This window comes from Hypanus sabinus, chromosome 30, assembly GCF_030144855.1.
Source record: "Hypanus sabinus isolate sHypSab1 chromosome 30, sHypSab1.hap1, whole genome shotgun sequence".
Lineage (NCBI taxonomy): Eukaryota > Metazoa > Chordata > Chondrichthyes > Myliobatiformes > Dasyatidae > Hypanus > Hypanus sabinus.
Window position 1 is genome coordinate 17816339 of NC_082735.1, and position 72089 is coordinate 17888427.

The following is a 72089-nucleotide window of genomic DNA, read 5'->3' on the forward strand; positions in this document are numbered from 1 at the left end:
TTTCAGACAGGGGTGGGAATTGAACCCCAATCAGTGAAAGATGGCATTGTAAAGTGTTGTGTTAACTGTTCTGCTACCATACTGAAAATAGAGTTGTACTTATTACTAATGTGTCTTGTTAATTATTATAACTTAAAGATAAGTAAACTCTACTCAACACCCGGATATGACACACAGCATAGAAACACGGGAGCATAGGAATGTATATGCCATTTAATCTCTTGAGTTGAGCAGATATTTGTGAATCATGGATTTAAAGATTCCCGGATATATAGTCTTTTTTTTCCATTTCCTCTCCAGTTCTTTGCTTAGCTATATTTTATTTTTAGATTAACACAAGCTCATCAACAACTTCCATTTGCAGAGATGCTTTAGATTTGTGCCACTCACTGCATGTGACAGTTTTGATGGCAGACCACAAAGTTTTAAACTGAAAGACTGTAAGCCCAGTCAGATATAATTAACCACAAGTATTCTCACTAAAGGGATATTATAGTTAACTACCCAATTTTCAAAGACTAGTTCACTTCCCTTTTTATTCTCCACAGCAAGTTCAGCTGCCAGTACCCACTATTCACCCCCTCACTACCAAGGAGAAGATACTTCCAGCCAACAATGTAGTTTAAAACACAGTTCATTTATTTTCAGTGATACACATTTAAATCCACACAGCTCTCTTAAAACACATCTAAAATTCAGAGACTTCTACCTTAAACATTCCCCAATTCCAAACCATTTAAAAAATACAAACCATTTCCAAAACATAAAGGATTTCCCAAACATAAAGAATTAAGTACTTCGAAAACACTGGTACAATTCCCATAATCTAAAAAGACATTCGAGGGGTGATTGATAAGTTCGTGGCCTATGGTAGAAGGAGTCAATTTTAGAAAATCCAGCACATTTATTTTTCCTGCAGTTACACACTTAGTTCAGCAGTCATGGAGCGTCCGGATCCCTTCTTTGGAGAAGTTGGCATCTTGGACCTCCAGCACAGGTCCACAGCTTAATGAACTTGAGATAGAAGTGAATATCTATCAGTCACTTCTAACTTCAGTCCTGATTCTTAGATTCTGCACCTGCAGCTCTCCACCCCGATCAGCTGAAATGGTTTAACTCTATTATTTCCCTATTTTTGAAAATGTCTGCGGAATCACTCATTAATCATTGTAATGTTTCAAAATGAGGAAATCACTGAGGAACTTGTAAGCTTGCGGCTAAATGCAAACTACTGAACTTCATTTAAATATTTCTTCAAATATGTGAAACAGCCCTTAACAGTGAGTTGAATGAGATACCAATCATGTGTACGTTTGATTTCTTATCAATGAACCAGTACTAACTGTTAGGTAATGGGTGCAACAAGATGAGAGGGAGCAATGATGGTGTGGGGGAGGGGTGCTAGAAGATGATGGGTGGAGGAGGAGTGGGGAATCAGGAAGACTGAATCTGATGGGAGAGAGCAGTGGATCTGATGGGGTAATGTGGGGCACCAGGAGGAGGAGGTGGGCAGGTAAGGAGAAGAGAAGTAATGACTGCTCTTCCTATCCAGTCCTGATGAAGATTGCAGCCTGAAAGACTGACTGTTTATTCCTCTCCATAGATGCTACCTGACCTGCTGAGTTCCTCCAGCATTTTGAATGTCTAGCATCTGTGGAATATCTTATGTGCTTGATTGGGTTTATTTATTTATCTGTCAATGTATTATTTACTCCAAGGTTAGTCATAGTCAAAGGGTGGTAGTGGGGACGAGCTCCCACTGCTAAACAAGTACTCTTCATGGCATGAGTCTCAATCAGCCTCTGACAACCAAGTCCAACTCCTGACCTTGTTCTTATGCCTGGCAGAGCTGTTCTCACTGACAGGAGAAGGGGGAAAGGCGGACCACTGGCTTCTTAAAACCAGTTGCTCCGGGCAGATGGGGCTCGTTAACCATGGATGGTAACTTATTTAGGAGAGGGACACTCTGATTATAAACCTCCGCTGCCTTGCGGCTATACCCGCTCAGGGGAGAGGCTTCAGGAGTAAACCCCGAGGACAAATCCGGAGCTGGAGTCCCGAAGGCGGCTGACTGCTGTACCCAGCAATGGCACGGCAACTCCTGCGACGCTGCTGGCACCAAACTGTATCGGCTTTCGTCATTCCTTTGGACCTGTCATCAGCATGGAGAGGGTGGTCCCACTGCATGGGCAACGGACAGATCTCCATATCAACTCTGCGCTGGCTTGCACCTTGGTGAAGCCACTCCCAGTGACTACCAGAGGTGCAGTACCCATGGTCGACCACAACCGACGGAGGCCATACATTACTTATTTATTGAGATTCTGTGCAAATTAGGACCTTCCGACCCTTTGAACCACGCTACCCAACAACAATTCTCCCTAGTCTAATCACGGAACAATTTACATCAACCAACTAACCTACCAACTGATACGTCTTTTGGATTGTGGATGCAAGCCAAAGCACCTGGAGCAATCCCATGTTGTCTAGTGAAGAACATACAAGCTCCTTACAGACAGTGGTGGGAGTTGAACCTGGGTTGTTGGTACTGTAAAGCATGGCACTAACCACCTCTTAGGTTGTATTGTATCTACGTTGGTTTAAATAGTCAGAACATCTAAGAGAAGATAGTAAATATTTGTAGATAAACTGGAATGGTGCAAGAAATTCTGAAAATAACCAAAGAGAAATATTGTAAAAATGGGAACACTGAGAATCAAGGAAACTTAATGTTAAACTTTCGGATAATGTAATTTTTTTTATCCAATCCAACTGTTAGGAATCATGCTGGGGTTATGAAATTATACATAGCATAATTATGGATTAACAAAAATGAAAACCAGCCTTCAGGAAATCAAACCTGTGCACAATTTAACTTTCAACTGGTACCTTGTGGCTAGTGAAACCAATTGTTGGGTGTGGGACATTTTGATTCTGTCCCACTGAAACTACAAAGGCAAGGACAGTAGAAGAATGTTTACACTATTAGCACATTGTTAAAGGTGACCACAGGGCAGATATATTTCACCACTTAACCCTCTGGTTAGTTGTATTTTCATGGCATCATCCCTCAGCACTTTAACAGAAGGGGTATATTTTGTCTGCAGTTTGTACTCAGAGGCTTTGGAACAGACAGCAGTATAAAATATTCAAAGGAGTTCTGTTAGTTGTGATGTGTCACCATTGTAAATATAGCACAATTCTGAAAATGCACCTAATTGTAATAAAATGCTGAAGTTAAGTAGGTGACTAACAATAGAAATTGTAGTTAATTGTTTATTGGGTAATCCAAATCTTTGTCCTCCTGTGCTGTACTTTCTATGACTCTGTGAAATTTAAAGCATCATATCAGGAGAGTGAGATTCTCTTGGGTACTCCTGGACTCTGTCCAGCAGATTTGTTGTGTGAATAACGGATATTTCCTAGTGTCTGTGTGGCTCAGTTTAAGTCAGTCAAAGTACCAGCTAACAAAAGACCAACTTGCTGTGAGCAGCAAGTTGGACAATCTGGGTATCTGAAACAACAAGAGCAACATTGATGGGACCAGGCTCATTTTGTGCTCATCCTTTTATATTTCCTCCAGACTAATTTCCCCCACTTTATCTCATCAGTTTACCTTCTTTCCTTTTGGGATTTAATCTTTTCTGCCTTCTTGCCTATCTCCTGATGACACCACCGTTTGCACATGCGGGCTCCTCCCGGTCTCCACCCAACCAATAAGATTCACCTACTGCTCATTCCAGTCTCATCACCTGCAGCCTATTTAAACCTGGTTCTCGTCCACCATTCTTGTTCACTCATCGAACCAGCCAGCCTCAACACTCAAGATGCCATGTTGTCATGGACTTCACACAGGTTTGCCACATTCTGATGAGGCCATGGTGATCATAATGATGGTGCACTTGTTCTCCAAGGCAGCCCACTTCATTCTGATGAAGGGTCTCCGCCCGAAACGTCGACATTGCTTCTCCCTGTAGATGCTGCCTGGCCTGCTGCATTCCACCAGCATTTTGTGTGTGTTGCTTGAATTTCCAGCATCTGCAGATTTCCTCGTGTCAGCCCACTTCATTGCCCACCCAAAACTTTCATCAGCCATTGAGACAGCTGAACTGGTCTTCTAACATCCAGTTCACCTCCACTGCTTTCCTCAAGACATTGTGTCAGACCAGTGGCCTCAATTCATTTCCCGCTTCTAGTGAGTCCACTGTCCTTCTTCTGCATCTCAGTAAGTTTGTCTTCTGGCTATCACCCACAGACCAATGGTCAGTCAGAAAGATTCATTTAGCAAATGGAGAAATTTCTGTGATGCCTCATTGCCTCTAATCCTTCCACATGGAAGAAGAATCTACTTTGGGCCTAGCTGTCCAACAACCTACACACCTCCTCTGCCACAGCTACAATATGTCACCTTTTGAAGTGCTTCATTGCTACCAAATCCTGCTGTTCTCCACAGAGGAGGCCACAGTGAAGGTTCTGTTCACCAGGTCCCTGGTTCTCTGCTGTTGGAATCCTTGGAAGAGAGCATCCTAGCTGCCAACTGTGCCCACTGCAGCTAAGCCAACCATGGCTGGCACCCAGCCAGACTACTATGATCTGGAGAATGTCTCTGGCTGTTGATGTAAGACCTGCCCCTCTCACAAGCTCTCACTCATTCATTGGTCCCTTCAAGACTACCCATCGCATCAATCCAGTCACTTACCATCTCCAGCAGCCACTGTCCATCGGGATCACTCCTACCTTCCACGTGTCCTACCTTAAGCCTGTTGTCTATAGACCACTCAGCCTACCTGAGCCTGCACTTCCAGAGCCTAGGATGGTGAAAGTTCGTCCTTTGTACCCGGTGCACTGTTTGATTGATTCACAGTGCCATGGATAGGGTATGCAGTACTCATTTGACTGGGAAGGGAGGAGGAGAGTTCTTGGATGCCATCTAGTTACATCAATAATCCATCGCTCATTGAACAGTCCCACTGGATCGATCTAGATCCTGCTGGGCCATTGGGGGGGGGCAAGGTTTGGTTCCTGTCAGGTCTTCTCCCACTGACATCTCCCAGCCCGCAATGCAGGCACCTCCCTAGTCTCCATCCAGCTCATAAGGATTTACCTGCTGCACGTTCCAGACTCGTCATCTGCAATCTACTTAAAGCCAATTCTCATCCATAGACCTTGTCCACCTATTGAACCAGACAGCCGCAACTAATTGCTCCTAGCTTTCACTCTCCCTGACTGAAGTTTACCTTCTTGCCTGTCGCATTCTCTGTTGTTTTGTGGTCCCTTGTGGCTCCTTATTTTGCAATCTATTATTAAAGTTGTCGTTCACCACACAGAATCATCTCCACCGCTCTGCTTTTGGGTAAAGCCTCCTCTACATTTCCTGGCATATCAACAACTTACTCTTTTGTTCTCTTTCTGTATTCCCACTTTCTTCGTTACAACTCTTGTCAAAAGGTGATGACCTAGGCAATTAACTCTGTTCCTCTCAGCATTGATTCTGGCGTTCTCATTTTTAATTTCTACGGTCCTCTAAAAACAGCCTTCTGCTCATCATATTCTTCGCTACCCACCCTTCCTAATCCATGCTTGGTAAGGAAGCTTTTGTTAGCAATTCAGAGTCCAAGTGCTACCATGGGAACTTCGCAGCAGGTTAAATATCAGTTAGCTGAAGGGTCACAGCTAGGATGGTCAGACAATCATAAACACAAAAGAGGCCGTAGCTAAGAATTAATCATTTCTGCTTTGTACTAATCACTCTTTTTCTAGTGCTAGTTAATCCTTTCAGCTGTCTTTGGAAAAAGAAGGTCTGCTGTACAGAGAGAAAATTGACTTTTAAGCACAAAAGATCCACATTGGATCCTGTGTTGTCTATTCGCAAAGTTCTATTTGACGTGCTGAGAAATCTTTCCATACCTCACAAATGGTGCCAGGCACATTGAGGACAATGCCGCGAGTGGAGAGTACTGTCACTGCAGATATCAAAGCCAGGGGCATCCCAGGTATTTCAATGCCAGATCTCATTAGAATTAAATGATATATTGCAGAAGAATTTCTTTGATCATTAGTAAGCTTACTTTTCAAACCAGGATGAAATGTGTTCTATTGAAATGAGTAGAAATGTGGTTTAGATTTTTGGTTCACTGTTTATTTTTAAAAACCACATTGCTAATTATAAGCTTTAAAGGGTCTGTAACACAAAGTTTTCTACTAATTGAATTTAGATTAATTCTCATGCAAGCAATTTGTACATAAGTACTTAATTTATGTTTGTAATCCTCGACACATTTCAATTCCATGCAAGGCTGGAACTTACTCAAAGGATTTTTGATTTTAAAAGGTATTCATTTCTTAAATCAACAAACCACACTGGTGTCTCATCTTGTAAAATAAAACAATCTCAGAGCCCGAAAGCATCTCAGGCTTTATCTTAAAAAAAAATGATAATCTGTCATGAAATCTTAGAGTCTGAGGTCCAAAGGTTCTAAATGACAAGTGCAGAGAAGCAGTGTGAAGCTGTGATTAAAAGTTTGCTTTGAACAAGTTTAAAATGTTAACAATCCTCTTTTGTTCAAATGACAAAGATGTTTTAAATGCTTTAAACTCTCAAAATATTTAATTGAAGGTTCAGAGGATCCCAGGGGAAGGCTCAGTTCTTTGCGTGCCACATGTTTTTAATTTGATTCAACGAGGCTTTGTTTTGCGGTCTTCCTTTGGAACAGGTGGGCAACCTGGTTCAGGGGCACTGTTGTAATGCTCCCTCAACTCTAGTATTAATGAGTGTTTTGTGTTATCTGGCCATTATCACATTGTGCGTGGGAACCTGAACAAAGTGACTGCCATGTTTCTTACATTACAGGGGTTTCATAAGTTCTTTATTGGTTGTAAATTGCTTTAGGATATTGAGAGATTATGCAACCTACTTTATGAGAACAAATCCTCTATTTCCCTTCATTATGTTGTCGAGGAAGGGAGTACAGGGGATAACAAGTAGAGCCAGTGCTTTCTGATAAGGGTGAGTGAACACCAGTCCTTGAAATCCAGAGTCATCTGAAAATTAGTCTTCAGCTTAAAATATTGTACCCGCTCGTGATAACTTACATAAAGCTTGGCTTTCGATGTGGAGGTGTTTTTTACGTGGGTGAGTATAAGTGATTTATGCTCTCAGTGTCTAAACACTAAACTCAGATTTGAGAGTGAATTCTGGCCCCAGGCAACAGCTGTGCTCTACAAACACCAGCTGTTGTTTGAAGATCAGGTCACACAATGTGCATGTTACAGTATATTTATAGATAAATATACATTTTGCAACTGGTTCTTCATTTAAAATAATTGGAACTGCAATATTTCACAGGAGGAAATATATTGACTGAATAGAATCCAAGATCTGGATTGAGTCTTACAAGTTATTCAGAAGAACAATGAAAGCTAGTGGTAATGCAGAGGCTCATTGCTCAATCTTGTCCTGTTCTGAGAGTCAGGAACAATGCACCTAACCGGGGTTCTCAACAAGGGATCCACAGATCCCTCAGTTAATGGTAGGGGACCATGGTATAAAAATGGTTGGGAACCCCTGGCCTAACACCATAGCTAAACCTATTATCATTTGGCTACAAGTTAGCTTGACAGAATGTCATTTCTAGCGGAGATTAATCATGGAAAATTAGCAGAGAGCATGACACTTCTGCTCAATAAACACAAGCTGCTGGTGTCTTGTTCTCATTGTTGCAGGAACAATCTCCCCCTCTCTCTCCCTCGCTAGTGAGAGAGCCTGTCTGAGATACCGAAGCGTTGGGTTGTGGACTGCAGTTCCTGATGGACTCTAGATCAAGATCTCCTCAGGGGCTTTTGCTATTGCTTGCATGGTGGAGGGAGGGGGAGGCTGAGAGTTGAAGCTTCTACTGCTGCTTGTGCGCGGGAGGGGGAAGTGGGCTTTTGGGGTTCTGATATTTCTGTCATTCATTCTTTGGGGGTATTTTCCTGTTTTGTGGATGTCTGTAAAGAGTAAGAATTTCAGGTTGTATACTGTATACATTCTCTGATAGTCAACTGAACCATTTGAATTGCCATCTAATCAATAATATGGTATGTATTTGCACTGGTGGCATAATCCTTATTAACTTACTCACGGGATGTGACCATCACTGGTAATGTCAGCATTAGTTGTCCATGCCTAATTGCCTCTGGACTAAAAGCACTTTAAAAATCAACTTTTTGTCCATTTCCCATTCTGACACCTCTCTTACCCTTTCTCTTCTCCTTAGCTGCCTATCACCTTCCTCTGGTGCCTCACCTCCTCTCCGTTTTCTCATCAAATCCCATAATCCACTGTCCTCCCCTATCAGATTCCTTCTTTTTTTAACCCTTTATCTCTTTCACCTATCACCTCCCACCTTGTCACTTCACAAGCACACCGCCTTCCCTGTCATCTGGTTTCATTAAAACCTGGCAGCTTGCATGTCTTCCCCTCCCAACATCAGCTTATTCTGGCTTCTTCTCCTTCCTTTCCAGTCTTAATCACAAGATCACAAGACAAAGGAGCCGAAGTAGGCCATTAGGCCCATCGAGTCTGCTCTGCCACTCCACCATGAGCTAAACTATTCTCCCATCTAGTTCCAATTTCCAGGCTTTTTCCCCATATCCCTTGATACCCTGACTAATTAGATACATATCAATCTCCTCCTTAAACACCCTCAATGATTGAGCCTTCACAGCTGTATGTGGCAACGAATTCCATAAATCCATGACTCTCTGGCTAAAAGAAATTCTCCTCATCTTTGTTTTAAATGGTTACCCTCTGATTCTAAGACTGTGTCCTCTTGTCCTGGATTCACCCACCAAGGGAAACAGCCTTTCCACATTTACTCTGTCCAACCCTTTCAACATTCGAAATGTTTCTATGAGATCCCCTCTCATTTTTCTATACTCTAATGAATACAATCCAAGATCTAATGAAGGGTCTCAGCCCAAAACGTTGACCGCTTATTCCTCTCTGCAGATGCTGCCCGACGTGCCAAGTTCCTCCTGCACTTCCTGTGTGCTTTCCTGGTTTTCCTGCATCTGCAGAATCTCTTCTGCTTTAGAATCAACCTCTTTGTTGGGTCTGAAGTCACAGCAGACTAAATGAGATAGGGATAATAAAATTGTGATGAATTAATTAAGCCAGTAATTAAAAACCTGCAAAGAAAAGACCCATTAGGGCCATCACAGAGGCTGCTGAGTGAGCCTCAGATAGCTGTGGATCGAGAGGTGTGACCAATGCTGCTGGGACACAAGCTGAGGCCTGATTAACCCAGGCTGGGTTACCTGGGCAAGAGTGTTCAGTGTTGAATGACCCAAAGCACCCAAAGCTTGTATCACTGATAATGTGTTCGAGCCCCTTCTTGGATGTATCTCAGCATCAACTTCTCCCTCTGCCTACACAACGTCCTTATTCCTCTGTTTTCTGCATCATCTAACGTTTCATAGATACAATTGCTGGGAACTTTTTTAAAAAAAATACTAGGTCTTAATTCGGTTTAGAAATAAATTTACGCCTCAGTCAGCTTTTCACCAATTTTGAGAAATAAATCAAACCAAACATGAATAAATAATGCACAGTAATCTAATTAGTTGGTTATTTAATAATAGATAACTGAAAATGATGTACATGGAGAATTAGATACTGCTGGCAAAAATTACAAATCCAGTCATTGCCCAACACCATGGTCAGATGAGTCTAGCAGGTTGTTATTTGTGCAGAAAGAGGAAAAAGAAGTAGTGAGGTAGTGTGCAAGGGTTCAATGTCCATTCAGAAATCTAATGACAGAGGGGATTGTTCTTGAATAATTGAGTGTGCAACTTCAGACTCCTGTACCTCCTCCCTGATGGTATCAATGAGAAGCAATGATAGGGCAATACTAATGATGACGAGAGCTCAAGATTAAACAGTGTGTGCTCAGCCTGCTCTCTGTGTCAAGGGCATAAAACGTTTGTGCAGCGTGCTGTGAGTCACTACACATTTTGAGACACAATACTCCATGTACGGTGATGTTTCCTCTAGCAGTAGATTGTGAGCATGGTCCTATTACACTTCAGTTAGCAGCATGACATTCATTGTAGATGAATTACCCACATGTGCACAGGTAACTCTCTGTTGGCAGATGTCTGGCTCCTACCACGTTGGTGCTATGACCAAGAAAGATCAACATCACCTACATCCTCAGGAGGCTAAAGAAATCTGGCCCCTTTGATCCTCACAATTTTTTTAATGTACCATACCACAGTTTGGTACGGCAACTGTTCTGTGCATGACCGTAAGAAATTGCAGCGGGGTATGGACACAGCTCAGCACATCACAGAAACCAGCCTCCCCTCCATGGACTTGGGCTACGCTTCTCACTGCCTCGATAAAACAGGCAGCGTCATCAAAGATCCCACCCACCCCAGATATTCCCTTTTGTCCCCCTACCATCAGGTAGAAGATACAAAAGCCTGAAAGCATGTACAACATGCTAAGGACAGCTTCTAGCTCACAGTTATTTAATGTTTTTCTAATATGATTATTAGTGCATTTTAGGCGGTTAAGACATACAGCAAAATATTAACTATTAACTTCAGCAACTAAATTCAGCCACCAGTCTTCAGATCTGGATATGGATTGTACATTAAATTTAAGATGCAGCTCTGGATAATCGGCCCCGAAGAGCAATGAACTACAGTTAACTGGAGAACCAAACAATGCTGATTTAGCATTTATTTGGATATCTGTGTGTAGGTGCGAAGAAGGAGACGTGGAAGTTATACGTCATTCAAAGGAAGCATTCTAGATACATTATAAAAGTAGAAGTGTCCTTTGATCCTTAGCATATAAAATGCCATACAATGTTGGGTTGTGCAGGCCTCTTCCACTGAAAAGGTTTCAATGTGATGCCTGCTGTGTCCCATTTTGATGAATAAAAGCTGTTGTATCTACCAGTTGCATCTCTCCACAAACAAGAGAAAATCTGCAGGTGCTGGAAATCCGAGCAACACACACAAAATGCTGGAGGAACGTTCCTATATCTCTCCAGTGACTTTGTTCACATTACAACAATAAATCAGATTCTTGATCTCACAGTCTATCTTGTGGTGCCTTGCACCTCACCGTTTAACTACACTGCAATTTTTTTTGTACTGTACCACTTTATTCTGCACTCTGTAATCATTATACCTTGCTCTTCCTCAATAACTTTTGTTATGAATTTATCAGTATGGATAGTATGCAAGACATGCTTTTTAACTCACTATGTATTGACACACCCCAGCTGGAGGGAAGCAAATTAATTCTAAATGTAATATTGATCTGAGTCAGCGTTCAAGTTTTTCGAAGCGTCATGTGGAGAGTCAATGGCTCTAAGCCTGTAATCCTTGAAAAGTTACCCATTTGCTCTATCTGCTATCCTTACAAAGAGAAAATGTATTGTACTCAAGTCTTTTAGAACATGTAAAATCTTGAGCGGACCTGACAAGAGTTTGTAGAGAAATTACTGCTTCTTGTGGGAAAATGTAGACCTAGGGAACAATAACTGTCTAGAGTACTGTGAGAACAGCTGAGAGGATCATAAGGGTCTTCCTACCATCCATCGGGGACATTTATCAGAAGTGCTACATATGAAGGGTCCTCAGTATCATAAAAGATCCCACCCCTCCATCCAGCATCCTCTTTGATTTTCTACCATCAGACTTACATAAAAGCAAGGATGGTCAAGATGGGGGAATAATTTCTTCCCTCAGGCCATCAGACTTCTGAATTCCCTGCTGCATTGTATTCGAAGCACCACTGGTTAATCTGTTCTGTACCTTACAGTATTTGATCTATGCACTTTAGTTTGTTATTTATGTATGATTCATCTGTAGATCTTATCCTTATCTTCATAAATTGTTGTGTGCTACTGTGCTTTACACGCTGGTTCAGAGAAATGTTGTCTTGTTTCTGTATACATTAAATGATTATTTATATTATATACAGGTATTTAGTTAAATGACAATAAACCTGATTTGACTTGACTTGTCGAAACAGACATCACCCATTTAAGACAGAGATGGGCAGATCACTTCTCCTCAAAGGTTTGCTCTTTGGAACTCTCTTCTCAAAAGGTGGTGGAAGGAAAGATGTAAGGAGTTTCTTGGAAGAGAAATAAGTGGCAGGTTATCAGGGTAATGCAGCACTGCGTTGTCGACAGTACTATCTGATCAGCCATAATCTTATTAAATAGAAGTGAGACTGTGGTTGCATGAATAAAGTCACCGAGAGACGTTCTGGTCGATCTGAAGTAGTCTGTTTTATTGACAAACTGAGACACAGTAAGCTTCATATTGAGACCCCTTTCAGTGGAAGAAGGTCTACTCAACTCAATCCTACTGCTGAAGATCAAAGGACAATTCCAAATTTACAATGCTTCCTTTGAACTACACACAAACTTCAAACCTCCTGCTTTGCACCCACACCACAGACACCCAAATAACAAATTAATCAGCATTGTCTAGTATTTTAATTTACTGTGGTGCCTTTCAATTAGTAGTGTTTCATGGTCCTAGGAACCCATTGTTCAGAGCTTCTTTTTAGATTTAGTCCACAGTTCATTCTCAAGCCTGAAGACTGGTGGCTGAAGTCAGTTCATGTAGTTATTTGTGTTATGTGCTAACCCCGAAAATTGCTCTAACATAGGCTCAAGATAATGAGGGGCCTACCCCTCTTCCTAACTCATTCATTGAATAAAATCTAGAACCTAGAAATTCACAGCACATTACAAGCCCTTCGGCCCACAATATTATGTCAGTCATGTAACCTACTCTAGAAACTGCATTGAATTACCCTACCACATGGCCCTCTATTTTTCAAAGTTTCATGTACCTACCTAAGAGTCTCTTAAAAGACCCTGTTGTAACTGCCTCCACCACCATCAGCGGTAGTGCATTCCATGCACCCACCGCTCTCTGTGTGAAAAACTTACCTTTGACAGCTTCTCTGTACCTACTTCCAAGCACCTTAAGCCATGCCCCCTCGTGTTAGCTATTTAAGCCTTTGGCTATCCACACAATTATTGCCTCTCATCATCTTATCAGATAACCTCTTATCCTCCAATGCTTCAAAGAGGGAAAGCTGAGTTCACTCATCCTATTCTCATAAGGCATGCTTTCCAATCCAGCCAACGTCCTTGTAAATCGCCTCTGCACTCTTTCTATTGTATCCATATCCTTTTTGTAATGAAATGACCAGAACTAAACGCAGTAATCCAAATGGGGTCTGACCAAGGTCTTGTATACTGTAGCTGTAACATTGCCTCATGGCTCTCGAGAACTAAACACAGTAATCCAAATGGGGTCTGACCAAGGTCTTGTATACTGTAGCTGTAACATTGCCTCATGGCTCTCGAACTTAATTGATGTTTGATGAATGCCAACACACCATATCCCTTCTTAACAACACTGTCAACCTGCGCAGCAGCTTTGAGTGTCCTATGGGCATGGACCCCAAGATCTCTCTGATCCTCCACACTGCCAAGAATCTTACCATTTATACTATGTTATGTCTTCAAATTTGAACTACCTAATGAACCACTTCACACTTATCTGGGTTGAACTCCTTCTGACATTTCTCAGCCCGGTTCTACATCCTATTGATGTCCTGCTGTAACCTCTCTCAACCCTCCAGACTATCCACAACACCCCTAACCTTTGCGGTCCTCAGCAAGCTTACTAACCCACCCTTCTACTTCTTCATCCAGGTCATTATGAAAATCATAAAGAGGAGGAGTCCCAGAACAGAGACCTGCAGAACACCACTGGTCATCGACCTCTATGCAGAATATGAACCCTTTATAGCTATCTTTTGCCTTCTGTGGGCAAGCCATTTCTGGATCCACAAAGCAAGGTCTCCTTGGATCCCATGTCTCCTTACTTTCTGAATGAGTCCTGCATGGGGAACCTTATCAAATGCTTGACTGAAATCCCTATACACCACATCAACAGCTCTATCTTCATCAGTGTATTTTGTTAAATCTTCAAAGAATTCAATCAGTCTCATAAGCCATGACCTGCTCTTGACAAAGCCATGCTCACTGTCTGTAGTCAGATTATGCCTCTCCAAATGTTCATTAATCCTGCCTCTCATGATCTACTTCTACAACTTACCCACCACTGAAGTAAGACTCACTGGCTATAATTTCCAGGGTTATCTCTACTCCCTTTCTTGAACAAGGGAACAACATTTGCTGCCCTCCAATTCTCCCATCCCTATTGATGATGGAAAGTTCACTGCCAGAGGCTCAGCAATCTCCTCCCTCGCTTCCCACCGTAGCCTGGGATATATCTCATCCAGTCCTGGCGACTTATCAACCTTAATGCTTTTCAAAAGCTCCAGCACATCCACTTTCTTAATGTCTATATTCTCAAGCGTTTCAGTCATCCCCACAATTGCCAAAGTCCTTTTCCCTAGTGAATACCGAAGCAAGAATATTTCTATGATGTGCGACAGTGTAATGTAACAAAGTACTGCGGGCTCGGTGTAATGCAGTCTCCAAGGCTTGAGCAGCAATAAAGAACTCTAGAAAGTAATCAAAGCAACAATCAGTGAAATCCATCAACAACTAACCTGCATGTAGTTAATAATCCCCTTACATAAACCTGCTTGGGATTCCCTCCTGCTGCTAAACATATGCTCAGTTTTGCAAAGCTAAAGAAAGCATTAGTTAGAAGTCTAAGCTCCACTTCGGCTACACTTATGCCAAATTAACATTGCACGCTGACTTGACTTCACACTTTGCTTATTCAGCATATTCCTAAAGGGCCCTTGTGTTGCTTGCGCTAATTTTTGGCAGCTGACATGAATCAATGTGCGTGCAGTCACTGGCCACCAGTTGCAATCCATTCATCTCCATTTGCAAGAATGCACTTCAAAGAGGCGAATGTTGTAGCGAGTAGGTTTTCTTCCTCCTGTTTATTTTTTAGCTTTTCAATGCATGTGCGTTGCTGATGAAGCTAGCATTTGTTGCCCATCCGGTTTGCTTTTGACAGGTTGGTAGGTTGACTTTGTGAATCTTGGAGAAGAAGTGTTCTTCTCCAAGATTCAAGATGTCACAGACTCAGAGAGAGATACAACATAGAACTAGGGCTTTCCACCCATTGAGTCACGTAATTATCAAATACACAGTTTAAAATAGAGCAACGCACGCAATGCTGGAGAAACACAGCAGGTCAGGCAGCATCTATGGAGGGGAATTTTGGACCAAGACTCTTCATTAGGACTGAAAAGGAAGGGGGAAGAAGTCAGAATAAGTAGGTGGGGGGGGGGGAGAGCGTACAAACTAGAAGGTGATAGGTGAAGCCAGGTGAGGGGGAAGGTTGGTCAGTGGGTGGGGAATGGGAGGTGATGAGCGTGAAAGATAAAGGGGTGAAGAAGACAGAATCTGATAGAATAAAGTAGGCCACAAGAGAATGGGAAGGAGAAGGAGCATTGGAGGGAGGTGATTGGCAGGTGAGCAGAAGGGAAGGGGTAAAACAGGAACCAGAATAGGGAATTGTGTAAGAAAAGGGAGAGTGGAGAGAAATTACTGCAGGTTAGAGAAATCGATGTTCATGCTGTCAGGTTGGAGGCTGCTCAGTTTTAATCTATTCCTGTCCTGGGCCAGTTAATCCTTCTCATCAGCTTCCCACAGATTTTACCACTCAGCTAGTGGACATTTACAGTGGTCAGATAAACCATCAGCCTGCACGTTTTGGGAAAGTAGCAGGAGGCTCACAGGACCACAGGGAGAAGGCGCAAACTCCAAAATACCTGGGGTTAGGATTGAATCCTAGGCAGCTGAAGCTGTGAGAGAGCTGCTCTAGTGTGCCACCATATGCCATAGTGTTGTTGGATGAAGTGTTCCGAGATACAGGCTAACAATGATAAACAGAATTATGACATACTTATAGTGACATATTTATAATGTGTGAATTGATAGGGACCATCATTTATCAAAAATATTGTGTATGACTCACAAAGGAAATCTCTAACATTTCACTATGTGTGCGTTGCTTTTTACACTGTACTTTTGTAATAATCTTCATTCCAGTTCAAGTACAAGAGACTGGAATCCCAATTTTCAGATAGATGTTATTTTTATTCTATAACTCATTTAGTTTAAAACTGATTTCAGAACCATGTTGTTTTTTCGTAATGTATAACAATAAATTGCTATTTAATTCCACACTGAAATAAATGAAAGTCACATGGCAGCATTTTCATTTTGGAACAAAAGATTATTTTATTTATTTATTGAGATACAAGATGGATTAGGTGCTCCCAGTCCTTCGAGTCAAGCAACTCAGCAATCCCGCAGTTTAATCCTAGGTGATGAAGGGACAATTTACAAAAAGCAATTAATCTACTAACTGGTGTGCCTTTGGACTGAGGGAGGAAATCGGAGCATCTGGAGGAAAGCCCTTGCAGTCACAGGGAGCGTGAAGAAGCTACAAACCCCTTACAGGCAGCAGTGGCAATTATATTCATGCAAAGGATGTATCAGTTTCAGGATGGCTTGAATATTCCACCGAAATGAGACTGAAAGCAATAGCTAACTCACTGTATCGACTGCTGGTTTATAACTCCCAAGTTATTTCTCCATAATAAGAAAAAAATCTGCCAAAACGAGATTCGATTTTAGCTACACACACTAAATGCTGGAGGAACTCGGCAGGCCAGACAGCATCTATGGAAAAAAGTACCGTGGATGTTTCAGACCTGCTGAGTTCCTCCAGCATTTTGTGCGTGCTGCTCGGAATTCCAGTATCCTTGTTTGTGATTTAAATTTAGCTATCATAAAATGGACAGACTCTAATCCTTGAGTGATCTATAGTTTGTATAAAATCCTAGAAAATGCAGAAGAATCAGAATATTAGTCAGAAGAAGAAAAAATAAATGACCAAGAAACTAAAGCCAAGTAAAAGGGTGAGAAGAAGTATGCGTTGAGAGGAAGAGAAAGGAAAGGGAAAGGGAAGCAGCGAGAAAGGCAGAAGGAATGGAGAAGAAAGAGAAAAAAGAAAGCATGAATGAAAGTAAAGGGAAGGAAAGGAAGACAAGGATAGAAAATAGACTTTGTGCATATGCAATACATTCCAAACTTAGTATGCTCTCTAAATGTATATTAACCAATGAAATACTTTGAAGCCAAGTCACATTTGTGAAACTGAAGAACAACACATTCAAACATTTCAAAGTCAACATGAGAATTCTTTCTTTGAAGATGGCTGTTGGCTTGGAGATAGTATGGAGAATGAGTCGGCAAAGATCTTGCGTAAAATTGCAAGCAACTGAGCATGTCGAGCTAAACTAAGGTTGGCTGTTTTTGATCTTGTTAAGCTGCTTTTCACTTGAACAGGATGACAGTGAATTGCCCAAGACTCCTGGTATAGCACTGACCTTGCTTAACTTATATGAAAGATGTTCTATGAATTAGATTGAATATTTCAACGTGGAATATTCAGCAGGACGAAGCTTGAAAATTTGACCCACATTTCACACCTGCTTTTATAGTGTGATCATTTCGAAGCATCACCTTTAATGAGAACTGGATCTACATCCAAGGAACAGACCATGTGCTGTGAGAGACTATCAGATGGATCTGGGTTACTTCCCACTTAACAGCAACATCTGCAAGACGTTTAATGCTAAGCAAAGGAATATGACTTGATTACCTGATCCTCCTGAATACCCTGTTCATCTAGTCCTGGCCCTTGGGGTTGGTGGAGGCTGGAGTTGGGGAGGGGTATTTGCAGGGGTGAGTGGTAGGTAGGTATGTCGCATCCGGAATTATTTCTAGGTAGTGGACGATTTCCTTCCACACCGCTCTGACGTATTGGGAAGTTAACTAGTATAGGGGTAAATAACTAGTGGAAAAAATACTTGATATGGGATGCAAGATAATAATCCTGTGGGTCTTTGGAGGTTAAGCTTCATCTTCCAGATATCATTAAGTTCAGTAATCTGGCAGTTCTGATGTACTGCTTCCCCCAATCCCCCGACAAAGAAGGTAGCTGCAAAACTAATCTTTTGAAATAGAAAAAACTTCAAGGGGACCACTTAAAACGCACCAGTATATTTGGTTATAATTAAGCTTCTTGTTTTAATGATCTTGAGATTATCATATTGAGTAAAAAAAAACTTAAGACACCTTGCAAGCAGTTGTAGACCAAGTTAAAGGTTTTATTATAGGGATTTGGGGAACTCCAGAGAGTTATCAGGTAGATGACAAACTATAGCTAAATTGTTCTTTTCATCATAAATGTTTGTACAAGTACCAATACAAACAGATTAAAATATGAGACATCTAAAATTCATTTATTTAAAGGGGAAATTTAATTGGAAACAGAATACATCAAATTTCATCACAAAGACTGGTTTAATTCTTTTACTATTCAGTAAAATGCTTACCAAGAATTAATCAAATTATAGTGGGTTATTCATAAAATATATTTAAATTGTATAAGCTACAGATTTAACATTTTCAATTTGACAAAATGTATAAAGCATTGAAATATTTAATTGAGGCCGGAGTTGGGGAGGGGTATTTATTTTTTCCACTAGTTACTTACCCCTATACTAGTTACTTCCCAATACGTCAGAGCGGTGTGGAAGGAAATCATCTGCTACCTGGAAATAATTCCGGATGCAACATACCCAACTACTACTTACTCCTGCAAATACCCCTCTCCAACTCCGGTCTCGATAAAATATTTCAATAATTGGCACCTTGGCAAATGTGAGGTTGGCAGAGAACAGACTAATGTGCTGGAACATATCGAGGTTCAGAAAGAAGATGTGTTGTATAAGTAATCAATGAGTTGTTTTGTTTTTCTTGGTTTGTTTTCTTTGTTTTGCCTCTCGTTGAGTGACGCCACTCTGCTCAATTGGGGGGGGGGGAGAGAGAAAGCCTGTGGTATGTTGAATTGTTGGGTGAATGATTAGTTTTTGTTGTACAGCAGATCACAGTCTCTCTTGAGGGCTTTGCTGTTGCTGCTTGGTGGGTGGTGGGTGCAGATACTTTTTGCTGAAATAAGTAGGGGAGGTGGAAGGGGAGGGTTGATGCTTTGCTTGTGCTTGTGCATGGGGGAGAAGGCGGCTTTGGCGTTCTAATATTTTTACTGTCACTCATTCATTGTGGTAATCTTCCGTTTCTGTGGATGTCTGTGAAGAGTAAGAATTTCAGGTTGTATATTGTATACATTCCCTGATATTAAATGGAACCACTGAATTGAACTATTGAGGTCCCCAGGGCCATATGAGATATTTCCCAGGTTACAGTCGGAAATTAGGGATGAGATTGTTGTGCCATTGGTAAAGATCTTTGTAACCTCACAGGAGTAGCACCAGAAGATTGGTAAATGTTATTTTTCGAGAAAGCTAAAAGGGTCTCAGTAGGTCTTACAATAGTGGTGTGAAACTATTGGAGAGGATTCTTAGGGACTACGTTTACAAGTTCTGGAGAAGTGTAGTCTGATTATGAATAGTCAGCATGGCTTTATGAGGTGCAGATTCTGCCTCAACCTAATCTGATCGACGAAACCAATTGATGAAAGTAGAACAGCGGATGTGGTATGTGTATTGACTTTAGTTCCCCATGCTAGGCTTGTTCAGGTAATCAGGAAGTATGGGATTTAGGGAAACTTGGCTGTATGGATTCAGAATTGGCTGTCCCATAGAAGGCAAAGGGTTGTAATATATGGAGAATATTCTGCTTGGAATTTCATGACCAGTGGCATTCTGGAGGAGTCTGTTCTATGTGATTTTTATAAATGACTTGAATGAGGAATTGGAAGTGCGGTCTAGTAACTTTTCTGATGACACAAAAGTTATTTGAGTTTTGGATAATATACAAGGTTGTCATTGCTTATAATGGGACATTGATAGGAAGCAGTGCTGGGCTGATAAGTGGAAGATGGAGTTCAATCTGGAAAAGTATGAAGTGATGCACCTTGGAAGGTTGAACGTGAAGGCAAAGTAGAAGGTTAATGGCAGGGTAGAGGAAGTTGATAGGCCTTCAAAAGTGCTGCACAAGTTGAAAGGGAGATTAAGAAGAAGATATCATGTTGACCTTCAGAGTCAGTGGGTCGAGCATGAGAGCCATGAGGTAATGCAGCTCTATAAAACTCTGGTTAGACTACACTTGGAATATTGTTCTGAGTTGTGGCCGCATCATTGTAGGAAGGACGTGGAAGCATTAGAGAAGAGGCAGTGCAGATTTACCCAGATGCTGCCAGGATTATAGAGCATGATTTATAAGGAAAGGCTGAGTGAACCAGGGATTTTCTGCTTGGATCAAAGGAAGCTAAGGGTTGCCTCGTAAGAGGTGTGTAAGATGATAAGAAGTACAGAGCAGAGAGTCAGCACCTTTTCCTCAGAATGGAAATGGATCAAATGAGAGAATATACTTTAAAGGTAATTGGAGAAAAGTATTGGGCTGTGGGGGGGGGGGGGGTGTCAGAATTAGGCTTTATACACAGAGTGTTTGGTGCATGGAGTGTACAGCCGGGGTTGTGGTCAGGACAGATACATTACAGACATTTAAGAGACTCTTAGATAGACACACAGGTGAAGGGAAAATTCCATCGTTCCATCTTTCTCTTAGGCTTAAAAGCTCTGTATCTCTAATGATTCAAAAGGTTATTGATCTGAAGCTGTACATTTGGTTATCTCTTTGTGGGTGATGCCTGACTCAATGAGATTTTCCAGCACTATCTGCTTTTGCTTCAGTTGCCCAGTTTCTGGTATTTCACTATGTTTTTTTTGAAAAGGTACCTCCAGCCTTTGAGTATTCTAGGCATTTGTGATGTTCAACTCCACACTGACGTATGCGCACAATAAGCAATACCATTGACATTTAGCTACATAAAGAATCATGTTAGGGAGCATGCTAGATTAATTTAACATGGTGCCAGCAGAGTTTTGTATGGGCACAATTTAACTTTGTATCACAAAGCTATACTGTTTTTTTGTGGTTGGCCAATTTTCTCTTCAATAAAATAATTTGTACTATTCAATCTTCTTCACCATTGCTGACTGTTGACTTCTGACTTTCTGTTCGAGATATGTATTGCATTACCCTGCAAGTAACATGTTGACCTACAGTACTGGATAACAATAGGTCCATAAAAGAACCACATGCTCTGTGCCACCAGTACTTCCCCCACAAGAGCATCTGGTTTTTATATAATGATTTTAATATCAGAATATAATTATGTACAGAAGTGTTTAAGGATATGCTTAATGATAGAAAAAGTAATTGCAAATTCAGATTTCTACTTCAACCAGCCAGAGGCAATGTGAACACATTTCACAAGAGGGTAGGTCATGCTTGACTTTTATAATCAAATTCTCCAAGGAAATTACCAAGTGAGTGAACAAAGGGAATGCAATAGATATGGTATGCTTGAACTTTCAAAAACTATTTGATAAAATGCCAACAGTGGTTGCAAAAGTGAAGGATAAAGAGGGAGCAAAATGCATGGAGTGCAGAAGAGCAGAAAGCTGAAAGCAGGATAAAGTAGATGTAAATACATTGATGTCACTGCCCTTAGTTGCCTCTTGGCGCAAATGATTTAGTTGATGACATAATGGAGTTAATACAATGATTTTCAGCATGTCAAACAGCAAAGAAGACTGCCAGAAGAAACAGTGAGGAGTGTTCATCCTCCAACATGAGCAAACTTGAGGAGGAACATCAAATACAGGACACTACAGCACAAGCTCTGCCTTATTGTGCCAAATTAATTAAACTATCAATGAAATATTTGTCTAATCTAATGCCTTTTGCCTACACAGTCCATATTCCTGCATTTTGTATACATTCACGTGCTTATTTCAAGAGTGAAGAAACAATTCCGAGTGAGGTTGGAGGCAACATTGGATGCACATCAACTCTGTCAGGGTTTGCAGGACATTACATCCTACAAAGCAAAACCCAACAGTAGGAATAGCAGCGATGCTTCACGACCAAACAAGTTCGATGCCTTTTACGCTCACTTTGAAAAGGAGAACATAACTACAGCTGTGAGGTTGCCTACTGCACTCTGTGACCCTGTGACTTCTGTCTCAGAGGCAGGTGTCTAGCTGAATTTAAGGGTGGTGAACCATCACAAGGCGACAGCCCCCAATGGAGTACCTGGTAATGCTCTGAAAACTTATGCCAATGATCTGGTGAGAGTATTCAAGGGCAATTTCAACTTCTCACTGCGTTGATCAGAAGTTCCCACCCGCTTCAAAAAGGCAACAATTATACCAGTGCCTAAGAAGGGTAGTGTGAGCTGTCTTAATGACTATCACGTAGTCCAACTCACATCTACGGTGATGAAATGCTTTGAGAGGTAGGTCATGGCTAGAACAAACTCCTGCCTTAGCAAGAACCTGGACCCACTGCAATTTGTCTATCATCACAATAGGACTATGGCAGATGCTAACTCAATGGTTCTTCACATGACCTTAGATCACCTGGATGATACAAATACCTATGTCAGGAGACTGTACGTAGCTCAGTATTTAACATCATCATTTCTACAGTTCCAATCGAAAAGATACAGAAACTGGGTCGCGGTACCTCCCTTGACTTGGATCCTTGACTTCCTAACTGGGGACCACAATCTGTGCAGATTAGTGATAATATCTCCTCCTCTCTGACGATCAACACTGGTGAACCCACTACTGTACTCTCTATATACCCATGACTGTGTTACTAGGTACAGCTCAAATGCCATCCATAAATTTGCTGATGATACAACCATTGCTGGTAGAATCTCAGATGGAGATGAAAGGGTGTACAGCAGTGAGATAGACCAGCTAATATTAATTGTCACATTTCTGTAATTGGGCAGTACAGGCTCATTGGGCTGGGTGTGGGGAGTGGCTGCCTCAAAAATAAAAAAAACTAAAAAAATTAGTTTTAAAAAAACATCCAACTTGCAATTTCCAATGAGCGCCACAGTAGCACAACGGTTAACACTACCTTATCACGGCTCAGGATGGCAGAGTTCAGAGTTCAATTCCGATGTCATCTGAAAAGAGTTTGTACCTCTTTCCCCTGGGAATGTATGGGTTTTCTCTGGGTCCTCCAGTTTCTTCTCAAGGTCCGCAGACATGCCGGTTAATTGATCTCTGCGAATTGTCCCATGATTAATCTAGGGTTAACTCGGATGTTGCTGGGTGGCACGGCTCAAAGGGCCGGAAGGGTCTATTCCACACTGTAACTCTGTGAAATATCTAAAATAAAAGAGGAGAAGTTGCGCCAGTAATTCATAAAATTAAGTATATAATACTGAGAGCATGCTTGAAAGAGAGTCTATCAATTGTGGAGCCAGCTCAGCACTGAGGTGAGTGAAAGAGACAGATGGTTGTAGGGTAATAGTTGTTCCTGAATCATGGCGTGGGACCTAAGGCTTCTGTACCGGCTGAGAAGAGAGCATGGCCTGGATGTTGGAACATCCAAGTTGAAGGATGATGCTTTCTTGTTGCAGAGCTCCACGTAAAGGTGACCGGTGATGGGGAGGGCTTGGTCTGTGATGGGGAGGGCTGTATTTTCCACTCTTTGTAGACTTTTTCCATTCCTGGAAAGGATTTTTTATACTTTTTTTTCCATTCCTATAATGTTATGATCTTGGGTTAGATTTGGAAATTAATGGAGGAATTGGAGATGGAATGTAAAGCTGAAATCATTAACACTGTTCAACACCAATATCTCCAGCTGTAGTTGCATGAACCAGTTGGCAGCCATGGGGTGGGGGGAGCTTCTGCTAGGAAGTGGGATACCAGTGATCAGTTGCTCCATTATGTCTGGAGCCACTAAGACAAACGAGTCAGACTAGAATCAGTTTCAGTAATACTTGCTCCTGTCTTGGTGGCCTAACCCCTTCATTCGGCCGCCTGCTTCTCCTGGTGATAATTCACCGCTTAATCCTATAGTGAGCCAGAAATGAGTATTATGTAAGTGGAGGGGTTATACCTCCTCTCTGTGCAGGTCATGACGTGCTAAGTTTGCATTGGATCATATAAAAGCTAGGGTGAAGTGCTGAAAGTTAAAACTATTTAGTAACAGTGTAATGACTTTGTGATCAATTGAACAATATCAAAGCTGGTGCCACAGTTTGTGGGGAATGTCATACAATCATGTGAAGCTGTATTTACTGACCATGACCAGATTTATGCAATGCTTTAATGTTGTGTGGCTCTGAATTTCAGACTATAAGTCTTGACTCTCGGCAGTGAATACTGTAGCCATTTGATTATGCTGCTTTTCATTGTGCGTCTAAAGGGGTTCTAGGTACCCTACAGAAGAAAAGCAATTTGTACTACCTTTAAACATAGAAAGGACAATTTGTCCCATTGATTCAATGCTAGCTCACAGAGTTACCCCATTCCTCCCATTTTCCCAAAATCTATTCTCACCATATTCCTATCAATTTTACCATCCACCTCCACCAAGGACAATTTATAGAGGCTAATTAACCAAATGGCATGCTTTTGGCATATGGATGGGAGGAAGAAACCTGTCCAGTCACAGGGAGAACTTGCAAACTCTACAAAGGGACCGCTGGAAGTCAGGATCAAACCTTGGCTGTGAGAGATGGGAGGTAGCAGTTCTGGGAGATGCACCTCTGTAGTTCTCCAGCCTGTTCATTTGGACAAGGGTTTCTAAACCTTTTTTTTTAAATTTTCTGGACCCCTACCATTAACTGAGAGGTTCATGGGCCCAGGTTGGGAATCCCTGAAATAGATGATCAATATTCTGTCAGAAATACACCCTCCAATCCACTTCTGCAAAGCTCCAGGATGGAATGTGTTTAAGAATACCTGCTAGAACCTCTTCTTGGCATGATGCTGTATCTCTTTAAGAGGTACAGAATGATTTGAACCAGAACAGGTTAGCATTAACCAACACTGGTCATTTTCTGAACTGGCCTTGCTTCTGGAATAGTTTGCGAGAGCAGACAGCAAAAGTCATGTAAGTGTGGTGTGAAATTAAAATGTATTGTATATTCAGGTATTAAATTTTCAAAGTGATCTCTGAGAATGTTTTTGAGGGAATTCAATTTACATTTGGAGACAGAGTAAATAAAATTCATCTTCAGAGTGGAAGTGTAAAGTTAACAGTCAGTGGAAAGAAATATTGACCAAAGTGTTCTATTTCCCGTCTGTAATTAAATTTTGGCATTGAGTCAGTTTAAAATACTCTTCATATTATTACTTCCATCTTTTTATTTGATATTTATGGTCAGAGATTTCCAAAGAGCGAACAAAATTTTTTTATACTTCTACTCACGCAACTGGTTACATGAATAACTTCAAACATGAGTGAACTTGTTTCAAAAACATGGAAGAAAATATTACAACTGGGTTTTATGGGCCAGTGAGTCACAGTTACTGAGGAAGGATGTTTGTGGCTTCCAGAAGGCTTCTTTGTTAATTTCACTTTACTACTAAAGATCAAACATGGTCTCTTGCAGAGACTTTTGGAATAAGGTCATCATTCTAGAATTTGACTGAATGCAAACAGAACATTCCACGTTGATCTAACCAATGCATAGGATAGAAGGAAGTAACTCTGATTCAATTAGAACTCAGACACAACAGCTTAGTCAGCTGGTGCCACAAAACAGACAAGTGCGTGGAGCAAGTTTCTGGAATACCATATTTTGATGGGCTACAAGTAAAATCTTCCAAAGATCATAAAATGAGTCCACGGACGATTAAGCGAGGCTTCGTCACTGCCAGAAGTATAACTTCAGAAGTCTTTTTAACTGGATCACTGAAATACTCTAAGGATATTTCTTTTGATATGGAATTTATCTCAAAGTCAAGCATGGCATTATGCTTACATAAAATAAGATAGATAAATTCTTTATTGATCTCAAAGGAAATTACAGTGTCACAGTAACATGACAAGAGTGCAGATATATAAATATTAGAAGGGAAATAAGAAAGAATAAAAAAAAGTTGCCTCAAACAGTCTGACAGGAGGGGTCATCACTTCCCTGGCTATAGGTTGACTCATCGTAGAGCCTAATGACCTCATATATCACTCTTTGGAGAAGCTCAGTTGCCTTAGTCTATTCTCTGTTCATCCACAGTGGCATGCAGAGGGTGTGAAACATTGTCCAGAATTGAAGGATTTTCTGTAGGGCCCTTTGTTCTACCACAGCCTCCAATGTGTCCAGTTGGACTTCTATAACAGATACAGTCTTTTTAATCAATTTATTGAGCCTGTTGGTATCACCTGTATTGATGCCATTGCCTCAGCACACCACCATGTGACAACAGACAGGTAGAACATGTGAAGGAGAGGCCTGCATACTCCAAAGGACCTCAGTCTCCTCAGGAAATAGAAGCAACTTTGGCCCTTCTTGTACACAGCCTCTGTGTTGGTGCTCCACTCAAGTCTGTCATCCAGGTGCATCTCCAGGTACTTGTAGGTCCTCACCAGATCCACATCTTCACTGTCAAGAGTAACAGGGAGCAGTGCACGCTTAGTCATCCTAAAGTCCATCACCATCTCCTTTGTTTTACTGATGTTGCAGATGATTGAGCTTGTACCATTTGACGAAGTCCTCCACCAAGGTCCTGTATTCATTGTCCCTTCCTCCCTTTATACACCCAACTATTACTGAGTCATCAGAGAATTTCTGCAGATGACACGATTCAATGTTGTATCTAAAGTCCGAGGTATACAGGGTAAACAGGAAGGGAGCAAATACAGTCCCTTGTGGGGCCCAGAGTTGCTTATAACATGTCCACCATGACTAGAATTACTGTTGTGAATTTTTGCTTCATGCAGGAAGTTAGTGCATTTTAATCTTACTTATTACTTCAGAATCAGAATCAGAATTATGCTTAGTATCACTGGGATATGCCGTGAAATTTGATAACTTTGCAGTAGCAGTACAAAGCAATACATGATAAATCTAGGAATAAAACTGAATTACAGTAAGTATATTTATGTATATTAAATAGTTAAATTAAAATAAATAGTGGGTAAACAGAAATTTTTAAAAAACTTAATGAGTTAGTGTTCATGTCCATTTAGAAATTGGATGGCAGAGAATGAAGAGAACATGTCCCATGTGGTGGGGGTCTTTAATGATGGACACTGACTTTCTGAGGCACCGCTCCTTGAAGGTATTAAGGATATTATTGAGGCTAGTGCCCTTAATGGGGCTGACTAATTTTACCAGTCCCTGCAGTTTACTTCGATCCTGTGCAGTGGCAACCCCCCACCCCCAATACCAGACGGCGATGCAGCCAGTCAGAATGAACTTCACAGCACATCTCTAAAAGTTTTTGAGTGTTTTAGGTGATAAACCAACTCTTTTCAAACTTCTAATGAAATATAGTCGCTGCCCTGCTTTCTTTATGTCTATATCAATGTGTTGCGACCAAAACGTACTCTAAAACATTTATAATGAAAATGTTAACAAAATGCATTTGATTGTGCATAAAGTTCCAGCAGATATTGAATTCAATCACTTTAATAGTGGTACTCAGTTTCTTGTGCTATATTTGGAAACTGAAATATGTATCCCTAAGTGATTCATCTTAATTTTATCAGGAACATTGAAATCTTGTTCTTCCTACTGTATTGGGAATCATGCTTCTCCTCCTGAATTATGTTTTTAATCATTTGAAATAATGATTAAACATTGGCAAAACAGCAAATACTCTGTCCCATTTCTTGCCAAAACCATTTAAAAAAAGACATATGAGTTTTATTTTGTATTGATTTTATCTCACAACTAGTCTATTCTACTCAGTCTATTCAGTTTCTTTTATTGAGGATTTTTCTCAATATTTTGACCATGGGTATTAGATTTATAGCTTCAGTGATGTGAGTGGAAGATCCAGTTATTTCATATATGCTACATAAATAAATTATTAAATGTGTTTGCGTTCAGTAGGAAATTACAACGCTAGAAGTATTTCACACAACCATGGTATGGATATCTATTTTAAGTGTAGGGCTGAGATTTTCTGCATGTTACTTGTTTTTAATGATTCTGTCCTTTGCAAACAAGCCATTGGCTTCAGGAGTGGGGAGTACAGTTCATTACAGGAAAGAAGAGATCATGGTCAATCCTCCCATCTTCCTAATCATAGTTAAGTTATTATTCTGTAATGATTATAGAGCATGGGTTTCCAACCTGGGGTCTTGCTTAATGATCTATGGCATAAAAAAAAGTTAATAAAGAAGAACATGTTGAAAACTAGTCTCTTACATGAAAATGAGTTCATGATATACCACCTTTACATCTGTCAGCACTTTACACGCACCTCAAACTGTAGTTAAATTTGTTTCCAGTAAAAGCTTCACTGACATTTCCTATCTTACAAATAGCCTTGTATCACATCCTGTGGGCATCCCTCTTGCTTGACCTTCCCATCCCCAAAATGTTTTCACATAATTAGTGAAAGGGTCTTTATGTTCTAGGTTGTTTATCAGAGATTTCTCAAAAGAGCAAGAAGCCATTAATCTAAAACACAACCATGACAAACAAATATTTTCTTCAAGGGATAGCTAAAATCTTTAGAACTCAAACTCTTTTAAGAAAGCGTTTCCTCTGCATTTCCGATCAATGAGGTCTTCCATCAGATTGAAAACATATTAATGGTTGGATTGTAGGATTTTGTGAATAAAATATATGAGAATCATTTTATGTGCTTAATAAAAGCCATAGCCCTTTACTTCCATTATGAAGAAGCCAAAAGTAGATGCCTTACACTGATGTCATTACATTAGACACTGCCTCTTAAAGTGAAAACAACAACTCAATGATGGTATTTGTGAATTATATAAAAGTTTCTATTATAAATAATATGTGTCATCTGTCACCAATTACATTACCCTAATGGATCACTGTTCGAGCAATATTTATTTTGTTTTTTTTGGAAATCAAAGGGAATCAAGATTACTTCAATACCTCAGTTACATTACATTGTGGTGCTGTCAGCAACTTAGCTTCAGGAAAAGCAAGTCTATGTGTTACAAGAACAAGGTTACAAAAAGACAGATAGAAAATAATTCCTCAAAGTTTTCACAAACAGACAGAATGATTATGGTTCCCATGTGGCATAGTCCATCCTTAACCACTTCAACAGTCGTGATCAGTCCTTCTAAAGACTTGACTGGTCCTCTCCAACTTTATATTCTAAAACAGTCCCTTGCATCTATGAACAACAATCTGTATATACACATAGTGACCACTTTATTTGGCACATCTGTACACTGTTCGTTAAAGCAAATGTCTAATCCGCCAATCATGTGGATTCAACTCTATGCATAAAAGCATGTCAAGAGATTCAGTTGTTGTTCAGACCAAACATCAGAATGGGGAAGAAATGTGATCTAATGTAACTTTGATTGTGAGATGATTGTTGGTGCCAGGCTGGGTAGTCTGAGTATCTCAGATACTGCTGATTTCCTAGGATTTTCACACACAGCAGTCTCTAGAGGTTACAGAAAATGCTGTGAAAAACAAAAATCAACCTGTGATTGGCAGCTATGTGGGCTAAAACCACTTTGTTAATGAGAGATGTCAGTGGAGAATGGCCAGACTGATTCAAGCTGACAGGAAGGCAACAGTAAGTCAAATAACCACTCATTACTGTGTTGTGCAGAAAAACATCACTGAACACATAACATGTCAAATCTTGAAGTGGATTGTCTATGGCAGCAGAAGACAATGAACACACACTCAGTGGCCACTTTATTAGTTACCTAATAAAGTGGCCACCAATGTTGTGTTTTATAACCTCAAAATATTAAACTAATTCAAAGGAAAATATGGAGAGTCCATAAACAGATATAACTTACTCTTTATTTTAAGTGAGGTTTACATGTATCAAGTGGTAGCATGATGGAAGTATTTTTACATAAAGCCTGCACTTAATTATTTAAATGGACAAGAATGGTTAATCAAGCATTACATATTCAAGATAACTGAAATATTACTGAAATATTAAATACACAACAACTGTGTATATATTGAGGGATTAACTTAGTTAGCCTATAGTCTGCACTATAAAAGAGTTATCACAGAAAATTTGATGCATGAGATGTTTTACTTAATGTCCAAAAGCTTTGTCGCCAAGATCAGAATAAGGGATGTTTTTGATATGCCAAGGACATGGCCTAGAAGACGAGTACGCCTTAAGGGTGCCGGATTTTCGTGGCTCTGGAGTTGGGCTGATTCAAGGCCGGTGTTGCCGCCTGATGTGCCGTGGGAATACACGGAAGATCATAAGCAGCGAGCTGGCTGCTGGCTGTGTGCCGAGAACCCCGAGTTTTTTGAGCACAGAGCTTGGAAAAAGTGATGCAATAGACTCTGAACACCATAAGTCTACGAGTTGTTTTGTTATGTCTGACCTCTCGCTATGAAATGGGAACACCACTTTATCCCTTATTAGAGAGAGGGAAAGCCTGTTGTGTGTCAAATTACCGGGTGAATGAGTAGCCTTGGGGATACTGCAAAACTGTGTCTTTATTGATGCTTTACTGCATGCTTGAGTGGTGGCAAGGAAGCGGCAGTTACAAATGCCAAATTTGGCTGAGTGTAGTTATTTCATACTGTTGTTTAGCTGGAATTGATAACAGAGCTAGAAAAGAGTGAGACCATGTTGAGTTTTGCAAAGATTTGAACCTTAACCTGGAGAAGTCTGATCAAGTTTTCTGAATTTGTTGAGAAAGGATTGTGCCACTTAGTAAGCCAGGCATGTTCTACTGAGAATTAAAAAATAAATGAAATGTTAAACAGAAGCAAAATATCTCAGCAAGCAAAGCAATGGTTGTTTATTTGGACTTGGCAGGTGGAACTTGCAGAACTGTGCCAGAGACAGGTGGAAGGCACATGGAAGCCCATAGTGGTGGAGTGTGGAGGTTTTGCTGGCTGCTTGCTATGCAGAACCTACTCTCTCCTTGGCATTACAGGGGCTGCAAAAAGGAGAGCCATCAGGGCCATCACAGAGGCTGCTGAGTGAGGCTTGAGATGGCCACGGGACAAGAGTTGTGGTGTTTGGACGAGGGCTTCTGGGACACAAGCCAGGGCCATGATTAGCCCAGGCTGTTTTGCCCGGGTGAGCCTGTCTGATATCGAAAGATCGAGACACCCATTGACCCCAGGTTACATCACTGATGATGTATCCCAGCACATTCCAGGATGTACCTTAACCTCAAGCTTACAGAGGGTGGAGTTTAGAATGTGGGCTGAGAATAAATTAGAATAATTATGCCTTCAGTTAATAAAGGTATAAACAAATATTTGAGCAGAAGAAGAGCTGAGGCAGGGGTGGGCTTGTTACAGAATGTTACAGAAGGTGAGCAGGCATTTTAGTAATGTGTATATGCATATGAATTGTGGCATTCCTCTGGATCAAATAAGACATCTAGTTTCCACAAATTGGGGACATTAACACCAAGAACAGAGAAGTTGTGGCATTCAATTGAAGAAAAATGTCGACAGAGCAGACTGGTGGTGAATTTATAAACATCTTTTTTCCAATCAGTGAAATACTCTCTGGAATTATCTTGGATATAGAGAACACAGGTGAAGTGCTGGAGGAACTCAGCAGGCTAGGCAGCATCTATGGAAAAGAGTAAACAGTCAATGTTTCAGGCTGAAAACTTTCATCAGGACATTTATATCATCTTGGATACAATTCCTTTCCAGCTTAAAAACAAAATCGTGTATTGCACCAATTTATTGTTTTAACGTTTCCTAGCAAGCTGCAGGAGACTCTTCAAAGTAAACTGTTTATTATTATTGTTTGATGGCTGCATTTGTTATTGTTTTCTCTGGCAGTACCACAAAGATAAATGCCAAAATATGCTCAGTATTTATGTACAAACTGAATCTCAGCATGTACCAAGGTCCATCTGAATACATTCATCCAAGGAGGCTTCTATTTTTTTCTTGATCAATGTCATTAATACTTTTTAGATATTTACATCTCTCACAACATTATACACACAATAAAAATAAGGACACTGAGAAAAAATGTTTTAACCTGTCATCCTTTGAATGTACAGTCTTAATAAAAATTATTTCAAACCTGGAAGTTCATCTAAAGGATTTGATCAGACAGAGGAATGAGTCGTCCTCTTACAGTTATAAGGCAATGTATACTTTTATGATGTTCCGCAGCAAAATCCAGTCAACACGTGATATATTCTGTAAAAAAGACTGCTAATATTGACCAGGTGACTGCTAAGAAGATACTGATTTATTTATCTATTTATTTATTCAGAGGTGCTGATTGGAATAGGATCTCTAGCCCTTCAAGCCTCTCCACCCAGCTACATACTGATTTTAACCCTCGCCCACTTATGGGACAATTTACAATGACCAATTAACCTACTAAATGGTGTGTCTCCGGGCTGTGGGAGGAGATTGAAGCACCTGGAAGGGACTTACAAAGTTGCTTACAGCAGACACCAGGAATTGAGCTCTGAACTCCAAAGACCCGAGCTGTAATAGATGTAAAAGTGAAAATGTTGCTGTACTATTAATTTCTTGAGCTGCAACAAATAGAGATCTACTGAGCTTGAGTAAGGCCCTGCACTTAGCAACCGATGGCCTTCAGTAACCTGCTTGCCATCCTGTTTCAATTTTGTTTGGTTTCATTTTGTCAGCGGGCAGGAAACCACCAAACCTGGATGTGTGTGTGTGTGTGCGTGCGTGTGTGCGTGTGTGCGTGTGTGTGTGTGTGTGTGTGTGTGTGTGTGTGTGTGTGTGTGTGTGTGTTTTGCTGTTTATTCTTGACTTGTTTTGTCTTTCCAGACCGCTGAGCTATTCGAAATTGATCAGAAAACAATAATTAGATTAAATCGCTTGCATGATTTTCACAACGTAACCACATTATAATACGCAAGATGCAACTATGGCAAGAATAAAGTTCAAGAAATTGATGAATGCCATCTGCATTTGTAGAAGAGAATCTTATTCTTTTCAATTGCTTCACACTGTAAAGGTCATTCCACATTAAAGAGTCTTTGATTACAAATGAGAAGACACTCATATGGTCTAAAGAATGTCAGTGAGTGTTTGAGAGAAACATGCATCGTCCAATAACTCTCACTAAATATGTGCTTCAAAATTACATGTGCTTTAAATCGAAGAAACAAGGCCTTTTGGCCCACAGGTCTGTGATGGTAACTAGTAGAACAATTATATCTTATTCTGTTTGTCTTTATTTTCATATTACCTTGCAAATTAGTCTTTTTTACAATGCTCTTTGGCTCAGCATTGATCCATTTTGCCATTCACCTACACTAAGGAGGCTTCTCTGAGGATTGTCACCTTGTTGTGTTGGAGAGACTTGTGAGTTTCTGAGATCTTGAGTATGACAGCATCTGGGGGGGATCACCTATGGTGGTGAGGTCAAGAGGGAGGTTCCAGGATGAAAAGACCTTGATGGTGGTGCTGGAAGAGGATGATGACACATCACAACCGCAGTGAAGGTGGAGGAAGGCTGTAGTAGTGAAGGGTCCACAGCTGTCTTGCATGCTACTCCACTGGAAGATGGTGCCAGCAAGCAAATTACCATGGGTGACATTCTTCAGATGGTCTATGAAAGTATTCCTTTCACTTCTTTTTCTTTTATATGTGTTTCTAGTTCTACTGGAGCCTGTGATCTACAGTTTAATGACATGTTTTCGGGCCAATTGAGTGACCTAGTGCTTTGCTGTCTCTGAGAAGATCCTGAGAGGTGATGGGCCTTGAAGCCAAGGAGCGCAGAGACAGGGCCGAAGTCCATGATTGACTCCATTTCTCACCAATCTTGCAGATTAAAGTGTCGAGGAAGACTGAAACATCAAGGTGAGTGTGGAAGGCGGGCGAATGCTTGGCCCTGCCTACCAGCCTCTCGCTCGCTGCTGCCGGAGGAGGGTGTCTGTGCATGACAGTCGTTCGCTGCTCCCAAAGGAAGGTCACCGCGCCTGAATGGCCTCCCTCTCCCTTGATTCTGTCAGAGGACGGTACAGAGGTTCTGGGTCTGCGTTTTACGGATTGGAATAAAGGCTGATTTATACTTGTGCATTGCATCTACACTGTAGGTACCACATACTTTATGCTGTACCTATGCCGTAGGGTGACGTGCTCCTCCCCAAAAAAGTAACTCACACATCGCGGCAACACAGACCGCAACAACTGCAATTGGTTCGCTTGGTAGCGTCGTATTTCCTTCTAGGCACTTCCAGTTGCTTCTTCTCCACCATGTCTGTACACTGATGCGAAATAGATGAACCAAATCATCAAATCTACCCGCCAACATGCGAAAATGTTTGAAATGCATTTCCTCATCCATGTCTCTCACGAAGAAACTCAACACAGTGGCGTAGAAACTCCACCGCCAACTAGCATTTTGGCGCACAGCAATGCATGCTCGCTACAGCGTACTGCCAATGCAGAAGTGAAAATCAGCACTACAGCGTAGGCTGCGGCGTAGCCCGTATGCACAAGTTTAAATCAGCTTTGAGTGTGTGTGGTTTAATAACTCTTTTGTGTTTTATTTTCTGTGCTTTTGCTGTTGTTTGTGTGATTTATCATTTTTGTATGTGATGGGGAGGTTGACGTTCTTGTTGCCGTTTGCATGATTTATTTCTTTGTATGGGGGGGAGTTGATGTCTTTCTTTGATTGAGTTCCATGGTCTTCTCCATCTCGAGGATGTCTTTGGGGAAGATTAATCTCAGGATTGTTTGCTGGATTTGTACTTTAATAACAAATGTAATTTGACTTTGAATCCTTTAGACCCAGACCCTGACGGTCAAGAACTGTCTGGTGACTGTCCATCCATCAGCCTCCCAACATTAAACAAAGCCACGCACAGGTATTCTCCATTAAGGAAAACCGTCGGAAGAACCTCATACTCTACTTGAGTGATTGCACTGTTTCAGGGTATAGTTTAAAATAACCAATTAACTTAACAGTAGGCATTTTGGATATGTGCAGAAACCACTGCTCCCTTAGAAACCCATGTAGTCACAGAGTGAACATGTAAACTCCACACAGTCAGCATCTGAACTCACGATCAGACCCAGACCTCAGGGAGCCATGAGGGGTAACTGCCACTAGGCCGCTTATGGACGGAGGCCTCTATCACTGCAAAACAAGTCCATATCACGATTTCTCTCTTTGACCATAAGATCTACTCAAAATCAGGAAAAAAGAATAGCAATGTGACAACAATTTAATCTTTAATGAAGAACAGATTAAAATACTGTCACTGATATTTTTTTTCAACTTAATTTCTTAAATCAGTTGGAATTTTTTTTCAAAGCTCAGATAATCTCTCAAACAACATGCTCCAGTGAACGATCTTTGAAGGGATTAATGCTAAGGTCAAATTTCATTCAGAGAAGAGCTGGATGAACATCTGATTTGGACAAATCCGAGGCTTATAAGGACTTTCTGATCAAATACTTTCTGGAATTTCAGGCTTGTGGTCATGTTGGGAACACTGAAAACTGATACGAGAATTTCATCAGATAGAATAATAAAGATTGAAATTTTAGCGTCATAACCTTTCATTTATATTCCATTATTTTTGGAAGTCAGCAAAAAATATCAGATTCTCTCACTTCAAATGTATCTTCAGTTATTGTTTCCCCTCAGAAGACTAAATATTTTGGCTAATATCCATGACAATGCAAATCGTAAATGGTCTGTTGGAGGAAGGAACCTTGAAGGGGAAAACAGATTTTTTTTTGTTTTAAACTTCGTGTTTCTTTAAGTATGGGGTCAAGTTTAAAACAAGGGCAGCTGTTTCTTAGTGAACAATTAGTTGCATTTCTAGAATTCATTTCATAAGGCACTGCTTATCCTCAGTTGGTATGTTAACGCTAATAATTATATCATAAATCATCTAGGGATATCACAGTGCACACCACATCAGGAAACTAAAACCTTCTTTACATTGTGCAAACACTTGCAGAGAATGTGCTGAAAGTTGATTTTATTACTAAATGACTTTGAAAGTTATTTCAGATGGTTTTAATCCATCTACCAATCCAACCATCTGTTCTTAGTTTAAGGGAGAGAGAAAAAATGGCTTCAGTTGCAGAAATGAGTTGACTTTGGATTAATTTACAAAATCTTCATCCAGACCCAATAAAATGTCAAACATTAAGCCTCCAAGTATGGTAAACACCATTGTTCAAATTCTAAAATTGGACTGTTTTCAGGAAATAGTTTAATAACTTCTTTTTAAAGTTCTTTTTAATGGGAAGATTCTATTATTCCAACTGTACATTTCACACTGCAGCTGCTGAATGAGATTACCATTTCTGCTAAAACCAATCTTTAAAGTGAAGCTGCACAAAACATTGATCTGTGCAATCAGTAAGGGCTGCTCGTACGGTGATTTTCGTAATGAACACGAGGTTAGTGCTACCAGCACCATATTGTAGTCAGGTCAAGTTTATTGTCATTTAGGCATATACATGCATAAAGCCGAACAAGACAATGTTTCTCCAAATCAGCGCGTAAAGCGCAGCAATACACTTAACACACAATAACTTAGGAAAGTAAGACTTAAAGCTACAAATGAATTACGTGTTTATAAACAAGGTAAAGTGCATAAATTAAATATTTTAGGGTACAGAACAAATTAACAAGTGACATTTCAAATGCAATGTGGCAGGGAGTTCCGAAGCCTAATAGCCTGAGGGAAGAAGCTGTTTCCCATCCTGACCGTTCTTGTCTTTATGCATTGGAGTCTCCTGCCTGATGATAGAAAGTCAAGAGTTGCTGGAGGAATGGGTGGGATCCTTGATATTACCAAGTGCCCTACGTATGCTGCGCTCCTGATAAACGTTTCCTATGGATGGTAGGGAGACCCCTATGATCCTCTCACTTGTTCTCACAGATGTTTGTAGGTAAGAAAATGAGTGGTGGATATTTATTAAGCATCTCTGAATTCTTATACTGCAGGGCTATTACAACCAAACACATTTAAAAAAAATCTAAAATATTACTTCTAATGTGGAACTTTGAAGTCTTCCATTGAATTTTTCTTGGTATTTCATGGGATTGATCAAAAAATATGCTAGTTCTCAGAGGAATATTTATTGGATTGTCTATTCTTCACAGAAAACAAACAAAGCAACTGATTTACTGTAACTGAATAAGACAGTACAGGCGACCTGGGTTCAATTCCTACAGCTGTCTTGAAGGGGTTTCTACGTCCTCTCTGTGATCTCATGGGTTTCCTTTGGGTGCTTCTGTTTCTTCCCACAATCTAAAGATGTAACAGCTGATAGGTTAATTGGTCATTGTAGATTGTCGTGATTGGGCTCGGATTAATTTAGGGTTTGCCGGGTAGCGCAGATTGACGTGCCAGAAGGGCCTATTTCGCGCCGTATCTCAATGATAAGGAAATAAGTATTCAAATTTTTATTAAATGCTTGCAACCATTTTGATTAGATGCTCCGCAAGAATTTCATTAGCTTGGGAATTTAACATGGCAACTTAGTAGGAAGTGCAAATTAGTAGGGGAATTAGGGTTAAGGGGAAAAGGCAGGTAGGTGGAGAAGAGTCCATAGTCAGATCAGCCATGATCTTATTGAATGGCTGAGCAGGCTCAATGGGTCAGATAGCCTACTCTTGCTCCTGTTTCTTATGTTGTTACGTGCACTTTGATATATTCCTCCACCTCTCTGCTTAGTTGTTATTGTGGACCATTTTCAAGGCTGAGACTGTGTTGTAAGGTGGGGAAGCTTTGGTTAGTTATGCTTAAAAGGGATGGTATTCCTGGCTTAGGAATGTGTTCCTAGAATTGGTAATAAAGTGCAGTAGGCTTCCTGGGGACTGGCATTTGCTCTGCATTACCCTGTATGGAACTTTGGATCTGACAGAGATGCAGAAAATAGGAAAATTTGGTGAAAGTCAGAATAGAAAATGAGAATATTGATTTACTCAAGGAATCCTTTAGTTTTAGAACAAAAAGAATTAAAAAGGAAAAGATACCTGATTTTTAGTTTGTGACTCTCTAACAAACTGTTTCAGGTCGTTGTCTACCATGCCCAAATTTAGTCACAACAGGGTGTGTTTTGTGCAACACAATCCTCCTCTCCTGAGGTCAGCCTTTAATAGCTGGTCATGGGCACAAATGGACCAGGTGAGGGATGAATGGGGGTTGGGGGGGGGGGAAGAATGGAGTTTGGGAAGGAGACTTGGATATGTGCGTCCATTTCCCGCACAGCGGGTTACATGGCAGCACAGTACTTGTGAAGGGAGGGCCTGAGGGGCAAATGGTGAGGAGGGTAAGTGAGAATTGGGGAGCAGCATGATGCATGAAGGCTAGGAGGACACTGAGACTCGGATGGGCTTTTTGTCTGATTCCTGTACCACTTTTGAGCCGACTGGTACATTTTATCCATTGTACATGGAAATAAAAGATTTAACACTTCTCTTCAGAAATACAAGAAAGTCTGCAGATGCTGGAAATCCAAAGCAACACACACACACACAAAATGCTGGAGGAACTCAGCAGGTCAGGCAGCATCTAAGAAAAAAAGTAAACAGTCGACGTTTAAGCCTGAGACCCTTCTTCAGGGCCTTTAGTCAAGATACCCTCCACTACCTTCGTAGTGCGTCTACAGTGCGTCTGGTATTATTTGCCTGAAATTCTATAATGGTTCCTCCCAAACAGACTGCCTCTACCACAAGTTAAAGTCTAGCAGGCACTTGAAGACATCTCCAGCTGTAACTTCCTCTCAGTCTTACAATGTCCTGGCTATGAAACACTGCTGTTCCTTCATCACCACCGAGTCTACCACAAAAAGAGAAACATTGAAGCAGGACTGGATTATTAACATCCTTCTACCTGCTCCGTTATTCAATGGGGTCATAGCTTATGTTTTATCCCGATCTCACCCTACCAATCTTGAGTCCCTTAATATCTGGAAAACTACTAGTTCCTGTTTTGAACACATGCCCTAATCATGTCATGAATTGTAGCCCTTGCAGAGAAGATGCCTCAATCTGGGATGAGTAACATATTCTTTGTTTCACTTACACCACAGTCACTCCACCTGATGAGAGTATGTGAATTAAACTAATGACACGGCCACTTTTTATTAAGAAAACATGGAGAAGCAAATAGGGACTCAAAGTGTTGGATGCCAAAGCCTTTAAAATAAAGGGTTTATTTGACTTGGGAAGAAAGAAAAAGGGATAGGCATTGTTATGCCATAAGTTGCTGGATTCCATGTGGTTACTTTGTTACTTGCTGTTCATCATGTCCTGTACTAGGATGGATAGACTCGCTAGCTGGAATCAAAACTGCAACTGAACAAATAGTTCAACATCCAAGGGTGTTGTTTCTGACATGATAATTTACCGAGCATCATTCAACCCATACTTGGAATACAATTACATTTCAATGCCAGAAGTGTTCAGCTTAATGCCTGCAGTAACTGTGAAAAGATAATATTCAATAAAAACAGACAACAGCACTTTAATTGTAAATAACTGTTATTCCTTACAAGACCTTTAAAGGGAATGGTAGCATAATCATCCTCACTGAAAATGAGAATGATCACAGTCCTCATTTGTCATGAGGTAACTAGCCTTATTTCCAAGCTATGCATAGTAACTGCCTCTATGCAGATTTTATACTGGTATGACAGAAGTGGATTGGATTTGTAAGTCCTGGTCTATTTGTTGGAGGAACTCAGTAGGTATCTGTTGTGGGGGAGGTTATGGGACAAAGCAATCAATGACACTTTGGCTTGAGACAATGTATTGCAGGGTTTGAACCCGAAACGTTGGCCATTCCTTTCTTCCCACAGATGCCGGTGTGTCCACAGAGTTTCTCCAGCAGATTGTTTTCCGCTCCAGATCCCAACATCTGCAAACTCAAAGTTAACTATAGCCCTTATTTTCAATAAAGTGAAATGCCTCTCAGATTCTAACAAATCATATTTATGACCAATGAAAATGAAGGCTTCCTACATTCTGATTGGTTGATGACTGATCACCTCTGGGGTTCCATAGCCTGATTATAATAAGAGCAGATCAAATTGAATGTTCATGGATACACTGGGATTTTGAGTAACTAGAAGGCAACCAACCACATCAATCTAATATTTTCTAAAATATATGGAATTCTACATTTTTAATGGTGGTTTCCTGATTTTTATCTTCTGTGATATGTTGTGAAAATAAAACAAAACAAGTGGGATTTACATATACCTGATGCTGTGATGATGAACTCTACAAAAAAAGTGAGGTTTAGGGTTTAATTTCCTGTCTAGAAGGAGGTGGCACAGGATTGGAAGATGTAGAATCTTTGTGAGTGGAGTTCAGAAACCTCACAAACTCACATAGCATCTGTCAACCCTGTGATTTGAATCTCTGATACCACTATGCAAGCATCCTTCAGGAGGTTGAAACAATAGAAAGCATCTTGCCCTTACGGAGTACCTGGTTGAGTACTGAAAACCTGTACTAATCATCTGGCTCGAGTGTTCACTGATACCTTTAAACTCCCACTTCGGTACCTTCTGTGACAAGCAGGCCTCAGTTATCCAATGCCCAAGAAGAACGTGGTAATCTTCCTCAATGACTTTCATCAAGTAGCACCTACATCCACTATGATAAAGTGCTTTGAGGGATCGAAGATGAAACATATCAATTTCTTCCCAAGGACAGACTTGGATCCACTCCAGTTTCCTACCATCACAACAGGTCCACAGCAGATGCTACCCATTGGCTCCTCACTCAGTTCTGACACATCTGGAAAGTGAAGATGTAGACATCAGGATGCTCTTCATTGACTACAGCTCAGAATTCAATACTATCATCCCCTCAGAACTAATCAATAAGTTTCAAGATACAGATTCAGCACCTCTTTGTGTGACTGGAACCTCGCAAACACCAGACAGTTCAGACTGGCAACAACACCTCCTCCACGATCATCATCAGCACAAGTGTACCACAAGGTTGTGCGTTTAGCCTCCTGCCCTACTCGCTTTATGTTTATGACTGTAAGGTAAAACACAACTGCAAGGCCATATTTAAGATTGCCAATGATAGCAGTGTTGGTGGCTGAATCAAAGGTGGGGATGAATCAGCATTGTGGAGGGTGATTGCAAATCTGGCTGACTGGTGACACAGCAATTATCTCTCACGCAGTGTCAGTGAAACCAAGGAGCTGATTATTGAATTCAGGAGGAGGAAACCAGAGGACCGTTAGTCAGTCCTCATCAGAGTTGGAGAGAGTCAACAACTTTAAATTTCTCAGTGTTATCATTTCAGAGGATCTGTCCTGGGTCCAAAGAAGGCACGGGAGTGCCACCACTTTTTTAGAAGTTTGCAAAGTTTCAGCATGGAATCTAAAGTTTTGCCAGAGTTCCATAGATGCATGGAGGAGAGTATACTGTCTGGTTATATCACGGCCTTGTGCGGAAACATCGGTAGTCTTGAATGGAAAAGCCTACAAAAAGTAATGGATACGTCCCAGTCCATCATTGGTAAAGCTCTCCACACCACTGATCACATCTACAATGAGCACTGTCACAGGAAATCATCATCCATCATCAAGGAAACCTACCATCCAGTCTATGCTCTCTTCTCATTGCTGACATTAGGAAGGAGGTACAGAAGTTATAGGACACACGCCACCAGGTTCAGGAACAGTTATTACCCCTCAGCGGTCAAGCTCTTGAACCAGAGGAGATAACTTCACTCACCTAACAATGAACTGTTCCCACAAGCTGGGGACTTACTTTCAAATAATCTTCATCTCACATTCTCAATAGTCATTGCTCATTTATTTATTACTATTTTGTTTGTTTTTTTCTTTTTTATTTGCATAGTTGCTTAGCTTTTATTGGTCGTGTGCAATTTTTCTTTGATTGTGTTCTGTTTCTTTATATTTACTGTGAATGCGCACAAGAAAATGAATTGCAAGGCAGTATATGGTGACCATGTACTATGATAATAAATTTACTTCAGACTTTAAAATTTTTGAAGTAATTTCAAGGATAAAAAGACCCTGATGGGAGTCATATACAGTACAGGCCTTCAAACTGTAGTAAGGGTATGGGGTATAAATAATGGAATGTAAAAAAGGCAATGTTATGATAGTCATAGGGGATTTCAATATACAGGTAGATTGGGATGATCAGGTTGGTGCTGGATTACAAGAGAGAGAATTTGTAGGATGCCTACAAAATGGCATTTCAGAGCAGCTTGTCATTGAGCCCACCGGGGGAAAGGCAATTCTGGACTGGGTGTTGTGTAATAAACCAGCTTTGATGAGGAGCTTAAGGTAAGTGAACTCTTCGGGGAGCAGTGATCATAATATGATAGAATTCACCCAGCAGTTTGAGAGATGTTTCAGTATTGCCGTGGAGTAAAGATGACTGGAAGGGGGCACTAGTAGGGATGATGGTAAAACAGCAATGGCTGGAGTTCCTGGGAGCAAATTGGAAGGCTCAGGATAGATAATCCCAAAGATGAGATGTCTTCTAAAGAGAAGATCATGCAACCATAGCTGACAAAAGATGTTAAAGACAGCATAAAAACCAAAGAGAACAAATAAATTAGAACAAAAATTAATGGGGAGTTTGTGGGAAACCACCAGAAAACAACAATTTATCTATAAGGAGAGAAAAGATGAGATATAAAAGCTCCAAAGGAGATAACATTTTTTTCCAGATATATATAGAGTAAAAGAGAAGCAAGAGTGGAAATGGATTTCTGGAAAGTGATGCTGGAGAGGTAGTAATTGGGCACAAAGGAATGGCGGATGTATTTAACAAGTATTTTGCATTCGTCATTACTATAGAAACCATGATTAGTATTCCAGAACTTCAACAGTGTCGAGGGGAAAATGTGTCCTTGCTATTATTAAGGAAAAGGTACTTGGGAAGATAAAGGTCTGAAGGTAGGTAAGTTACCTGGAAGAGATAGACTATACGCCAGGGTTCTGAAAGAGGTACCTAAAGAAATTGTCGAGGTATCTTTCAAGGATCACTAGATTCTGGAATGGCTCTGGAGGACTGGAAAATTGCAAATGTCATTCCACTTTCTAAGAAGGGAGAAAGGCAGAAGAAAGGAAATTATAGGCCAGTTAACCTGACTTCAGTGGTTGGGAAGATGTTGGAGTCCATTATTAAGGATGAGATTTTGGAGTACTTGGAAGCACATGATAAAGTAGAACCAGGACAATCCGGATGGGTCTGGACCTCCTTGATATGCACTGGATCCAAGATGTGACTGGACAGCATCCAAGGTCTCTACTTCAGGCCATACCTTCCCCAGTTGACCAGATTCTGCACACCCCATCCACAATGGTAAGTGACTGGATTAATGTGATGGGTAATCCTGGAGGGACCCACAAACTGAAGCAAGAGCTTGCAAGAGTCATCATTGCACAGGAGCATACCTCAGTTGGACAGACAGTCTGGTTGGGTGCCAAAAACAGTTAGGATGGCAGCAGCCAGTGTGGTTGGCAGCTAGGACGACCCTCTGTGCCCTATTCCAAGCATTTGAGCAGTGGTGAAACAGGAGCCTGGTGAACAGGCCCTCCACTATTGTCTCCTCCATGGGAAGCAATAGGGGTTGGCAGCCAGGAGGCACTTCAAAGGGTGATCTACCCATGGTAGAGGAAGTTGTCGAGCTTCAGCAGATGAACACATATCTGTGCAACATGTCTCATAGATCTCATTGATGAAGGCTTGGAAAATGGCTGGAAAGTCCAAAAAAACATTACCAGGTACTTGTAGTGACGGGTGAGTGTTATGAACACAGTCTACCACTCATCCCCTGGGCAGATGCGGATCAGTTTGGATACACTCCATCGATCCAGTTTAGTGAAGAGCTGGACCCTGCAGAGTGTTTGGAATGTGCTATCCATCAAGGGAAATGGCGGCAGTTCTTAATGGTGAGTTCATGGAAGTTGATGCAGGGACCCCATCTTTCTTTTTGATAAGGAAGAGTCTTGCACTGGCAGGGGACTGGAATGGTCAAATGAAGCCGTGCTGTGGTGCTTTGGTGCTGTAGCCATTCAGGGCTTTGGTCTCCTGAGAGACCAGACGGCCTCTGGGAGAGCTGAGTTGCCTTTCACTGAAAGCGATAGCTAAGTTGTGGTACTTTTGTGGGAGTTTGTTGAGGTCAGAGCTTTCCTCAATCACCACAGATTTACACGGTTGCAGGCAGGTGGTCCAGCAGGTTGGTCCCCCGCTCAGCAGCAGACCGGGTGACCAGGCAAAGTGAGAGTCATGAGTGGAACTCCAGGGATACCCCAAGATAAGGGGAGTGTTGGGTGGGTGGACTCTGATGCTCAGGTGCATAGGGCTTATAGGTGCTCTGACCATCCTAGATCCCAAGGGATGTCCTTCAATGTCGTCATCATCGTGGCTTTCCCTCGAAGTCGAGGATGATGGTCTTCATTCTGTTGATCTATCTATGGGTTCTCAAGTGGCTTATGAGTCCAATCTTGGCTTTGAAAGTTCTTCCGCATTCAGCACAGGTAGTTCCAGATGGCAGATTGGGCTTTGGTTGTTGCTGCCTCTCTTTCCATTTTCTTCTCTTTTCTTCTAGTTCTGCACATCTGTTGGCTGCGAAAGTTGCTGCTCCTTCTCGGACGATGGCTTGCCAGAGCTTCCTGTCCTTGGCATTGGTTTCCCAATTGTTGATGTCGATGTTACATTTCTTCATGTTGGCTTTTAAGACGTCTTTGAATCTCTTCTGTTGTCCGCCTCTTTTACGTTTGCCTTCTTTAAGCTGGGAGTGGAAAATTTGTTTCGGCAGACGTTTCAATGGCCATGATGCAGAAGGGGTGAGAGATAGGCTCAGTACATAGTCCAAGCTGAGTCTGGTCCGGAAAGTTGCCTGCAGCGCCAGAATCCACCACAGCCTCCTGGTGTATTTTGAATTTCCGAGAGCAAAGTCTTAGAGCAATCTAGGAACAATCAAAGCTGAAGCTAAAGTATCATTATTTGTTTCAGAAGTATTAGTATATTAAAGTAATCTTTTCCTCTGAAGTGTGGAATTAGACCACTGAAATATGGCATTGATTGAAGATCAGAAGTTCAGAGTGCACTTCTATAAAAGTACGAGTTTCCATTAGGGATAGCGATGTTTGCTGCTCCATGCTGTCAGTAAGTGAATATGTAAACAAGGGCACGGATCTCTTTAAAATCACCGCTGAGGTTTTGTTCACATCTCTTGAAAAATGTTTAAAGCAACTCAGAACATCTGTACGGATTTTATGTGTTGATATTGTGCACTTATCTCCAATATAGGCTCAGATATAAATCCCGTGTTCACAGAGTCTGCCGAAATTAAAGACTTTGTTCATATCAGAAGTAAAACAATCAAACACAAAAGAGCTAGGCAATATTTCATACAGTCTTTCCTCAGTTAGATAGAATTTGAGGCTCGTTTACTTTGGTCATAACTTCAGAATAAAATCTTGTCAGGAGAGAATAAAAATATAGACAGCTTTAAATAAAGGAATGAAAGTATTACCATGAATATGCTTTTGTGGGTTTTTCTTTAACCAGCTGTACGTAGCAAAACAAAAACTTGGCAAACTTAATCATATACTATAGAGAAACATAATTCACATTTAATTATCTATTGGGGTATTAAATACATCTTTGATATTTAAGGATATATCAGCAATTATTCACTCATATACACTTTAATATTGAAATGAAATCCAAAATAGACTCATGCGATACTGTTGCATGTGGTATTTTTGAAATCTCAAATATTAGCACATGAACCACTGCAGGTTTGCTTTCAGTAGCGAAAGTGGAACATTTAGGGGTCTAAAGGTGTATTATTTGCAAATGCTGCATCTGTTAACCTACATCTTATCCTTCTAAAAGTTTCATTACTCACCTTATTGTACCCGACGCTCACACACAATGCAAACATGGCCAGTGATGAGGGAATCTCATTTGCTGAGGTTTAAAGGCGCAACAGTTAGCTTTAATTGTCACATGTACACTGAAACGTGCAGTGAAATGCATTGTTTTGTGTCAGTGATCACCACAGTGAGAGGACGTGCTCGGGGCTGCCCACAAATGTCACCACACTTCCGATGCCAAAATAGCATGCCACGGCTTTCTAACCTGCACACCTTTGGAATGAGGGAGGATTAAAGAAACATAAAGAAGCTGTATTTAAAATCTTCTGGTGCTCCAGTACTTCCATTATAAATGATTATCTTTATGCATATGCTATTCTACTATTACAGAGAGGAAGAAAAGCAAATGATTTGAGCCAGTTTTATCAGCTCCAAAGTTATGAACAATGAACCTCAGCAAAATCCTTTTCACAGTGTTGGAGGTGGCATTATTCCATTGATTGGTATATTTTATAATTTAATTTCAATAAATCTTCATTACAAATCATGAATCCCCACAGAGAGCATTATTTGAGAATTACAATTGTGATAGTAATGCAAACACATGAGTTGAGTATGATATTCTCCTAAGGGGCTGTCTATTGGTGGGTCCTCGAGTGGTTGTGGAGGCCCCTCTGGGATCCACATACTCTGGGGTGGTGAGGCCAAGGCTAAGTGGTGGCTGGTTAGTGACTGGCTCTTTTGGGTGTTCAGCCTCTCCTCTCACAGCTGCCACTTGTTCTCTGTGCTGTGGAGGAAATTACTGTAGCTGTGAAAGACACTCTGTGCGATACCTTGAACGGATAAGGACAAGGACAAGGGTCTTTTTTTAAAAAGATGAGCTCTATTTGTCATATGTACATCAAAACCTACAGTAAAATATATTGTTTGCATTAAATCAAATCAGTGAGGATCCCATACCAACATACTGTAGCATGCCCACAACTCACTAACCCTAACAATGCATCTTTGGAATGTGGCAGGAAACCAGGGCACCTGTAGGAAACCCATGTGGTCACAGGGAAAACATCCAGATTCCTTACAGACAATTGTGGGAATCGAACCCCGGATCTTACAGCTGACAGCTGTAAAGTGATGCACTAACCACTATGCGGACCCGTGACAACATAATACCCTCATAGATTTCAACATACAACTCAATGTTTGATGTTGTCATGTTGTACATGTAATATCGATTATTGCTGAAAGCTTCCAGCATTGCTAATTGTCTTGATTTAATCAGATTTTATCAGAAATGTAGAAGAGCAATCTTGCTGGATTTTGCACCTTCACTTGATCATTTGCAGTACAGCACTAATTTATGTTGAAAGCACGTTATAGTCATGGCTCTTTCCAACATTTTAAAACATTTTTTAAGCAAATATTTACAGTGAGATTTGTAAAGCAGAGCAGCAGTATGACAAAGCTGGATATTGACCAATTATCTTGCACGTCATAGCTGTTTACTGTGAGGAGAACAGATCGTTCTCCTCACAGTGATACCAGAGAGAGTGCGGAGGAAAACGTTTATGATAGAGAAAAACTCTATTCTTCTTCAATCTGCCAACCAATTTAGTAATTCTTTATCTTTATTAAATATGTACATTAGGTTAATTAATTTGAATTGCTTTTGAATTCTGCACAGTTTTAAACTCTAGCCTTGAAATGCTATCGAAACAGCTTTACCCTTCTCCCAATGTTATCCCCTCTGATTAACTCTTTACCAATGTTAAATTATTACATTTTGTCATTAGGCTTCTCATCTTCAGCATTTATAAGTGTCATTTAATCCTGAATGCTGTATGTGAAAATCCTCCCCAACACGTTACACTGGCTGCCTGTACTGCAGTGAAGGACTTTCAAGATCACCCTTTTTATCTTCAGACACCTCCTAGTCTTGATCTTTCCTGACTTGGAAACATTTTTTAGCTTCCAAACACAATTTTGCACGACTCAATACCTATCTGTTCTTTAGATCTTTCAGACAATCTAAGCATTTTTTTCCTAAAATTCTTTATCCTTAGTCCATTTTGTTCCCTTACACAATGCGCAGGGCTGCTTTACAAAGTGCACAATGCTATATAAACAGAAGGTCTATTTGTTAGGTCCTTACTAATAAACTAATGGCAGGAAAGCCAGCTTCGACTTAACTTTATTCCAGCAATAATACTTCACCCTGGTTCACAGCATAGTTGCTGATACACGATAAAACTTTTCACAGGAACACTTAGTACGATTTTCACAATCTAGCCAGTATTTATGGGCCATTCCTCATTATAGAACGTTGGAGAGTACAGCAAAGGAACAGACCATTCAGCCCGCAATGTTGTGTCAGACCAGCTGGAAAGCAAATCAAAAACACCTAAACACTAATTCCTCCTACCTACACCATGTCCATATCCCTCCATCTTCCTTACGTCCATAGGCCTAACCAAATATCTCTTAAAAGCCTCTAATGTGTTTGCCTCTACCCCCATACCAGGCAGCGCATTCCAGGCATCTGTGACTCTGAGTAAAAAACTTAGCCCTCACATCCCCCTTGAACCTACCCCATCTTACCCCTCTGGTATTAGACATTTCAATCTTGGGAAGCAGGTACTCTCTGTCCCCTCTATCTCTGCCTCTCATAACCCTGTAAACCTCTATCAGATCTCCCCTCAGCCTCCGAAGCTCCAGAGAAAACAAACCAAGCTTATCCTGCCTCTCGTGAAAACACACACCTTCTAAACCAAGCAGCATCCTGGTGAATCTCTTCTGCACCTCTCCAAAGTCTTTGCATCCTTCCTATAGCAGTATGACTAGAGCTATGTTGCAATGCTCCAGATGTGACCTACCCAGAGTTTTATAAAGTTGCAACATAACACAACTTTTGAGCTCAGTGCCTCAACTAATAAAAGCAAACATTCCATAACCTTCTTAAAGATCTTATCATTCTGTGTAGCCACTCTGCTCAGCAACACCTCTTATTGCCCTTTAACAGTGTACCATCTCCTTGCATTTGCCCTATCAAGGTGCAATACCTCACATTTATCTGGCTCTGGCTGTTCCAGGCTTCGAGCCTGAAAACACACTTTTCTTCTAAATGCTATTTGCTTCCTCAAAATGGACAATTTGTTTTTCTCTCTGCACATTGGGTGCTTGTCAGTCTTTTCTTCATGGGATTTTTTGGGGGTTCTTCATTCTGTAGCTGCCTTTAAGAAAGCAAATCTTGAAGTTGTATAATGTAAGCATACTTTGATAATAAATTAACTTCAAACATTGAAATCGTGGTGGTGAACTAGCTACATCTGAGTGGGTGGCTAGGCCATATCTACATGAGGTGAATCTGTGAACATACGTGGTTTATATCATTAAAGGATGTCCTTATCTGAAGGACATCGGTGAGCTAGATGGCTATCAAGTTATTAATAAGACTAATTGGTGCTTCTAATTACTAATTGAATGTAAGTTCCATTTCTGCATGGTGGGATTTAAACTTAATTCTCCAATTGTTGACCCAGAACTCTGAATTACTCACCCTGCGATATACACTCAGTGGCAACTATATTAGGCATCTCCTGCAGCTAATGAAACAGCCACTGAATGTATGCTTGTGGTCTTCTGCTGCTGTAAGCCATCTATTTCAAGGTCCAACATGTCGTGTGCTTACAGAAATTCTACTGCGCGCCACTGTTGTAACGCATGGTTATTTGAGTTACTTCCTGTCAGATTGACCCATTCTCCTCTGACCCTCTCATTAACAATGCTTTTTTTTTACCACAGAGCTGTCATTCACTGGATATTTTCTGACTTCAAAAGTCAAGTTGCTGCCCCCCCCCCAGTTCCTCAGGTGAATTTAAAATAGGAACTCTGGATAAGCAGGACAATTTGGGAAGGGATCCTGTAAGATCTGAGAAATTTGCCCGGGGCTCTCCCGGTGTTCTGGTCCCAGTACTTCTCAGCCTTGGTATCACCACTGCTGCAACAAGGTGGTGATCACTTCCTTTCTTCACCTTTACGTCCTGTAAGGATCATCTCCACGCACCATGGACTATCAAATGATAAACCTGGTCCTTGTCACATCCATTGGGTGAGCACCATGTCAGTTGTGGATTTCATGGTGTGGAAAGAGGATCCCACCTATGGCCAGATTATTCACGGCACAGAATTCCACCAGTCTTTCACCATTGTTATTCATCCTTCTATATCCTTATTATCACTGATATATGTATTCGGGCACTGAAATTTGTTGTATTGTGGCAGCAGTGCTTTGCAATACAGAATAACAAAAAAACTATAAATTACAATTTTATATATATATATAAAATTGTTGATGAAGTTTGGTATGGGTCCCCAAATCCCAAGGACTTTCTACTGGGGCACAATTGAGAGCCCCCTGACTGGCTGCGTCATTGCCTGGTTTGGGAGCTGTGCCTCCCTCAATTGCAGGACTCTGCAGAGGGTGGTGCGGACAGCCCAGCGCATCTGTAGATGTGAATTTCCCACTATTCCGGATGTTTACAGAGACAGGGGTGTAAAAAGAGCCCAAAGGATAATTGGGATCCCGAGTCACCCCAGCCACAAACTGTTCCAGCCGCTACCATCCGGGAAACGGTACCTCAGCATAAGATCCAGGACCAACAGGCACCAGGACAGCTTCTTCCACCAGGCCATCAGACTGAAGAATTCATGCTGATACAACTGTAATTCTATATTATGTTGACTGTCCTGTTGTACATACTATTTATTACAAATTTCTATAAATTGCACATTGCACATTTAGACAGAGACATTACGTAAAGATTTTTACTCCTCATGTATGTGAAGGATGTAAGTAATAAAGTTAATTCAATTCAGTTCCATCACCCATGTATATAATATTAAATAAGTTATGGAAAAAGAGCAAAAAAACTTAGAAACTTGGAAATTATTGATGTGTATGCAGTCAGACAATTGACTCCATACTGAACACAGAACAAATTTACACATTTATAAAGGAACATTCCCAATAACCTTGCTTCTGTGAAGTAGTTTCAGAAACAGTAAACTGATAGATGTGACCCACAACGTTAACTCATCATTCTTTTCAGCACTGAGCTTGTTACACCCTCCCTCCTTCATATTTTCACTGCAATCATCTTACCCTCCCTTGACGTATAGTCTTACTAATTTGTAAATATTTCAACAGTCCTGTCTAGTCCCTTGCACTGAGTAAATCAAGTGAAACATTCCTTTCGGTGCAGCCAATGAAGTAACAAAGGTGAAGTGCTAAGTAGAGCAATCTTTCTTTTATTTGTCAAATCTGAATACATTTCCAGCCGCATACATGAAACAGATTGACATGCATTGTAATACAGTACATTTGATTTACAATTTAGCACTGACCGGGGAATAAATGTACATTAGGGCACTAGTTTACATTTCTGCACAATGTCATGAAGGAGTCATTGTACAATATATAATTCTTGAAAGGCATTTCTAGATAGTAATAGCAAGGATATGAAGAAAACTTCTGTCTCAAGGCTTCTGGTTGGAAATATACCCACTGTTCTCTTCCCTACACTGCATGGTTGGAAATTACCTGAGAAATTTCATATGCAAGTCACCTACTCTCCTGTTCTGGGGAAATAAGAACTCTTGGCTCCTGGTTCTAAACAAATAAGAAAAGTCCATTAATTATACTTTATTTTGTGTAAAAAAAAAACAAGGTGCATTATTAAAAATACACCTTTAGCCCTTGAAATGGTACATATTGCAAGGCAATTTCATAAACCCAAGAGATTCTGTAGATGCTGGAAATCCACAGCAACACATACAAAGTGTTGGAGGAACTCAGCAAGTTGGGCAGTATCTATGGTGAGGAATAAACAGCTGACATTTTGGATTTAGACCCTTCACATCTCTCCAGGAACAGGAGGCAGACCTTCTGCATGGTAAATATGCATCAGGAGGTGTTACAGCATTGTGAGTGGATTACAGCTGCTTGATTTTCATTGGAGGTCACTAGTTCCAAATAGGAAGCTTTTTTGCCCTCCCCCCCAGGAGTTTACAGCTTCCTATTATTACTCAACACACAGTGTGCTTTTCCTTAAGAGGAATTCAGAAACAGGAACAAAATTTAACCATCACTGTAAGTCCTATTTCAATGCAGGTGACTTCTTGAGAAGAACCAGAGAAAGATGCAGATTACTGCAGCTTCTGCTCACGTGCTGCTTCATATGCATGGTCCTCTCTGCAACACACCAATACAGCACCCTATTGGTCTGACCATCTCCAGAGTGCAGAATGTCATCAAAAAGCTACAGCACAGTGAAAGAAAGCTTTTCCAAAGCAGATTTCAGATATTGACTATTTAGTACCACTTAACTTCTTTGTTGCCACAGTGCCTGATCTTCACCATCAAGTTTTAGGAAATGGAACGAAGTGAGTTGACATTAAGGGTAAGTGAAAATATCATTTTGGTAGTGCAATTATTAAAGCTAATTGGAAAAGCCTCTCTGCCAGCTCAGCATAACTGAGGGAAATCATCAGCCGGGAGCTGATCTGCCAACATACTATCAATTTTATCAATCTCTCTTCCTCCTCACCTGCTTCAGTGTCTAAAAATTCATCTCACAATTCCTTGAGTTCCAGCTGACCATTATTACGAGGGATGACCCTACAGAAATCATCCTAGTGGCTTCACTGAGATCAGCAAATGCGCTTCCGGACACTGTTGGTGTAGCTACACAGGCTCAGGTCCAATACCAATCATCAACTTGTTCAAGTTTAGTTTTATATATACTCTCGATGCCCTAACTTCAACAATATCTCAGCAAATCATAGAAATATGAATTGCAATGGCTGCGAAGCATTCATGCATTGCTCCCCCAGCTTCTCCATAGCTAATTCCACAAGGTTACTTCAGGTTTTGAATGCTGCAATCCATGAACGTCAATCTATGAATGTCTGTGAAACTTAAAAAAAAGATTAGTGATTTATAAAATAAGAATTTGAATTGAATTGATTTTATTACTTACATCCTTCATATAGTCAAGGAGTAAAATATTTTGCATTATGCCTCTGTCTAGATGTGCAGTGTGCAATTTATTGTAATTTATAATAAATTGTATGTACAACAGGACTGTCAATAAAATAGAGAATTACAACTGTATCAGCATGAATTAAGCAGTCTGATGGCCTGGTGGAAGAAGCTGTCTTGGAACCTGTTGGTCCCAGCTTTTATGCTGCAGCACCATTTTTCGTATGGTAGCAGCTGGAACAGTTTGTGGTTGGGGTGACTTCGGTCCCCAACGATCCTTCAGTTCCTTTTTACACACCTGTCTCTGTAAATGTCCTGAATAGTGGGAAGTGCACATCTACTTCCTGGGACTAAATCACCTCGGACTATACTCTCTGGAAGTCAGAAGAATGAGAGGGGATCTTATAGAAACATACACAATTTTGAAAGGGATCGATAAGATAGAAGTAGGAAAGTTGTTTCCATTGGTAGAACTAGGGGACATTGCCTCAAGATTCAGGGGAGAAGATTTAGGATGGAGATGAGGAGAAACTTATTCCCAGAGAGTGGTGAATCTGTGGAATTCTCTGCCCAGGGAAGCAGTTGAGGTTTCTTCACTAAATATATTTAAGATACAGTTAGATAGTTTTTTACATAGTAGGGCTATGGGAAAAAGGCAGGTAGATGGAGCTGAGCTTACGGATAGATCAGCCATGATCTTATTAAATGGTGGGGCAGGCTTGATGGGTCGGATGGCCTACTCCTGCTCCTATTTCTTATGTTCTCATGTACAGATGCACTGGGCTGTCCTCACCACTCTCTGCAGAGTCCTGCGATTGAGGGAAATACAGTTCTCACACCAGGCAATGATGCAGCCAGTCAGGATGCTCTCAATTGTGCCCCTGTAGAAAGTTCATTAAAAAACAGCGCAAAGTTTTGCCTGCAATTTTCAGTTTTCTCACGGTTTTGGAGGATCTTTGCTGTGGTAGATATATACAATTATTAGAAAGCTACTAATTCTTTCATCAGTTACATGTATGGATTTTATTACTGAGTGTGAAGAAAGCTAAATAGCATTTCAATGAAACCTGCACTAATGCTTATATAGAAAGGAGTCCATATTTTGGTTTTGGATACAAAAGGATTCATTTGGTTATTACAGTTAATAATATGGAGCTTACACAAAACTCTCCTTTTCTGCGACTTTTCTGTTGTAGTGCACTTTATATATGGCTCCACACTGGCAACATAAAATGGTGAGTAATGATTTTAAAAAGAGGCATTACAAAGAGGAGCATGTTGAGGAATAGACTAAGACACTAGCACTGCTGCAAGAAACACTAGATGAGATCATTCTTACACTCAGCCTTTAGGCTGTATAGTGAGCCGACCTATAGCTGGGGGAAGTGATGACCCCCTCCTGTTAGACTCTTTGAGGTAACTTATTTTTTATTATTTCTTACTTCTCTTCTAATATTTGTATATCTGCGCACTGGTAATGCTACTGTGACACTGTAATTTCCTTTGGGATCAATAAAGTATCTACCTATCTATCTTCCTCAGTGCAAGTCGGCTATATTTACTATTCTTGCTTAATATTCTGTATACCCGGTTCAGGAGCAAAGCGTGTTCTGGATTTCTGATTTTTTTGATTCAGTATTATGGAGATTGTGCTTATTGGTGAAAAGCATGCTAAAATATATAAATTTGTTCTGGGATAATTTGAATGTCTTTAGGCTTAACGTGATTAGAAATCACATTAGAAGATCACATGATTTCATGTATGGGTTTGGTGACGAGGATCTCTCTTCATGTCAATTATGTATCCATTCGATTCAATAGTGTGGCATAAAGAACACAGAACTTATAGCACTTGAACACTCTGATGATAAGCTGTGATAAGTCATCCGGTTTATTGTTTAATGAGGGAAGCTAGAGAGAGAAAACACAGGCACAGGGGATGTAAATGCAGAGCTGACTGAAATACCCAGCAGGCCCAGCTGTGTTTGTAGAGAGAGAACAACTCAGCCAAAACCACCCACAGCAGAAAATGTCACATCTAATATTGACAGAAAAAGCAAGTTACCTGAAATCATTGAGTTCAATATTCAATCTGACAACCTCCAACACGCTGATATGAAAGATGAGATGCTGTTCCTCAGAATGGTGTTGGAATTGGCTAGGAAGAAGCGGTCTGACAGGAGTGAATTGAAGTGGCAGACACCATTCTTGCAGAGATGCTCTGCAAAATAAACACATCCCATATTATGAGCATGGAATGCAGTAGGCTGTATTGGAAGAACTGAGAATGAATTGCCGTTCCACCTGAACGAACGGGTTGGGTCCTTGACTGATGGGAAGGGGAGAGGTAAAAAGACAAGGCGTGTGTTGCGTCTTCAGCAGTTGCTTGGGGAAGACACATGAGCAGGGGCGTGACAATTGAAGATAGAAGCGTAAGCTACAAGATTGCACTTCACAAAGAAAGCAGAATCCATCATCAAAGGTCCTCACCACCGAGGCAATGCTCTTTTATCGCTGCTGCCATCGGGTAGAGGGTACAGGCACCACCAGGTTCAAGAACAGATACGACCCATCAACCATCAAGCTCTTGAACAACAGATAGCTAATTCATTTAAGGACTGTTATAATTGTTATTTTATACTTGTTATTTATTGCTGGATTTGCACAGTTTACAGTTTCTGATGCTTACAATTTATAGTTACTGTTCTCTAGATTTGCTAAACATTCTCGCAGAAATTGAATCCCAGCGTTGTATGTGGTGACATGTATGTACTCTGATAATAAATTTACTTTGAACCTTGATCAATTTATGCCACCTTCAAGAAGATATCACCTTCATATGAATATTCCCTCGGATGATTAGCACTAGCATGTCACCAGAGATGGAGGTAGTGAGATGCAGGAAGGCGGGAAAAGTGTTACAGCGTCAGTGGGCCATGTGAAGGTGCGATCAGGATGGAAATTGGCAGCTAAGTTGGGCAGCGCAGTAGCGTAACGGACAGCGCAATCACTTCACAGCATCGGTGATTATCAATTGGGGCTTGATTCCCATCATTGCTTGTAAAGAGTTTGCATGTTCACTCCATAAGTGCATGGGTTTCCTTTGGGTTTCCCATTCCTGCATGCTTAGGGTTTGTGAGTTGTACATGTGCTTTGTTGGTGCTGGAAGTATGCTGACAGTTGTGATCTGCCCCAACACAATCACTGGACTGTTTTGGTTGATGATGCAAATGACACACTTCACTGTATGTTCTGATATACATGTGACAAATAAATCTTTAAATTTACTGAAAAGTTTGAGTTCTGTAAAAGTGCAGGAAACTGTACCAATGCAATCACTGATGTACTAGACAAAATATTAAGAGAATACACTAGGAAGGATTGATATAAGAGTGAAAACATAACTTGGGCTCATTTGAGTTTCTATGGCTACACATTTGACTGGAAAAATGGAGTGGGTTGACAGAGAAGTTGTTGAATTTGAATAGGGCAAATGTAATTAACATTAAACAAGGAAATAACAAAAAATCAGAAAAAGTTGTACTTGTAGAAAATTACTATTTTCCTCCTGGAAATACTAATGGTCATTTCTGTGAGCTTTTCATCATTATGTGAGGAAGCAACACTATGAAATGAGATGTCTAGACTATCCAATTGACTATCCTGCATAGAAATAAAATAAAAGTCTGGAGCATAGATATTGCAGGTCTGAATAAAGCATCACTGAGGCAGAAAAAAAAATTACTTTATTTTTCCCAATTCTTCACATTCAGCACGGCTGTCAATCAAAAACATTGTGGCAGCATATCAGTCACTTAGGGGTATATTTTCCCAGCCATAATATAATTAGTGTTAAATATTGAGGAAAATAGGAAATGAATTTGCTGCCTCACATGTCTCTACAAGAAAGTGAAATCATATTGTTTCTGGTATATCAGCAGCATGAACATAGTAACATCCCTATTGCCAGCAATTTCAAAGCCAAGCACAGAAATTCCATTTATCCTTTTATTTTTACTTTTGTGATTCTTTGCACAAACATTATAAAAAATGGAGTGAGACCATACATGGGCATTGATAGTTATAACATTGTGCAAGAATCAAGGTAATTATGGTTGTGGTGCAACCAGTTTAGATATGGGATTCCTGCAGATCTTCTGACTACATATGTGCTTCGATTGGAACCTGGTGTGGGAAGAGAAGAAAAGAATTGGAGGACAACGATAGTCTAAAGACACCCGACTCATTTTCTACTATTGTGGTATTTAAATGATACAATGATAATGGAGGGAGTTCATTCATTTTTCATTTTCATCAAAAAGCTTTCAATTGTATTACAGAGTGAACCCCAGCAGAGAAGAGCTTTTGGAAGCCGTAGATGAAAAGTCAGTTTTTCCTTTCAAGTATTGCAGACATTTGTGGAACGTATAATATTGAACATTACAACACAGTACAGATCGACTGGCTCATGATTCCGTGCTGACCTTTTAACCTACTCCCACATCAATAGCACTCCTCCCCACAACACCCTCAATTTTCTTTCATCCATGTGCCTAGTCCCTTAAATGTCTCTAAACTACCTGTTTCTGCCTCCATTCCTGGCAGGGCATTCCATGTACCTACCTCTCTCTGTGTAAATGTCTACCTCTGACATTCCCTCTATGCTTCCAATCTTTGGGACATGACTTCAAATCCTTCTTCAACAGGACAAGGGATTTCAAAGAAAAAAAAACATGCGTTTGCTTATTGAGAAATATCTAAAGTTGTACTCGGGATGGGGTTTGTCTCCACGTATGACACAGCAAGACAATTTTTTTTGAGCAGCGCTCTTGGGTATAGATTCCTAAAACAGCACCACCTGGTGCACAAATGGAGCACTTGCCATGAGCTTGAAAAGGAATGTGCCAACCTGACTTAGTTATCAATATTGCTTCTTTCCCTCAAATGTTTGTGGGTTAAAGCCCATAGTAGACCAGAAACACATCTGCAGATTACCCTATACCATTCTGTGCTGCTGCATTTTGCTACAAATTGTACTATAATAAATAAAATTTAGTATAATAAAATTCATAATAACGTGTGATGAAACTTGTGGGCTACCTCCAGCACATTCTTGTGTATGTTGGTGTTAACACATATGATGCAGTTCACTGTATGTTTCAATACAGATGTGATAAAGAAATCTGAATCTGAATAATAATATGCTTCCACCAACAGCGTGTCAAAGAACAATGTCCACGAGTGAAATATCCATAGAATTTTACAGCACTGAAGAAAATTATTTGGCCATAAAGTAGTTTTCTGAAAAAGCACCCAGTTATGTCCACGCTTTTTTTTAAACGTGAGTTTAAATTATTGATTTTTCTTATGTCTTTAGATATACATTCAAGATTCTCTGGTATGCTCCAAGAAAGAGCGGGCAAGATTCCCCATTTCTTGGTGAGAATTCCACCATCATCATCCCGCAAGAACAGAATAACTTGGAATAGGGTCACATGAGTTTTGGTGTCTTGGTTTGTCTAAAATGGCTGCTGTGTTAGATAAGTAAAATATATTTTCTCTATTGTGGTTAGAGAGGAATTGTTTACCAAATCAGTCTCAATGCAATTCATTTGAAGGATGAACAAATACTGACAAGTCACATGAATACACTTGTGTAAATCATCTGACAAGTCAGTAATTGTTCATCATTTAATCGATGATGATGCCACATTAAGAATGATTTGGCAAAGAATTTCTCTCCAACCACAATGGAGAAAATATATTTCACTTATCTAACACAACAGCTAATTTAGACAAATCAAGACATCAAAACACCAGTGTCACTATTACAACAATTACTTACTGAACCAATTTCTGGGTAAATATTCAAAACTTTAAATCTTCTTTGTGCTTTTTCCAGGAGAAAACATAACTGCCGGAACATACTCTGAAAGTATCACAGGTTGGAGCCAATACAGTTCAAAGGTTCATTTATTATCAAAGTACATATCCATATACAACTCTGAGATTCGTCTTCTCCAGATAGCCATGAAACAAGAAAGAACATGAAACTCGTTCAGGGAGAAACATCAAACCCACTTTCCCCATCACAAAGAAGTACAGCATTCTGATCATCAGCACCCAACACCCCTCAGAGTAAACAGAATTAGAACATCAAACCCTCCCCAAATCGCATCCCCGCATCACCAAAGAACTAACAGAAAGCAATAGAACATCAACCCCCAAACACCCTCCCCTCGCACAACAAAAGGGAAAAGAAACAGTGATAAAAAACACAGAATATGAAAACTGTAAGTCTGAAAAAAGTTGACAGTTCATGAATGCAATAGTTCAATCCATAATCATCCATTACATTGAACCACATTTCTTTTAAAGAATCCTAATGCATGCTCAATTAGAGGGACAAGGCAGGATTAGAGCAGTTGTAGAATGGGTGATTATGGGCATAACACAGTAAATCTAGTTTTTAACAAGTAGGACTATCAGTAAAAAAAAGCAATGCATCTTTTCAAATTTAAACATCTATTTCAATTGACTTGGATGCAGCCACACATAACTAAATGCTCGACAAAACATTATAGCATTTCCTGAATTACCTACTAATTTTATCTGCTGAAAGGCATTAGCGGTTTCCTATCATTTATCCATTTGCTATTACAACATTGAATATTAACATCTATTGTACCTATTTCTATATTGTTATTCCTGCTGAATTTTATTTAGGTCCATCTGAAAACAAAAGTAACATTTACTTCTCTTATTAATCCTGGATGGATTAAGTTCAAAGTTCAAAGTAAATTTATTTTCAAAGTATCCTGAGATTCATTTTCTTACGGGCATTCAAATACAAAGAAACACAATAGAATCAATGAAAAACTGGACAATGTGAAGGTGGACAAACAAATAATGTGCAGAAGATAATGAAATGTGCAAATACAAAAAAGAAGTAAATAAAATAATAATAATTTATAGACAAACAAACAGATAAATAAATAATAGAGAACATGAGTTGTAGAGCCCTTGAATGTGGATCTATAGTGAGATCCATTTGCTATTAGTGAAAGAATATCACATTAATCTGCACAACACAACATTTTTTTGGTGTCAATTATTTATTTGACATTGCATTGCATTTTCTGGGCCTAATAGTATCACTGTCATCTGGCTGACGATTGTCTATTGATTTATTATTAGTTTTTACACATTATTTATGGATCCTACAAGGCTTCCTGGTATCAGGACAAAAACGGGTAAGAATACTGCCTCCTGATTACTACCTAACGGTCCCTGTCAGCTGATGAATCTGTGTTCCACCGCGTTGAACAGCACTCAGAAGAAGCACAGAAAGCAGCAAAGACACTGCATGTATTGTGGGCAGAACACCCCAATGTCCATTACCAAGATACGGTAGGCAGCACCAACACCCACCTTGTCGGCTAACTCTTGAAGTACAATGATGTCAAACTGATCAACGGTGTGTGTAAACCTTCTTAAACTTGTCCTCACCCACCTGAGTAGATGAATCTGTCCATGAAAAGTCATCATTGGATGAAGTCCTCTCTTCATATTGAGGATACCCTTCCTTGTGTTATGTGTTACTAAATATGCTAGACAGAGAAAGCCCGCTGGCAGATCAAATCTGAATATTCATATGGCATTATGGACATCAGCAGCTGTGCAAATGGACACAACCATAATCAGTAATCCCATCTCTGCTATTTGCTAGATCAATTCTGGCTGCAGGGCCTGCAGGGAGGAACAGCTGACATTACCAGGTGAAAGCCTAGTGAAGGTTCATGTGCGTTAAGCAATGGCTCAATGGTTCAGTTTAATATCCGAGAACATATGCAGTACACAGCCTGAAATTCTTTCTCTTCGCAGAAGAACAGAGCATGCGATGAACAGTCCCAAGCAATCTCAGAAAGGATCAGCTCAAAGGTCTGCAGTTCTAGCTCTAACGGCATAAGTGACAATGGAGAAGTTTAAACAGCTAATGGGAAGAAGAGGAGGAGGTTGCAAGAATGTCCAAAGTGATGAGTGCTAAATATGAGGCTGAAGTGTTAGCAGCCCCATACAGCCAGAAGTGCTGAGTACATGATCCATTTTGTCTTCCACGCAATAAACCAGCTTGACAGGCACGCTGTCTACTGCTCTAATCCTTCATTTTTCCACTGCATACACACGCTGATAGCTCTTAGGAAACCAGCTTTCTCTCCTCACTGGTAGCAAAAGGGCAGCTGATGTGTGGAAATGCTGCAAGTTCCCCCTAGAGACTCAACATCCCGAATGGGAAATAAATTGTCAGCCCTTCCTCAGTGCTGGCCCTGAATCCTGAAATCCACTTCTCAAGAGTAGCTTTCCAAAGGACCGCCGTGATGAAAGGAATTAGACCATAAAACCATAAGACATAGGAGCAGAATTAGGCCATCTGGCCCATTGGGTCTGCTCTGTCATTTAATCATGGCTGATTCTTTCTTTTTCTCCCCCTCAACCCCAGTTCTTGGCCTTCTCACTACAACCTTTGATGCCATGCCCAATCAAGAACCTGTCAACCTCTACCTTAAATGCACACAGACACCTGGCCTCCGCAGCTGCATGTGGCAACAAATTCAACAAATTCAGCACCCTTTGGCTTACAAATTTTTCCGCATCTCTGCTTTGAAGGGGCGCCCCTCTTTCCTGAGGCTGTGCCCTCTTGTCCTAGACTCTCCCTCCACGGGAAACATCCTTTCCACATTTACTCTATCTAGGCCTTTCAACATTCAAAAGGTTTCAGTGAGATCCCCCTTATCCTTCTGAATTCCAGTGAGTACAGACCCAGAGCCATCAAACATTCCTTGTATGATAAATCTTTCATTCCCGGAATCATCCTTGTGAACTTCCTCTGGACCCTCTCCAATGCCAGCACATCTTTTCTAAGATGAGGGGCCCAAAACTGTTCACAATACTCAAGGTGAGGCCTCACCAGTGCTTTATGAACCCTCGGCATCACATCCTTGCACTTGTATTCTAACCTCTTGAAATGAATGCTAACATGGCATTTGCCTTCCTCACCACCAACTCAACCTGCAAGTTAACCTTCAGAGTATTCTACACAAGGACTCCCAAGTCCCTCTGCGTCTCAGATTCCTGGATTTTCTCCCCGTTTAGAAAATAGTCCTCACATTTATTTCTACTACCAAAATGCATGATCATGCATTTTCCAACATTGTAGCAGATTTGTCTCACTGCTACCCTCTTTGTTATGGTGCATGCTTGCAGGACTGGAGCCAAGTGCGGAGGGCGGCAGAATCTCTCTGTCACAGTGGATTGTGGCAATGATTCAACCAAGGTGCAGAGGAGCACCAGACTCATGATAGGCATGTTAGGCATAGAAATACTAACAGAGCATCGGAGGCACGACTGAGTGACACTGTGAGACAAACTATTCGCCCACACACCGTAGGACTCTGCTTACAGAGCACAACAAGAGTCTCCTTTAGAATCTGGGAACCATGAGCTGATCACAGTTAATTTGACGGGATTAAACCAAAGGCACCTGGATTAATAGCTCTAATGATTAGTAAAAAAACATACACATGCTCGAGAAACCCTGAAGCCCAATGCTGTATGGAAAACTACAGAGGCAGTAGGGCTCATAACATTCTTTCATCAACTGGGGACAGACAATAACTGGTGCTCTCACCAGATCATGAAATCTGAGTAAATATACAAAAAATAGGTTCATCAACCATAGCATTTCTAACACCATATCTCAGTATCTCCCTAATTCATTCTTAAAGCTCTGAAAATGGTCGGTAATTTAAACCACCAGCAGAAGAATTTCATGATCAGGATGCTTAAACTGTGAGGAAGCATCTTTAGTGTGCTTTTCTCCCTCATTTTGTGGATTTCTTCAGAAAAAGTATTGCAACATTAGCAAGTAGGTTCACAATCCTTAACCAATGACTGAACCAATTTTACAAAAGGCACATATTACATTAATGAACATATAAGGTGATTAATAATATTAACTGAAGGACATAGTCTGAACATCATCTCCTTTAAAATACCTCTTATACTCACCTGTTTACACAGAAGAAGGATTAGTTTTAAACATTATCCAGAGATGGGGCATTATTTCATTGCACTGTCAGCCTTAGTAGTCAGGCTTGAGGAAGCCTTGAACTTATCATGTTGTGGCTTAGAAGTTATGTTACCACCAGCTGAGCCATGTCTGACAAAATAAGATGCTCCATCATCCTTTCAGAGCAAAATTGGCCAATAATGACAGTTTTAACTTCTTCTTTTCTGTAATTTCACTCATTGAGTTACAATTATAATTATAATGGTTTTTGCGTGTGCAACGTCAAAAAATTGCTGACTAACTAGATTTTTGTCAGAAGACTGCTGCTTGATTTGTGATATAAATGCATTTGTATTTTGGAAATTAATTTATATTTATTTTCCATGCTGTTTTTTGCTAATCCTTTGACTTTTGATGCAGTGAAGGCGTACATTACAAAAAATGTGATGAAGCTTATGGGATTTACATTGGATTAAACTGACTGCCAGTTTATGATTTATCTCTTTCTCCAGTCTCCCTTTATGAACCCATGCCAAGGGGCATATGATTTTCTTAATGTTCCTCAATGCACCTGAGATCAATTATTCAGACTGTCTGTTATTTTTCACTGCAGTCAAAAAGTCATTGATACATTACAAGTGAGAAATCTAGCTGTAAATATCATGGGTAAGAATCTCTCATGATCGAATAAATCCCTTTCCCTCAACGCACCACACCCCCTCCACATTTGCAATTAATTTCTGGACAAAGGCAAACAGATTTCTGTTTATCTTTTGCATGCCCATGTGCAAATGTATCCAAATCCTTGCAGTATCAAAGTTTCTCAAGATTATTGACATATTAATTTTCTTAGACTACTGGGGATGGTTAAACATTGGGGATTATTCACTTTCTACCCCAATAATTTTGAAGACCTTCAGAACATTTCCCTTTCTCAAATGTCCAGAGGCCCAAAGATAATGAACAAAAGTAGTATTATCAAGGTTTTACAGGAACTAAATCCCTTCTCTGTATAAACTTGGTGCTTTTCTTTAGAAGTTGCTCCATAACTTTGGTTTTCAGTTTATGCTTTGACTGAACCATTATTTTAGAAAGACATAAAACAAGTAAATAAAGCTAGAAATTAAAAGTTTGCTAACAGTATTTTAAGTTTTACCCCAGAAAAAAGAATATATTTAATTATTTGCATCTGATGCTAAGAACACATTGATCAATTTTCTGCTCAGTGGCCACTTTATTGGATATCCCCTGCACCTCATAAAGTGGCATGGTGTGTATGCTCATGGTCTTAAGTTGCTGTAGCCCATCCGCTTCGACATCTGACATTTGCATTCAGAGATGCACTTCTGCACACCACTGTTGTAACGCATGGCTGTTTGAGTTACTGTCCCCTTGCTGTTGGCTTGAATCAGTTGCACATTCTCCACTGACCTCTCTCATTAACAAGACTTTTTTTCAGACAGAACTGCTACTCACTGGATTTTTTTTTTTGTCTTTTGCACCACCTAGAGACTGTTGTGCATGAAAATCCCAGGAGATTGGCAGTTTCTGTGATACTCATACCACCCCATCTGGCACCAACAATCATTCCACTGTCAAAGCCACTTTATCTTCCCCATCCAATGTTTGATCTGCACAACAGTTGAACCTCTTGACCACATCTGTATGCTTTTATGCATTGAGTTTCTGCTACATGATTGGCTGATTAGCTATTTACTTTGATAATCCTGAGAACAGGTGGCCACTGAGTTTATATCATGTTTTGTTAGTCCTGATCCCAACAATGGAAGTTTTATGTTTACAAACTAATAACTTACTTTTGAAGGTGTCACTTCAGAATTAGTGGTTAGTAAACGCAATGGTTAATTTGATTTAGAGAAAAAAAAACAATCAGATGTATAGATAATTGAATTACTCAAGTGCTTCTTCTGTTCAGTATTGAATCAAGGAATCACTGTAATACTGTCCCATCAAACAGCAGCACGATTTCTATGAGTGATGATGGTTTATGATCTTTAAAGAAATGTTGGTTTTCATCACAAGAGAAGTGGAATCTTAGGTTATGCTCAGAGCTCTAATCAGACTCAATCACGTACAGGCACTGTATCTCAGGAAGAGTATAATAGTATAATAAGAGTATAACATTTGGCAGAGTGATTCTAGAGCTGTGATTGGGAAATAAGAGATGCTTCAATCACCAACTTATATTCTTTTCAACAAGCATATAAAGACATAAACAGACATACTGTTGGTAATTTTTCTTTGAGCATGCTCTATTACTCAAAAGAGTATAGCTGATCCTCCCCCCTTAACTCTTATACAATGAATCTCATTTTCCTTAATTCTATAACTGTCCAAAAATCTGTTGTTCTCATTGTTCAATATATTCATTGCCCACACCCCCCTGGCAAGGAAACCTACAATCTTTCAAATAAAGAAAGTTTTCTTCATCTCATTCTTAATTAGCCTACATCTTATATATTTATTGAGATACAGCATGGAATAAGCTCTTCTGGATCTGAAGGCCTCATTGCCCAGCAACCCCTGAGATAACCCTAGCCTAATTACGTGATAATTCCCAATGACCAATTAATCTTTGGACTGTCTTTGGACTGTGGGAGGAAACTGGAGCATCTGGAGAAAACTCATGCCATTCACAGGGAGCAGCGGGCATTGAACCCAGGTCACTGGTACTCTAAAGCATTGTGCTAACCAGTGTGCTATCATGCCGTCACAAATCTTATCTTAGGTCTAGAGTCCAGCCGGAGGAATCAGCCTCATTGAATCTAAACTGGCAAGGGCTTGGAATTGTATGTAGCAACAGGATTATCTCTCATTCTTATACACTCCCCTTTGAAAGATCTCCCTGAAATGAATTCTGTAAAGTTCAGTTGTACTGCATATAAAGTGCATCCTATCAGACAGAAATCAAAACTGCACACAGGACCTGAGTAGGACCTTACCAGACCATTACACAATGGCAGCATGACCATCCTACTTCTAATATTGACAATTAGCTCATGCTAGGATGATTATAAGAATTGCAACGGCAAGGAGAAGGAAGTTATTTCCTTTCCTGGGAGAGATCAGGACAAGAGGCAAAAACTTGAAATTCGTCCAGGCGTGTCAGAGCTGGGTGAGAAAGTGCAATTCTCTGCTATCAACCAACAACATCCCAACATAGAATAATGAATTATTAATTGACATGGCATTTAAGGGTCAGAAGAGTTTAAGTTCTTTATTAGCAATCATTTGAGTAATTGCAATTTAGAATTCGAGTGTGGGCACTTAATCATTCATTCACATTTTAATTTTACTCATAAAATTTATAATCATAAAACCCAACATTTAATTAAATCTTACTCTATGCCATTTATGACTCTGATGTCATTGCGGACATAATAATTTCTAATTTTCTGTTGCAAATGAAGCTAATCTCTTCAGATGTGAAGCAAATACACCTGGTTCAATCATATTCACAGTCCGGGGAAATACCCTGCACAAAGCAATCTTTTCAGTGAAATATTGCTCAATATTTCTTCCAGTGGGAGGAATTCAACATATGTGATCTGATTCCTGACCTTGGCCTTTCCCTCCCCTGAGTTCAACACAGCAGTAGAGTCAAGAATAGAAGTACTTGACAACACACTTTAGAGCTTTGTATAAATTTAATGGATATTATGAAGCAGTTTGAAACCAGATTATTATTCAAACATTGCTTCTTGAGCAGATATGGTATATAATTGGTATTGACATATCCAAACATCCCTTTACTACAGTTAACCAAAACCTGCAGGCAAAGCATGACCTGGTAATTGTGCGATCTGCAATCTCAAGGTTTAAACTTTCAATGGAATAATCCTGGAACAATCTTTATAAAACATAGAGTTTCTGTTGTCTTTAAAGAAGCCTATTATTTGCCCCCGGATCCCTTGGCTATTACAAATAATTCACCAAATGAAACTTCTATTTCCCGTGTTATCATTGAGATGAAAAAGTTATGCCATCTTTGAAGAAATGTATTATCTTTGGTTTGGTCCCCTTTTGACTATTTATCTATTATTGAGAACTCAGCTTGTGCAAAATGTTAACTCAGAGTATTGCATCTCAGGCCAGGCCATTCTTCTTTGGTGCTGTGATCAGATTTAACAATTACCATTTAATTCTACTAATATCATTTCAAAAAAGCTATGTTTGTCTAAAAATAGGTTGCATATTATACATATAAATAATTATTGAACAATTACTCATAATTTATGTACATAATAATCTTTATCCCAAATACAATATAACTTCAGTAATACCTGTTTTTGCCCAAAGAAAGATTTTTTAAAATTATTTGGTTAAAAAAATAAGAAGGCTTGGATTCTGTGAGATTGAGACTTCTATTTCTTGATCCCTTTGAAGGTTAAGGGATGTAAAAGTCAGAAAGTGTTCTGTGCTTTTCATTCTTACTTTTTAGCCTGTAGATGAATGAGTTAAGATATCTTACAATAATACTCAGGTCAGAGAGATAATGTTTATGTCTGCCTAACAGAACCATCATATAATCTAAACAGTGGCATTGATTTTTCAGGTTCTTGGACACCACTTGAAAAAGTCAGAACAAGTTTGCAGGAGACTTCAAAGAAAACACTAATTACAGGATCTTTTCTAAGGTAGAACCTTAACCAGTTACATCAGTATTATGGCATTAACGTGTGGCTTGGGATGATTATACTGAGCTTAGTGGTGTTGATTCCATGGAAGAACTCCTTCTATTCTGGGAAAACTAGTGCAAATAAGGTCCCACAGCACATAGAGCACTGCTTCACAGCACTGGAGACCCAGGTTCAACTCTGCCCTAAGCAACATGCACAGAATGTTGAAGGAACTCAGCAAGTCAGGCAGCATCTAAGGAAATGACCAAACAGCTGACTTTCCGGGTCCAGACCATTCTTTGTGACTGAGAAAAAAGGGGGAACATGCCAGAATAAAAAAGGTGAGGAGTGGGGATTCCAGCCAGCTGGAAGGTGATAGGTGAAGCTTCAGATCTCCAACTCTACCTTAGCTGATTAGTACCAAGGCACGCCCACACCTGGGAAAGGTCAATGGCTGGAGAAGAGGGAAGCTGATAAGAGAAGAGAGTGGACCATAGGAGAAAGGGAAGGAAGAGAAGACCAAAGGTGAAGTAATTAGTAGTTGAGAGGAAGTAAAATTTACAGTGGGGAATAGAGGGGAGGGAGATTTGTTTACTAGAAGGAGAGATTGATATTCTTGCTATCAGGTTGGAGCTTACCCAGATGGAATATAAGGAATTGCTCCTCTGCTCTGAAGGGGGCCTCATCTTGGCACATTCATGGACTGACACATCGGAATGGAAATCGGAATCTGAATTACAATGTTTGGTCATCAGGAGGTCCCGTTTATGTTTATGATTCTCAATTCCACCCCTGAATGTACCTATGAGGAACCTACATATTCTCCCTGGGACCTTGTGGGTTTCCCCTTGTGGTTTTTGTTTTCTCTGCCATCCCAAAGATATGTAGATTGACAAGTTAATTGGTCAGTATACTGGTAGATGAGTAGTTACATTTAGGAATGGAGAGGGAGGAAGTGTGGATGAAAATATGAAGAAAATTTCAAAAAATGATTCATCACGAGCATGAAAAAATCTGCAGATGCTGGAAATCTGAGGCACAACACAGAGAATGCTAGAAGAACTCAGCAGTTAGGCAGCATCTGTGGAAGTGAACCAACAGTTGATGTTTTGGGCCAATACCCTTCATTAGGACCAGCATTTTGTGCGTAATTTTGCTTGTTTGATGATTGGCCATGACTTGGTGGACCTTGGGACCAAGGACTATGTTACTGGATTCCATGACTGCAATTACCCAAAAGTTTGGTGAACTAAAAGTTTGAAGAAAATTTGTACAGCACAATATAGCTCAACCAGCCAACAAATGATATTTGAATGTACACAGTTAAGACAAACAAATAAAAAAAACTAAATAGTTAAAACAAACAAACCTAAAAGAAATAAACAGCATAATTAAGCATTGAATGATAGATAAGCTTCAGAAAAGTGTTTTCATTTCAGAAGCAGCCCTAATTTGTTAATAGAATTAAGTCTTCTAAAAACATAACATAAATATCTTACTAATTGTGCAGCTTGCCAATATTGCTGAAGTAATATAACATTGAGCAAATGACATGGTTCGTTTAATAAACTAAGTTCCCTGCAAAATAAATTTCCAATCTCCTGAAGTCCATCAGGGGGAGGCAAATAACTCCAGCTGTGTGCTTGCAGCTAGTGATACAAGGAGGATGAATTACCTTGAACATTCTTAGGCATCTCATAGCAACTGGAAGTAATTTCTTTTTTTTTGGATTTAAAACTGACCTATATCTGAGAAGGGAATAAAAATCGCAGATCATCTTATTGTAAAAAAAAAGTAACAACATCTGAAAGTGGAGACATGGTATATGAAACCTTTTAAAACACTTTTTATTGAGAACACTTCATTTAGTAGCAGAAGAATATGTTAGACATAAATTGCCACACCTGTTATTGGGAGTTGGCAGGATATGAAGGTGCTTGAAGATGGAACTGAGTTGCCAAACTTTGTGCGGAAGTAGAAATCCTTTTTAAAGATCACCTGATCTTTGTCGCTGTACCTCCACAGATCTCTAACTCTACCTTAGTTATTTCGTACCAAGGCAAACTCACACCTGGGACACATGTGCTGCACCCTGTGTGAATCAGATTCTCTGATCTCATTCTCAGTTATACCTTTACTACTTTGAACCCTGACCCTGACTTTGTAATCTGGTTCAAAGGATTCTTTTTGCCAAATTACCTATTTCATTCTTTTTTTTATATGCCGTAGAAAATCACTAATAATAAAAATATAAGAACTTTGTAGTCAGCGATACACAAAGAAACCAGTTCCTTTGCTACACAAGGAACCTATTGAGTTCAAACCAGATCTATGCAAAGGCAATACAACTAATCCCACCCTCTTGCACTGTGAATATTTTCTTTTCAAGTGCACAGTCAGTACCTTTTAAAGGCAATGATTGACTGTCTTTACTTATCTCCTTGGCTGTGCAGTCCAAATTCTAACTATTCACAGAGTAAAAATATTTTCCTCATGTCATTCTCAATTTTTCTACTGATTCTTCCACATTATATCCCCTGGATCTGTCTAGACTCTTGATAATATTAAATAACTTTGGCAGATCTCCTTTAGCTTCTTCTGTTCAAAGGAGAACCATACCAGCTTCTCCAGCCTTTCCAAGTCATTGAAGTCGCTCAGAATTGGAATAATTCTAGTAAATCTCTTCTGCACCATATCTGGGGCATTCAAATCTTTCTTAAAATGTAAAGTGCTGCTCTGAATACTGCACTCAACTGTTCAGTGTCTCATCACAGTTCATTGTTCCTTCCAAGGTTTTGTATTTGAGTGCTCTCTCCCACGTACATTTTAACCTCTTTACAAACCTGCCCTGCCATTTTCAATAACTATGCACTTGTTCGCTCAATCCCTCTGCTTTTGTACCTCATTAAGTAGGGCCTTGCTAAGAATCTAAGGGGAGCACGAAATGCGTATATAATATAGAACACTACAGTACAGTAGAGGGCCTTTGACCCCCGATATTGTGCCAACCCTTCAACCTACTCTAAGATCAATCTAACCCTTTCCTCCCACATAATCCTCCATTTTTCCACCACCCATGAGCTTATTTAAGACTCCCTTAAATGTCCTAAATGTATCTTCCTCTGCCACTACCCCTGGCAGTGTGAACCCTACTCTCCGTATAAAGAACTTACTTCTAACATCCCCTTTGTACTTTCCCTCAATCATGTTAAAATTATGTCCCCTTATATTAACCATTTCTGCTCCAGGAAAAAAAGGTCTATGGCTGTTTACTTGATCTATGCCTCTTACCATCTTGACTCTATCAAGTCACCTCTCATCCTCTTTGGCTCCAAAGAGAAAAGTCCCAGCTCATTCAACCTATCCTCTCATGCTCTCTAATCCAGACATTATCCTGGTAAATCTCCTCTGCACTCTCTCTAAAGTTTCCAAATTCTTCCTATAATGACTTAATCGGAACTGAACACAATATTCCAAGTATGATCTATCCAGGGTTTAACAAAACTGTAGTATTACCTCAACTTTCTTGAACTCAATTCTCTGGCTAATGAAGGGTGACACACCCTACACCTTCTTATAACCCCATCAACTTGCCTGGCAACTTTGAGGGGTCTATGGATGTGGACCTCTGGCAGGGTAAGCAAATAAAAATTTACTTTTTTTATTGAGAGATGTGAGATGTAGAAATAGACAGCCATTCCATCCCTAGTGCCTGTTCCACTTACAGTAAGTTCTTAGCTGAATATTTATCTCTGCACCACTTCCCTACAATAACCATATAAATCTTGAGACAATTAACAGCGAAAGCCTTTATTGTAGTATCGGAGGTACTGGCCAACTGAACCCCCACAGACCTCTTGGAAAAAGAATCCCAAAGCTGTTTATATAGTGCCAGAGTTTTGACCATTTTAATGAAGAGTTACAGTACTTTTGCGAGACAGGATTGAGAGAAACTTGGACAGTCGCTGGCAAGTATTGTCATTTCCATGTTCCTCTTCTGTCAGCAAATACATATTCAAGCTTTGGCAAATACCATTGATAAATAGCCCGAGGGAGCTGGATTCTACCCTGCTCTTAGTTGAGATTTGTGTGGAGTTTATGAGTTCTCAGTGACAGCTTGGTTTTCCTCTGCGTGTTTTGGTTTCCACCAAACCAACAAAGATCTGCTGGTGGGTTAATTAACTATTGTGAATTGTCCCAGTGTAAGTGGGTATTGAAAGAATTAAGGGAATTAATGATATGGGTGAGAGAATTGAGTATAGGTAAATAAATGGGAGAATGGGATTGATCTGGAACCTACCACAAATCCGATGGGCCAAATGAATTCCTTTCATATTGCAAGAAAAAATCTGTGAAGCATTAATGATTGAGGGAGTGATTAGGCAGCACTGATACCTGGGATACCAGTCATTAGGATTGTTTTGTCCCAGATGGGGTCAATCACCTTGGAGTTGTACCCATCCAGGTACTGATAGAGCATTTCATATGATGTG

The 72089-nt window shown here is 40.2% G+C and overlaps 1 long non-coding RNA gene across 1 annotated transcript; it reads left to right on the forward strand.

Annotated features, from left to right (window-relative positions):
* Positions 1-5796: 5796 nt before the first annotated feature.
* LOC132383346 (uncharacterized) lies at positions 5797-35311 on the forward strand. The gene is made up of 3 exons (XR_009508632.1): positions 5797-5993; positions 33638-33840; positions 34772-35311. It is a non-coding gene; the product is annotated as an uncharacterized LOC132383346 (long non-coding RNA).
* The last annotated feature ends 36778 nt before the right edge of the window (positions 35312-72089 follow it).